The sequence below is a fragment of the Mobula hypostoma genome, chromosome 5 (genome assembly GCF_963921235.1).
Source record: "Mobula hypostoma chromosome 5, sMobHyp1.1, whole genome shotgun sequence".
Classification (NCBI taxonomy): Eukaryota; Metazoa; Chordata; class Chondrichthyes; order Myliobatiformes; family Myliobatidae; genus Mobula; species Mobula hypostoma.
This window is the reverse complement of record NC_086101.1, coordinates 85,613,332-85,685,420: the sequence shown is the minus strand read 5'-3', so window position 1 is coordinate 85,685,420 and position 72,089 is coordinate 85,613,332.

Genomic DNA, 72,089 nt, shown 5'->3' with positions numbered 1-72,089 from the left:
CCTGACCATCACCTTCCCCTGGTTCCCATCCTTCTACCCTTTCTTCCATGGTCTACTGTCCTCTCCGATTAGATTACTTCTTCTTTAGCCCCTTACTTCTTCTACATATCACCTTTCAACTTCGTTCTTCATTTCTTAAGTATGTCTTATGAGGAAACATTAAGTAAGCTTGGGCTTTTCCCTTTGGAGTGAAGGAGGATGAGAAGAGACTTGATAGAGGTATAGAAGATTAGATTAGATTAGATTATGAGGACACGCAGTCCTCTTTTATTGTCATTTAATAATGCATGCATTAAGAAATGATACAATATTCCTCCAGTGTGATATCACAGAAACACAGGACAGACCAAGACTGAAAAACTAACAAAAACCAGATAATTATAACATATAGTTACAACAGTGCAACAATGCCATAACTTGATGAAGAACAGGCCGTGAGCACAGTAAAAAAGTTCAAAGTCTCTCGCAAGTCCCACATCTCACACAGATGGGAGAAGGAAGAAAACTCTCCCTGCCATGCCCAACCACAGTCCGACTCTGAGTCATCCGAAAACTTTGAGCTCTGTTCAGCCCTCCGACACTGAGTACCGAGCACCATCTCTGCTGAATGCTTTGACCTCAGCCTCGGTTGCCAGCAGCAGGCAAAGCTGGGGATTTTGAGACCTTCCCTCCGGAGATTCTCGATCACACAGTAGCAGCGGCAGCGAATGGGGCATTTCAGAAATTCCTCCAGATGTTCCTCTGTGCCTTCTCACGTCTGTCTCCATCAAATCAGAATTGTGCATGGCGTCCTACTTACAAATACGATATCATTTCACCAGAGAGCTGCGGCGCTGCGTCGCGCCACCATCTTCTCCTCCTGCCTAAAAGGCATAGATAGAGAGAAAGGCCTGCACTTGATTTCACAGAACCGCAAGGACTATTGCAAGAGGACATAGTTTTAACATTATTAGAGCAAAATAACAGAGAGATGTCAGGGGTTGGTTTTATACACAAAGAATGATAAATATGTTCTGTATTGCTGAGTGTGATAATATAGGCAGATACAACAGAAGAATCTCTTAGATAGGCACATAGATGAAAGATAAATGTGGGAGGGAAGGGTTAGATTGATCTTGGAATGGGTTAAAAATCTGGCACAACATCATGGGGTGAAGGGTTTGTACTTTGCTGTAATGTCCTATGTTTCATCTTCTCATGGACAACTCATGGGATTTTTGCAAATTAATGCCATAGGTCATATTTATCCTCTGCAATGTAAGAAGAGAGTTTGATGAGATACCTCATTGAAAGATATCAACTTAGACAATACAGACTTTGCCATACTGCATGGATTGACTTTTTTATATAATGTCATTGAGAATTTCAACCCAAGACCTTCATTGGTGAGAGTGCTACCATTGAGCCATTTTGTACTTGGGCAATCCCTTGATTTTGAGAAGGACATGCTTCCACTACAGAGTAAAATAGTTGTTGCCAGTGTGGGATCTGAAGCTTCATCACAGGTGTGGTAAAAAATGCTTAATGATCAACTGTTCAGGCAATCTGCGAGAGAAATGCTTCTTTCACTATTTTTCTGCTGTGTGTTTCATAATGATGAACCTTAAGATTCTTGATGCCATTCTAGTAGCTTTTTTTTCCATTTGGTTTAATTGTGGATGAGCAATTCACTCATGTGGTTAGGAAAGTCACACATTTTCAAGGAAACAGAGAATTATCGATAAGATAAAGTAGTAAAATTGACCCTTACTTCCGAGCCAGTAAGATTCTTCTTTTGGGTGTTATCAGTAATTGGAATTCATTACCTCCGAATGAGAAAGTGGTGGAGTCTGTCTCGAGATCTGAGCACAAATTTTATCAAAATACCATGAACCACTCTTGATGTCCACGTTAACCAGAAAGTAACCATTGCACATTTGTGGTTCATTTCCTTAACACCATGGTACACATTGATTTTTCCAGATAAGGTATAGCTGTGTTGAGAGTTTCTACCCTGACTGCTCTTACAAATATTCTGGAAACTGAACTCCTCTTCTACCTATTATTGAAATAAAACAAATTGCAGATCTTTGTTGGTTTATTTCCTGATGTGCTGTGGCACACAGTTCTTTTCCAGGTATGATATACACATCTACTGAGAGCTTGCCTGCTCTGATCGCTCTTTCAATGCTCTTTCAGCATCCATGAAGTTTGAAACTGAGGATGGCTTAAGTTTCAGAAATGAGGGGAATGGTGGGGGGAATGAAATGAATACCTGCTTGTAAGGAGATAAGGAGAGAATGAACCAAAAGGCATTGAGATTGTTGGATGGAGAATAAAGAAGGCTAATGATCCTCTGTTGATTTGTGTTAAGAATATGTAAATAAAGGATGAATGAGAGCTAACACTTTAGAGCCCTCGAAACTCAGTAATGAATTAAACAATCTCAGATAACCAGCCTTTCCCAATTTGTGTCAGAATTGACCATTTCAAATGAAGGTCATCAATCTGTGTTACCTACTTACTTACTTACTTACTTACTGCCTATTACGTCACTGAAGTTTAGGGCAGCAGTGAAGGTCCTCTATCTCCATCTGTCCATACTGTCACACACAGATATAGAAAGATTCTTCATTGCTGTTTCCTTAACAATTTATGACCAGTCAGGATTGTTAGCTCTGAGCTGAACCTCTGAAACTGGAGGACCAGTCAACCACTCTTAGTCTGGCCTCTGCCTTTTCATCTGTTTGGCATGGGTAACTTTACTGAGAGTCAGAGTATAAGGTCTTGACTCCAGCTAACATAGATTTCCAGGTCATTAAGGCATGCAAGCCTCCAAACCTTACAACAAGGTTGCAGTCCCCTTGGATGATCGATCTGTATTGCTCACACATTTTTCCCTCTCTACAGATGCTGCCTGACATGCTGGAGTATTCTAAGATTTTATTTCAGATTTCCAATAACTGTATCTTAGTGTATTTCACATTTGCAGTATTATTTTTGTACTGTCCTGTATCCTCAGACATTTTCTGTTTGAATATTCTCAAAGTATCTCAGTTGAAATTTAAAAAAAAAACTTCTACTTTCTTATGCTATACTTTTCTTCAGAACCAGAGGCTGGAAATCAGCCCAATGCCCGATGTACTGTATCAATGGAATATCTAATGTGGACATTTCTGGAGGGAATTTTGTACTTTAATTATGACAGGAGTTAGCCGTCCATAGATGAAATACCTCACAGATCAAAGAGGACAACGCTGGATCAATTATTACACGATGGAGAAATGCAGTTTGGTGGATTCAAGAACAACTAATTACAGTTGTTTACAGAGAAAAAATATCTTGAGCTTCATTTAGAATGAAAATTCAAAAAGTTGTCTCAAGCTTCATGGGCAGAGCAAAAAGATAAAGCTGAAGAAAGAACTGAAAATAATTTTAATTTTGAGAAAAGGGCTTTTGACAGAATTCCTCAGCCTGAATATACAAAACTGTGCAAAATCTTAGCCACATATATATAGCTAAGGTGCTGAAGATTTTTGCACAGAGTATAGTAATTTTATGTATTCCACAATAAAAAAAATCATGACAAATGTGAGTAATGATGAAACATATCCTGATATGGGTCTCTGTTGTGGACTGAGAGTGGGAAGGGGGCAGGGAGAAGGGAATCATGGTTGGGAAAAGGGGAAGGGAGAAGGGAGGGAGCAGGAAGCACCAGAGAGACCTTCTGCAATGATCAATAAACCAATTGTTTAGAGCAAACTGACAATAGACAATAGACAATAGGTGCAGAGGTAGACCATTCGGCCCTTCAAGCCTGCACCGCCATTCTGAGATCATGGCTGATCATCTACTATCAATACCCGGTTCCTGCCTTGTCTCCATAACCCTTGATTCCCCTATCCATAAGATACCTATCTAGCTCCTTCTTGAAAGCATCCAGAGAATTGGCCTCCACTGCCTTCTGAGGCAGCGGGTTCCACACCTCCACAACTCTCTGGGAGAAGAAGTTGCTCCTCAACTCTGTCCTAAATGACCTACCCCTTATTCTTAAACCATGCCCTCTGGTACTGGACTCTCCCAGCATCTGGAACATATTTCCTGCCTCTATCTTGTCCAATCTCTTAATAATCTTATATGTCTCAATCAGATCCCCCCTTAATCTCCTTAATTCCAACGTGTACAAGCCCAGTCTCTCTAACCTCTCTGCGTAAGACAGTCTGGACATCCCAGGAATTAACCTAGTGAACCTACGCTGCACCTCCTCCACAGCTAGGATGTCCGTCCTTAACCCTGGAGACCAAAACTGCACACAACTGACCTTGCCTTGTGCCTCAGGGCAGAATGTGTCTGTACCCGTACCACCCCTCGTACCTAGCACTCCTTCTCTGCCACTTGACCCACACCCCCTTGTCTCGTTCCTCCCTCACTATTCCCAACATCCACAAGATTTACAAACTCTTGTCTCCACTCCACGTGTCTCTCTTGTGCTGTGCAAATGTCTTAGGCACCCTAGATATATATATGTGCCAAAGATTTAAGAATAATGGTAGGCAAATTGTTTAAAAGGATTGTAGGCTATAGATTTGTTATAATGGAAAGATGAGGCTTACTTATATCAATTAAAGTATTAGCTCATGATTAACTAAGCAGAAAAGGAACCAAGGTACTATATGCTTTGAGATGTTTGATGTAATTTACAAGATAGTAAAAAATAAATAACTTTGAATATACACATTGTACTGAAGGCATAACTAGGATAAAATAAAATTCGAAGTATAAGGTAGAGGACTTATTTAGATTATAAAGCAAAAATTATAAGACAAAAGTGGAAATTTCAACAAGACTATGGACTTATCAGATTTTAGCAACTAGAATATTGTCTTCAGAAAGAAAAACTGTAATTACTTATTAATAAGGAAGTTAAAATATGCTATGATATTTATGCTTCTATTTCATAAAGATTAGAGAAAATAAACTAATTACTTCCACTTTTTTAAGAAAGCTCCTTCTTTAGGGAAGTCTTTTGTTCCGTAAAATTGATGCCAGTAAGTATGTAGCTACAGAGATCTGGAGTTTCTTAAAATCCAACACAAGTTCTCACATCAAAGTTGCTGGTGAATGCAGCAGGCCAGGCAGCATCTCTAGGAAGAGATACAGTCGACATTTCAGGCCGAGACCCTTCGTCAGGACTAGTCCTGACGAAGGGTCTTGGCCTGAAACGTCGACTGTACCTCTTCCTAGAGATGCTGTCTGGCCTGCTGAGTTCATCAGCAATTTTGATGTGTGTTGCTTGAATTTCCAGCATCTGCAGAATTCCTGTTGTGTACAAGTTCTCATAATTTGATATGAAAATTACAATCCATGCACTTTTCTTTTCTTGAAAGCACTGCACCAGAAGCTGGCTGCACACAAAATGGCCATGTCCCATAGTGAATTTCCATTAAAACACACTAGCAGTTCGTTGACTCTTTCAGCAGCAAGCACTGTATTAAAGTCATTTTTGAAAGCTATTGTTCCAAACACAATTAGAATGTATTTCTGAACATTTAAGCATGGTTTTCTACATTTATAGATCAGGTGGCACATGTGTGGGAGGACTGACTCAAACGCAAAATACTTTTACCAGATTTTCACTGTATTAACCAACTGGCATTCAATGTCACTCCCAAATACATCAAAGAGCATTTTTAAAACTATTTCTAAGTCTTCTTATTGTCAGATTTATAGAAACATAGAAAATAGGTGCAGGAGTAGGCCATTCGGCCCTTTGAGCCTGCATCGCCATTTATTATGATCATGGCTGATCATCCAACTCAGAACCCCGCCCCAGCCTTCCCACTATACCCCCTGATCCCACTAGTCACAAGGGCCATATCTAATTCCCTCTTAAATATAGCCAATGAACTGGCCTCAACTGTTTCCTGTGGCAGAGAATTCCACAGATTCACCACTCTCTGTGTGAAGAAGTTTTTCCTAATCTCGGTCCTAAAAGGCTTCCCCTCTATCCTCAAACTGTGGTCCCTCGTTCTGGCCTTCCCCAACATCGGGAACAATCTTCCTGCATCTAGCCTGTCCAATCCCTTTAGGATTTTATACGTTTCAATCAGATCCCCCCTCAATCTTCTAAATTCCAACGAGTACAAGCCCAGTTCATCCAGTCTTTCTTCATATGAAAGCCCTGCCAGCCCAGGAATCAATCTGGTGAACCTTCTTTGTACTCCCTCTATGGCAAGGATGTCTTTCCTCAGATTAGGGGACCAAAACTGCACACAATACTCCAGGTGTGGTCTCACCAAGGCCTTGTACAACTGCAGTAGTACCTCCCTGCTCCTGTACTCGAATCCTCTCGCTATAAATGCCAGCATACCATTTACCTTTTTCACCGCCTGCTGTACCTGCATGCCCACTTTCAATGACTGGTGTATAATGACACCCAGGTCTCGTTGCACCTCCCCTTTTCCTAATTGGCCACCATTCAGATAATAATCTGTTTTCCTATTTTTGCCACCAAAGTGGATAACTTCACATTTATCCACATTAAATTGCATCTGCCATGAATTTGCCCACTCACCCAACCTATCCAAGTCACCCTGCGTCCTCTTAGCATCCTCCTCACTGCTAACACTGCCACCCAGCTTCGTGTCATCCGCAGACTTGGAGATGCTGCATTTAATTCCCTCATCCAAGTCATTAATATATAATGTAAACAACTGGGGTCCCAGCACTGAGCCTTGCGGTACCCCACTAGTCACCGCCTGCCATTCTGAAAAGGTCCCGTTTATTCCCACTCTTTGCTTCCTGTCTGCTAACCAATTCTCCACCCACACCAATACCTTACCCCCAATACCGTGTGCTTTAAGTTTGCACACTAATCTCCTGTGTGGGACCTTTTCAAAAGCCTTTTGAAAATCCAAATATACCACATCCACTGGTTCTCCCCTATCCACTCTACTAGTTACATCCTCAAAAAATTCTATGAGATTCGTCAGACATGATCTTCCTTTCACAAATCCATGCTGACTTTGTCCGATGATTTCACCGCTTTCCAAATGTGCTGTTATCACATCCTTGATAACTGACTCCAGCAGTTTCCCCACCACCGACGTTAGGCTAACCGGCCTATAATTCCCCGGTTTCTCTCTCCCTCCTTTTTTAGAAAGTGGGGTTACATTAGCCACCCTCCAATCCTCAGGAACTAGTCCAGAATCTAATGAGTTTTGAAAAATTATCACTAATGCATCCACTATTTCTTGGGCTACTTCCTTAAGCACTCTAGAATGCAGACCATCTGGCCCTGGGGATTTATCTGCCTTCAATCCCTTCAATTTACCTAACACCACTTCCCTACTAACATGTATTTCGCTCAGTTCCTCCATCTCACTGGACCCTCTGTCCCCTACTATTTCTGGAAGATTATTTATGTCCTCCTTAGTGAAGACAGAACCAAAGTAATTATTCAATTGGTCTGCCATGTCCTTGCTCCCCATAATCAATTCACCTGTTTCTGTCTGTAGGGGACCTACATTTGTCTTTACCAGTCTTTTCCTTTTTACATATCTATAAAAGCTTTTACAGTCCATTTTTATGTTCCCTGCCAGTTTTCTCTCATAATCTTTTTTCCCCTTCCTAATTAAGCCCTTTGTCCTCCTCTGCTGAACTCTGAATTTCTCCCAGTCCTCAGGTGAGCTACTTTCTCTGGCTAATTTGTATGCTTCTTCTTTGGAATTGATACTATCCCTAATTTCTCTTGTCAGCCACGGGTGCACTACCTGCCTTGATTTATTCTTTTGCCAAACTGGGATGAACAATTGTTGTAGTTCATCCATGCAACCTTTAAATGCTTGCCATTGCATATCCGCCGTCAATCCTTTAAGTGTCATTTGCCAGTCTATCTTAGCTAATTCACGTCTCATACCTTCAAAGTTACCCCTCTTTAAGTTCAGAACCTTTGTTTCTGAATTATGATTTTGGATTCTGTGATACTCAGAAGAGTTTGAATGAAAAATCAAGAAAACAAGTTTTCATACATATATTAGTTTCCATTTGTTTTTCCAATTCCTTCTGAAGTTTCCACTGCATATACAAATTTCTACAGATGTACCGTGGAGAGCATTACAACTGACTGCATCACTGTTTGGTGTGAGGGGGTCATTGCACAGGACCAAAATAAGCTGCAGAAAGATGCAGGAAGTTGTAAGCTCAGTCAGCTCTGTCATGGTGACATCCATCATTAAGGACCCCCATCCCCCGTCACCCTAGACATGCTTCTTCTCATTGTTACCATCAGGAAGGAGGTATAGGGGGCCTGAACGCACCCACGCAGCAGTGTATTGAAGGTAAGAGGGGGTAGGTTCAAAGAGGATGTGAGGGGTAAGTTCTTTTATTCAGTGATTTGTGGATGCTTAGAATGCGCTGCTTGGTATGGTGGAGGATGTGGATGCATTAGACGCTTTCAAGAGTTGTTTGGATAGGCATATGGATGTAAGGAAGATGAAGAGATATGGGCATTGTTTAGGTAGGAGGGGTTTACTGTTTGGGTGTTTTTGATTTGATTTATATCAATTAGCTCAAATGATAATAATGAGCAAATGAGCCCCATCTTTTCTCAAAATCAAATAAAGGTTCAAAGGTTCGACTACTAGTTTTCTCCAAACTAAGACATAGCATCATTTGAGAGATGTTTTGTGTTTCTTAGGATACTTGTGTACCCAGAGACAGTCCTGACCATAATAATATAGGGTGGCTGGCTGTCTGTCAGCAGAAATTTTTAGAGTATCTTTGTTAATTAGTTTTCACCAAAGGGGTTTGGACCTTCAGAGTTGTCTTATCAATTACAATGTGCTTCCACTATGTATCTCAAAGGAACCATTTGTCAACACAAAGTATTAAAGAAAACAATGTCATTGTAACTATTTGAATCACTTACTGCTACCTTTCATCTTAAGGGTATAAAAAATGTGATGTACTTTTGAATTTGTGAGTCTCTACTGAGTGTGCCTCCTGAGTCTGCTTGTTGTGTTGCAGACTTTTATATCATAAGCTTCAGTGTCTCTCTCGTGACTTTGATCACAGTCACAACAATGACCACAACTCAAAGGCTTCAAAGTGTTGAACGGTCAAGCAGAACGAAAATAGAAAGCTGTTTCCTTTTTCAAAACAATTGGAAATTGAATTAAAGAACTGAAGAGATATTGCAAGGTCATGGGTAGATGAGGAGCAGTACAATAGAAGGTTGTGGAAACAAAATAACAATTTCTAAATCAAACCCATATAGAAACAGTTGATACTCTGTAATGATTAGCTATTCACAGGAACCATCAGTAAGTGGTATAACGTAAGTGACGAAAGGAGAAATAAGTAGGCAGTCCCTGTTCTTTTGAACTTACACAAGTTAGGCTATTTTTCCAAACTCCTTCAGACATTGCATCACATTTTCCAACAGGCAGGAATCTGTCTTCAATCTACATGGCTATATATTATTTAATCAAGTATACAAAAGAACACAGAAAGATTCATCCCATTTTTTTGTGCCTCCAAGTGGGAACTGTCACCTATTTGCTTCTGCATTTCACTCCAATGGCTTTGCACTCTGCATGCAGGCACCCTGACGTGTAATAAGCTACCCAGATTTAATTTGGTGCCGCTGTATTATACCAGAATAGTAGCACAAAGTTCAGAAAACTCAAAGTGAGGATAAGAAAGTCATTTTTTAATGTAATTTTCTGGATATTGAGAAAAAACATCAAGAATCGTACCAAAATAATAGTATTAAGGAATTGCTGCTCTCAGTCATGTTAAACCATCAAACGTCTCTGTAGTTACATCATTTAGGGATAAATAATTAGCTCAGATACTTCTCCTCTGGTATTGCCTTTGGCGATTTTTTAAGACTGTCCTATTCCTTGACCAATATAATGCATTTTCATTCTGTCAACCAGATTTCTTACTACATGAGATTAAGGGGATTTATTAATATCAAATAATATTAGACTATTGTTGAAGTGCAACATGTTATATTGACAAATTAATTTTTAAAAAGGCAAGGATTAGCCATAATGAGGTGCTGCTTGGATAACTGCAAGCACACCTCTGCTTTGTGAAATTAATTCCCCCCCTCCCTCCCCACCAAGCAAATGTCAGCTGCCTGTATGTCTGTGGGAAAACATCAGCCAGTCTCCTGACAGTACAAGGGGAAGGTCTGGACCACTTGGCTGCTGATCCCATTAGCATATTGTAGTTGAATAACTAGTGCCCCCGTGAATGTCACCAATCATGGACTAAATTACAGTACTATCTGCTGGGTAATGGGAAGAACAATCTTGTCAGCACAGGCAACTACTTGAGTTGGAACAGATGATGAACTGCTGGAAAAACTTAGTGGGTAAATCAGCTTCTGCTCAGGCAAGGGGAGGGTTGACATTTCAGTTTAAGATCCTATATCAGTATTAAGAGTGTAAAGGGAAGAGAGTCAGTATAGAGAAATGAGAGGGAAGGTTAAGTTAGAGCAGGAAGGTGATAGGTAGAGCCAGGAAAGGGCAAGGAATCAGGTGGTGGAGGGAGAGCATTGAGACAAATCTAGCAAAGCATTCCTCTTGGAACAAGAAAAGGCATTCATTAAGGCATCTACCATTCCTTTTAGTCTGAAGTTTTACTTAAGAACAGGTAAAATGAACAAAGGGCATGGTCCATTCAATATTATCCTAAAATGGCAATTGTACTGTGTATGTCAAAGATCTCCATTTTCCATTTTAAATGAGATGAGGTCAGAGAGACTTTTGACCATTTGGGAAGTGAAATGTGAGAATATTGCAGAGGATTTTCTGACAGTTATTTCCTACAATTTTTGGAACACAGCTCCTTCAGTTTCTTTGGATGATAGGCCTCCGCATCTATCCCAATATTTTTAGGTTAACAACAGAAAAATCAAAATGTCAATATCTAAGTAAAATAACATGTTCAAAGCCGCACTAAATATAATTAATGACACTGGATAACGAAGATTTTGCTTCTTGAATACCTTTGGGTGTATCTTATTGATTTTGGGCTGCCATTCATGAAAATCACCATGAAATTTCCCTATCACGCACCATTTTTAAAAAATCACCTTTATTTGTTATTTCAATTCATAATTTCAGTCAGAGTCATTGATGCCAAGATTAAGGAAGGCATTTTTGTTGGTTCACAAGTCAAACAGGTCATCAATGATAGACAATTTGAAGAATTTCGAGTGTGACTGGCGAAAAATTGCATGGAAGGCACTCAAGGACTTTGTTGAAAATTATCTTGGTAACTGCAGAGAACCAAACTAAGTGCGACTGCTTGACAAGAATGCTTCAAACGTACAATACCATGAGTGCAACATGTTACTAAAGAGTAATTTTCTGCATTCCCACTTAGACTTCTTCCCTGAAAATCATGGCACTGTCAGTGTCAAGCATGGTGAAAGGATTTCATCCAAATATTTAACACATTATATTCAATAAAAGTTAAAGTCTTCTTTCTCCAAATTGCTATGTGATACAAGTAGTCCGAAATTATATTTGTGTTTAGCATCAAGGGGTCTATCATAACTATAAATTTTTTTCTGAGGAAGCAACACTTTTGAAAAAATGTATCATCCAGTGTAATTGAACTAATTTGACACTGTATAGAGAAGTGAGAGGGATTTGGTGACTATTAAGGATAGTGGAACCCTTGAGTTCTATCCACTGTAAAGATGCAAGGCAGAATCCATAGAAAATTTGAACATTAAGACTGAGAAACTTCCATTGTAGATGGGTATCATTTAATAGGAAACTAACGTGGGTAAATGGAGTTCAAATACAATCAGACATAATCTTATTGTCTAACAGAGTGAATAGGCATTCATGGTTGACTGGCTCAGTACCCTTCTTTAATTCATACATTCACAAAATTTGCTTGTGTTACAGGAGAAAATAGTAGAATAAACCGAAGAAGTCTGTATTTGGATTTTATGGAAAATATTTAACCTTTCCCCACAGATCAAAACTATTTCAACAGAGTGATTTACATTTGCATTCCATTCATGACAAGAACTGCTCTATAACCCTGAGTTACTATTCCCTCCATTTATTATGCTGAAATGTTCAGCAAGCTGAAATAAAACTGCATATATACAAACCCCATTTCCAGAAAAGTTGGCATATTTTCCAAAATGCAATAAAAATAAAAATCTGTGATATGTTAATTCACATGAACCTTTATTTAACTGACAAAAGAACAAAGAAAAGATTTTCAATAGTTTTACTGACCAAATTAATTGTATTTTGTAAATATACACAAATTTAGAATTTGATGGCTGCAACACACTCAACAAAAGTTGGGACAGAGTTAAAATAAGATTGAAAAGTGCACAGAATATTCAAGTTACACCGGTTTGGAAGACTCCACATTAAGCAGGCTAATTGGTGGCAGGTGAGGTATCATGACTGGGTATAAAAGTAGCATCCATCAAAGGCACAGTCTTTGCAAGCAAGGATGGGTCATGGCTCACCCCTTTGTGCCAAAATTCATGAGAGAATTGTTAGTCAGTTCAAAAGGAACATTTCTCAATGCAAGATTGCAGAGAATTTAGGTCTTTCAACATCTACAGTACGTAATATTGTGAAAAGATTCAGAGCATTCAGAGACATCTCAGTGTGTAAAGGGCAAGGTCAGAAACCACTGTTGAATGTGCATGATCTTCGAGCTCTCAGGCGGCACTGCCTAAGAAATCGTCATGCTACTGTGACAATTATCGCCACCTGGGCTCAGGAGTACTTCGGAAAACCATTGTCACTCAACACAGTCCGTCGCTGCATCCAGAAATGCAACTTGAAACTGTATTACGCAAGGAGGAAGCCATACATCAACTCTATGCAGAAACACTGGTGAGTTCTCTGGGCCCGAGCTCATCTCAGATGGACTGAAAGACTGTGGAACCGTGTGCTGTGGTCAGATGAGTCCACATTTCAGCTAGTTTTCAGAAAAAATGGGCATCGAGTTCTCCGTGCCAAAGATGAAAACCATCATCCAGATTGTTATCAGCAAAAGGTGAAAAAGCCAGCATCTGTGCTGGTATGGGGATGCATCAGTGCCCACGGCATGGGTGAGTTGCATGTATGTGAAGGTACCATTGACTCTGAGGCGTATATTAGGATTTTAGAGAGAAATATATTGCCATCAAGGCGACGTCTCTTCCCGGGACGTCCATGCTTATTTCAGCAGGACAATGCCAGACCACATTCTGCACGGGCTACAACAGCATGGCTTTGTAGACACAGAGTGCGTGTGCTTGACTGGCCTGCTGCCAGTCCAGATCTATCTCCTATTGAAAATGTATGGCGCATCATGAAGAGGAGAATCAGACAACGGAGACCACGGACTGTTGAGCAGCTGAAGTCTTATATCAAGCAAGAATGGACAAAATTTCCAATTGCAAATCTACTACAATTAGTATCCTCAGTTCCAAAATGATTAAAAAGTGTTATTAAAAGGAAAGGTGATGTAACACAATGGTAAACATGCCTCTGTCCCAACTTTTGTTGAGTGTGTTGCAGCCATCAAATTCTAAATTTGTGTATGTTTACAAAATACAATTAAGTTGGTCAGTAAAACTATTGAAAATCTTTTCTTTGTACTTTTGTCAGTTAAATAAAGGTTCACGTGAATTAACGTGTCACAGATTTTTGTTTTTATTGCATTTTGGAAAATATCCCAACTTTTCTGGAAATGGGGTTTGTATTTGGAGCAGGTAACTACTACTATAGCAAATAATCAAAACTTCCCAACACATCACTGGCCTACCCTCCATCGAGGACATATATACAGAAAGGTTTTGGAAAAAGACCAGTAACATCATGAAGGATCCCACACACCCTGCTCATGGACTGATTGCCCCACTCCCATCAGGGAGGAGGCAAATAGAATACATGCTTGGACCAGCAGACTCAAAAACAGTTATTTCCCCAAGCAGTAAGGCTGATCACCACCTTTACCCACTAACTCACCTCTTCACAACTTCAGCCACCACTATTTCATCATTTCCTGTCAGTCACCTTATGTACAGACATACCTGTGCCTAGCATCACTTTATAAACATACAATCAGCTAAATATATAAGCTATCTTATGTATTTATATTTATTGTGTTTTTAATATTATTATTGTGTTCTTTATCTTATTGTGATTTTTTTGCTGCATCTGATCCAGAGTATCAATTATTTAATTTTCCTTTACATTGGAGATAACTTCTTGAATCAATAATCTTTAATCCTGAATCTTAAATTTCAAACATACTGAAGACATAAGGCTCTGTCCCTTATAAATAAAATAGGTGATGGTGTGGGACTTTTAACTATGTGCTGAACATCTTTGTCAGAAACGCCAAAGATAGGAATCCTAGATATAGAAAAGGATAAGAGTGACTTCCCACTAAAACAAGATTTCTAAGATGTTTCAAAACCTGCTTCAAGAAGGAAGCAAACATCATTGAGGACCCTTGCCATCCAGGTCATGCCTTCTTCTTGTTACTACCATTAGGGGAGAGGTACAGGAGCCTGAAGACATACACTCAATGTTTTAGAAACAGCTTCTTTCCTTCCACCGTCAGGTTTCTGAACACTTCATCAACCGCTGAATACTACTTCTCTATTCCTTTTTTGCACTATTAATTTATTCTATGCGACACACACCAAATGATAAAGGAACTCAACAAGTCAGGCAGCACCTATGGATGGCAATAAAGAATCAACGATTTGGGCCGAGAACCTTCATCAGGACTTCTGATGAAAGGTCTTGGCCTGGAACATTGACTCTATTCCTCTCCGTAGGTACTGCCTGATCTGCCGAGTTCCTCCTGCATTTTGTGTGTCTTTGTCTGGAATTCCAGTACCTGCAAAATCTCTTCTGTTTATTATTTATTCTAGCTTTATTGTAACTTATACTAATTTTAATCCCTTACACTGTATTGCTGCCACAAAACAGGAAATTTCACAACATACAGTAAGTCAGTGATAATAAATTTAATTCAGACTAATTCTGATTTAGCCATTCCATGAGTAATGGAAATCAGTCATTTCAAAACACAAGCAAAGATTTATTCAAACAGTCACATTTACTTTTCAAGGGACTTTTCAACCTGCACTCTGCAGCTTGGTTACATCATTCTTGGTACAAGGCGACTGTTTGAATGTAAAACAGAAGAGGCGATGGCAGCACGACGCAGCGCACAGCGGCCACTCCGGAATGAATATCTGTTTATTTATTAAGTAGGGTGCCGTGCACAATCCTGATTTGATGGAGACGGACGTGAGAAGCACGGAGGAACATCTGGAGAAACTTCTGAAATGCCTGTTTCGCTGCCGCTGCTACTGTGTGATCCAGAATCTCCGGCGGGAAAGGCCGCAAATGCTCGGCTTTGCCAGTTGCTTGGCAACCAGGGCCGGGGTGAAAGCACTCGGCAGAGATGGTGCTCAGTGCTTGGTGTCGGAGGGCTGGTTGGAGGCTCAAAGTTTTCGGACGGACTCAGAGACGGACTGTGGTCGGGTGCTTCCAGGGTGCTGCATCGGCAAGTTTGCAGCACTGGAAGCTCATGGCAGGAAAGTTTCTCCCTTCTACCGTCTGCGTGAGATGTTGGGGCTATCGGGACTTTGAGACTTTTTTTTACCATGCCCGTAGTCTGTTCTTAACAAATTACGATATTGCTTTGCACTGTTGTAACTATATGTTATAATTATGTGGTTTTTGTCAGTTTTAGTCTTGGTCTCTCTTGTATTTCTGTGATATCATACTGGAGGAACATTGTATCATTTCTTAATGCATGCATTTCTAAATGACAATAAACAAGGACTGAGGGTCCTTGTAATCTAAATCTAAAAAAAAATTATGCTTAAGTTTCTAAATTGCATCAGGAGATGGCTCTCACGTGGTGGGAACTTTATCTTTTTACAGCAGAGCCAAGTTTCAACCTGAATCTGCAAAATATGAAACACATGTCTTTTCCATCTTTTCATCATTCATTCTCTGGAGCTGCAGTTACTGATAAGCTGTGTATTTATTACCCATCTCTCCTTGCTGGGACAACTTTTACTTATTGATTTTTTGGACCATGCCAGATGCCACTTAGGAACTAATATTAAAAAGTGATAGATTGGAATCATATTTTGCAGTATCCAGTTAAGAATGCAGGTTTCTACTTCTAAAGGACATTAGATAAGCAAATGGAAATTTAATGATAACAATTTATGATATACCTGTTTATTTCCTTTCTTTTAATCACTTCAAATCTCTAACTGTCATAGTGGGATTAGAATAAATAATTTCTGGATTATGCACCCAATGTCTGATTTACTTGTTCAAATGTACAACCTGAATACTATCTGTAATGTTTTGTAACTCCAAAAAAACTAATCAGAAGAAAAAAAAATAGGGAGTGCAGAAAGCATGTATGTCAGTTTCATTTTTACTTTTAGCGAGAGTCTCACATATGACGTGCCAGCATGATAACGTATGTCATGCAGGTACTTTTACATAAAACCTGCAATTAATTATTTAAACAATGAAGAATACTTAATTAAACAATATAATTATAGTATTACTCAAATATTGGCTAATGGCATCTGTCTTTTTTGAAGGACAATGGAGTCGACCCCGGGCAGAAGGTATGGAGATCCTGGAGCACCCCATTGTTAAGATCCCTCTCTCGGCCTCACCGGGAGAGTCCAAAGGAATGTAAAGCAATACATTTGGCACCAGATTGGTTGCAGGAGCTGCCAGGAGGATGTTCAGTGATGTCCAGCCACTTCAAGGGCTCCACTCTGGATATTCTGTCTGGGTTTACTCCCCTAGCCTTTGTCTCTTCCACGGCTGCCTACAAGGCAGGGTAATATTGAATACATACCTCTCTCTCTGCTCAGCTATAAAGTCCAACTCAATGTAGAATGCACCTCAACTACATGCAGAGTGCACTGTATAATACAACTACTATACAGACATTCACAGCATAGTAAATTTTAAATTGTCCCATTCATAACTAAAGATTTAATCAGCACTGAGGATTTCCTACTCTTGCAGGATAAGGACTCTGCCTCTCAGGGGAGACATGAAGCTATGAAAAAAGCTCAGTTTCTGAGGGCTCCTCTGGGCAGTTGTAGGAGTTGAAGTTGGGATTGCAGGAAGTGGTTCAGACAGCTCTGTATACCTTTCTTCTCCTTTCTCCAAGATGCTCCATCTCCAGTCCCATGATAAGTTGTCCTCTTGAAATTGATCATGTAACTGTATCTTAGAAGAAGCAGAGCCTATCTCTGTATTTAGGCTGCTCTGGATTGAAGATGGACACTAGTAGCTGAAAATCTGTCGCAAGGGTAAACACTCTCCCGTACAAGTAATGGTTGAGCTGTTTTACACTCCAAACAGATTCTGTCAATCTGGATATATTATTTCTTTGCAGCAGTAAGAGAACGTGATGCAAATACTATGGGGCATTCACCTCCATCACTCATAATGTGTGACATGACTGCACCTAGACCATAAGGTGAGGCATCACAGGCAAACTTCACTGGACAATGTGGATCATAACACGTGAGCGCTGTGTCTAACTTCACAACTTATAGGAAAGATGTCAACAAAATAGAGATAGTACAGAGAAGATTTACAAGAATGTTACCTGGGTTTCATCACCTAAGTTACAGAGAAAGGTTGAACAAGTTGGATCTTTATTCTTTGGAACATAGAAGGTTGAGGGAGGACTTGATAGAGGTATTTAAAATTATTAGGGAGATAGATTGAGTTCACATGGATAGGCTTTTTCCATTGAGAGTGGGGGAGATTCAGACAAGAGGACATGAGTTGAGAGTTAGGGGGCAAAAGTTTAGGGGTAACATGAGGGGGAACTTCCTTACTCAGAGAGTGGTAGCTGTGTGGAACGAATTTCCAGCAGAAGTGGTTGAGGCAGGTTCGATGTTGTCGTTTAAAGTTAAATTGGACAGCTATATGGACAGGAAAGGAATGGAGAGTTATGTGCTGAGTGCAGGTCGGTGGGATTAGGTTGAGAGTAAGAGTTTGGCATGGACTAGAAGGGCAGAGATGGCCTGTTTCCGTGCTGTAAATGTTATATGTTTATATGGTTATATAACTTCCTTTACCTTTAGGAAAACTACCTCACATTACCTTGTCCATTGCTATTTCTTCCCAATCTGTAGTAATGAGTTCAAGGGGTGGAGCACAGTAGTCAGGTTTGGCAAGAACCTCTTATAATAGTTGACAAATCCTAAAATGGACTGAACTTTAACGCGTCCTTTGGCCTTGGAGCATCCACCTCTGGTTAAAATTTCTCAGCACACTTTAAAGAATTCACACTTGTCACAAAGTGCTCTGAACGCGAAATCATCTAATCTTTTTAACACTGTCTTGAGGCTTTGGGGATGTTCCTTGTCATCTTTACCAGTAACAATGATGTCATCGAGGTAAAACTGAGTGCCTGGGCAGCCTTGCAGTATCTGGTCCATAGTTTTCTGCCAGAGTGCAGGATCAGATGCTGTTACAAAAACCATTTGTAAGTTTTTATAGTGAGAAACACCAGACAGACTCTTCATCCATCTCCATATGTAGATAGGCCTATGTCACTCTCATCATTATCAATATTTTCATCAATAGAATGCAAATTAGTTCTCTTTTTGAAATTGCATCTTGATGTTTATCTTTATCTCTTCCCTGTGCAGTCAATTTATTTTTGTCTGCTCAAGTTGCTTTTTGTAACTGTCTGACTTTGTTGCATTTTCTGCAAGTTTCAACTTTAAATCTGCATTGATCTGGAGTATGTGAGCCCCTGGTACTATGGTAACACAATTTGTTCAGCAAAGCAGGTTCCTGATTAGTTGTTGCAATTTTGTTCAAATGACTACAACTGAATTGTATTTCTGTCTGCTGTTTCTATTGTTACAGCAATTTCAACTGCTCTTTTAAATGTAAGTTGTGCTTCAGTTAGGAGCCAGTTTTGAATGCTTTCTTGTAAGATTCCACAAATTAAATGATCTCTTGGTGCATCATTAAGATGTTCACTCAACTGACAATGCTTGGGCTATCTCTCCATTTCAGTCACATTTGCTGAAATTGACTCCCCTTCCTTTTGATTCCACTTTTGAAAGATAAAGCAGTCTGCAATCAACAATGGTTTTGGTTCTAAATTTTCCTGCATTACTTTCATGATATCAGCAAAGCTTATTTCAGCTGATTTGGTTAGAGCAGTTAAACTCCTAAGCAAACATTAGGCCTTTTAACACAATGCATTCAGCAAAACTGGCACTCACTTACCTTTGGCTATTCCATTTACCTCATAATACTGCTCAGTATATGAGTCCGTTATTTGTTGTGCACTTGAGCGCATTTGTCTTTCTAATATAGCCAGCCATTACTGCTTTTTTTAAAACAAAATGTATGATTATTATCACTGCTTATGAACCCATGAACCCGTTTCCTGCCTTTTTTTTATTCAACTGTCTCTATTGCCCACTTCTGAAGAGATACGTGCTGTGGTGCTTTTTATTAAACTTGAACATCTCACTGAGCCTTCAACAGGTTGGTAGACACCCTGGGTTTATTTGAAACTTCCTCATCACCACTGATATATTTTGTAACTCCAAAACATAAAACCCATTGAAAAAAAAACAAGATAAGCTTGAATGCATGTACATTAGTTTTGTTTCATTTTTACTTTTAGCAAGTCACACACATATGACATGCACTTACACTTACATAAAACCCATAATGAATTTCTTCAACAACAAAGAACGTTTAATCAAACAATATATTTACAATGTTATTCAAATATTAGTGAAATATTAAATATGCAACACTATCAAATTCCCTTTGATGAAATATTGTTCCAACCATTTTCACTGTTTACCCTCCTATAGACAATTTAGTTCCTCCAGGAAAAAGAAGGAAAGGTGCTTGCACAATTATCCATATGTTTTACATCTCATTCAACCTTTAGCCATATGCTTTGATCACCACTAATACTATCTTTCAAAACTCCCTTTCCTTCCATTATCTTAGAATTATTACCTTTCACCCACTGGCAATCTGTGCCAAAACCAAGTTCTTGCATTGAATCTTTTCCCTTTACTCCACATGTGTCTGTTAGTTCATTCCAGATCTCTGGTTGATCTGTTCTGCATGAATAATGGGAGTATTGGATGAGAAATTAGATGAAATTGCACTCCCAGAATGTTTCAGTCTGCAACCACGAATCCAGGTACACCTGGCCAGGCACTGCAGAACAGACCTTTCTTCAGACTACTCCCTCATGGGAAGCAATTATGTAAATGCATCATGTTCCCAGGCAAGAAAAGTCCAATGACAGGGGTGGTTTTCTTCCTGGTTGTCAAGGTGATCACAACTTTGTGATTTTATGCAACTGCTCTTTTTTTGCTACATGAGCAGGTGATAGATGTCAAATTTCACAATCAGCAGTGAAACCAATATGAAGTCACAGACAGATGTTTATTGTCAAGGTTAGCATCTTTACTGTTTTCCCGTGAATGTTCAAGAGTACGCAATGATTTTCCATGTGACTGATTTCCCCAAAGTCCAAAACAACATTAATAGTTTATATATAGCCATCTGGCACTTTGCTGCCAGTTCTACAATGTTTGTAAACAGAAAAACAAATATGCCATGCAAGTACAACTTTGTTATGCACTGATCTATCTATGGGGATGTTTGTTATACTGTCAGCATTGTAAAACACAAAGGGCTTGGTGGCCTGACTGGAATCCTGGCACTTACATCAGACGTGCCCAAGTTCTACATTTAGAGAGGGATTGTTTTATGCCATTGCTATACCTACCAATCTCATTACCATGGTAGGGTGCGACAAAGCTTTATGGTGCAAAACAGAGGGATCAATTCCCAGCAAGCAGTCAGCAACTCTCAAAGATCTTGTAAGAAGAATAATTCCAAAATTAATTCCTCTATTGGTCTTCAAAATGTCCCAGACAGCTGCCCATTTCTATAGCCAGCTCTCAGATCCTAGATGGACAAAGAAATAGAGAAAACTGGAGAAGTCAACGAGAAGAGCCTACATAATTTTCTCAGGGAAGTTAGGTAAATCAAAAAAAAAATAGTTTTAAACTTCTTTTGTCAATCCCATGAAGTATGCGTGTGATGCGGTAAGAGAAGACTTAATGGAGTGGTTAAAATTATGAGCAATTCCGAGAGAGCAATCTTGGCGAAATTGCTTGCAGTGGCAAAAGATTAGAAACCAAAGAACATTGGATCAACTTTATTGGCAGAAGAGCATGAGATGACATGAGAACTTCTGCTGTGCCGTGCATTATGACCTGGAATGCATTGCTTGAAAGGAAATAGACTCAGTAGACACTCTGAAAAGAAAATTGGAGATATATTTTAAAAGGAGGGATAAAAATACTGGATATACAGGAGATTTGAACTAATTGAATTGCTTCTTCAAAGAGTTGGCACAGGCTTGAAAGACTGTATGATTCTTTGATTCCCCAGATTTGGAGAGTTCTACCTGTTGTTTCTCATCATATGATGTTTCCAGGAGGCTTTTTTTTCATCATTATTCTTCAAAGCATGTTGAAAAATCTTTTCAAACAACACCGGCATTGCAGAACAGAAAGATTGTTCTTTTATTTCACTTACAGCAGACAACAAAACAGAAGAAGAGGACTCTTGATTCTGTTTTCAAAACATAACAAAACTTCTTATGGATTTGGGGTACAATGAAAAATAATAATACAGGCAACAATTGTGGTGACCTGCTTTTTGGTCCTGTGAATACTGTTTTTTCACATTCATTTAAATAGAGAAAGATGTCTTGAAAACAGCGTTCAAAATTCAAAGTAAATTTATTATGAAAGTACATATATGTCTCTATAGCAACCCTGAGATTTGATTTCTGTGGGCATACTCAGTAATAGAGTCAATGAAAGACCACACCCAACAGGACGGACAAGCAACTAATGTGCAAAAGACAACAAACTGTGTAAATACAAAGGAAACAAGAATAAATAAATAAACAATGAATATCGAGAACATAAGATGAAGAGTCCTTGAAAGTGAGTCCATAGGTTATTCAGTGATGGGACAAGTAAATTTGAGTAAACTTGTTCCACTGGTTCAAGGGCCTGATAGTTGAAAGGTAATAACTGTTCCTGAACCTGGTGGTGTGAGTCCTGAGGCTCTTGTACCTTCTTCCTGACGGCAGCAGTGAGAAGTGAGCATGACCTGTGTGGTGGGGGTCCTTGATGAGAGATGCTGCTTTACTGTGACAGAATTCCATGTCAATGCACTCAATGGCTGCGTGGGCTTTACTCATGATGGACTGGGCGAAATCCATTACATTTTGTAGGATTTTTATTTCAAGGGAAATCAAGGCTGAAAATGTATTACTCAGTTTTACAAACACAAGAGCTGAGTGCAGTTTTCGAACCTTCATATGACAATAACTGAGTTTTCCTTTTGGTGCAATCAGGCACATTCTTGCATTTTTTGTATGAATGCACAGCTGAAATCATTCATCATTTTTGTTAAGATTTCTATACTTTGTGAACTTTATCCCATACCCCATGGTCCTACATTAGTAAAACTAAAGTTCCAGATAAAATGGAATTGTCCATTAAATAAAAGCCTAAAATGAATAAAACCATGAAGTAAGACCATGAGAATATAGGGGCAGAATTAGGCCATTTGGCCCATTGTGTCTGCTCTGCCATTAGATCATGGCTGATCCATTTTCTCTCAGCTCCAAACTCCTGCCTTCTCCTCACATCCCTTCATATCTCAGCTAATCAGGAACCAATCAACCTGTGTCTCAAATATACCCAATGACTTGGCCTCCACAGCCGCCTGTGGCAACAAGTTCCACAAATTCACCACTCACTGGCTAAATAAATTCCTCCTCATCTCCATTCTAAATGGACATCTCTCTATTCTGAGACTGTCCTTTGATCCAAGACTCTGCCACCACAGGAAACATCCTCTCCTCATGCATTCTATTAAGGTTTTTTAACATTCGATAGATTTCAATGACAGCCCACCCACCCCACCCCTATTCTTCTGAATTCCAATGAATACAGGCCAGAGACATCAAATGCTCCTCATATGGTAGCCCCTTCATTCCTGGAATCATTGTTGTGAACTGCCTCTGAACCCTCTCCAATGTCAGCACATCCTGTCTTAGATAAGGGGCCCCAAAACTACTCACAATATTCCAAGTGTGACCTTACTAGTGCCTGAAAGAGCCTCAACATTACATCCTATCCATAACATGCCATATTTGATAGATTATTCAGGATAATGCCATTTGAAAACCATTAAATTCCACAAATTGACCTAGAAACCATACTGTTGTGGAAGAATTGTACTGGAATACACTAGTCACCTACATCACTTTCTGCCATTGCACCTGAAATCCATACATATGCCTCATTTTTAACATAGCAACGTCCAACAGCACCGACTGTGCTATATAGTACATAGGTACCTTCAGTGTCATTTTGGAAGACACATGCTAGATTAACTACAGTTCATCGGAACCATGACAGATCCTTTAAATGGGGTGTACTCATTGTGGTAGGGTGGAGGTACATTTCTACCAAAGGAAGGGTAAGGTGCTCCTTTCCTCTGCCAGCTTGAAGGTCACCCTTGGGTCACCTGCAGGATCATGAGAAGCCATGGGAACAATTCACAAGTCCTGGCTATGCAAATACTGACGCCAGGCAAACAATCTCTGAAGAGTACTGAGTATTGAGTATTGACAGCTGGAGGTCACCTGTCTGGCAAAGGCACTGCCCAAAAGAGAGCAATGGCAAGCCACTTCTGTAGAAAAGTTTGCCAAGAATGATCATGGATAAAAGACAATGATCATCCATGTCATACAAAATGGTACATAATGATGCTGATGATGATAACTCATTGTAGCCATTCACAATTGGAAGGCATTGCATATCTTTGGGAAGTTTACATCGAGTCCCATCTGACTAGATTTGGACTTGGCCTAGAATTTAGATGTAAAAGGTGGAGAGAAAGCGAAACATCTCCCACACAAATAGACCCAGGAGAGCACTGAGATTAATTATGCAATGAAAGTGACAGAAGATGGATATGGATATCAGCACCAGAAGTAAACACTGCATGCTTGGATCTATTGCTGCAATAAAATTAATGAGCTCACATGTGCTGGTCAAGATCAGTGAATGGACAATTAATTAGCAAATTTCAACTATTATTTGATTCATGGTTGGGCATCTGCAACATCCAGATTCATTTTTTGTCATGATCTAGCTTGCTATCCCATGCCCTCACACATTATTCTATCACTTATAACTATACCTTAAAGCTTCAGATATAACATGCATTAGTGGTTATATAACAAACTGGGATATCAAATGCTCTGCAATATACTCACAGACACAACTTAATATCTTTTGTTGAAGATATTATACAGCTGCCAATAGCAATATCAATTCATCAACAGGGACTACCATATCGAGAATGAGAGACTATCACCCAGAATAAGCCATCAATGACACCAGAGAAATTGTTTAAGAAGATAGCATTTTCAACTCCACTCTTTCTTCTCATTTTGGTCTTCTCCCTCAGTCCACAATCTATACAGATTTACAAGATTTACATTTGGTTTAAAACTTGTTTTTCCCACTTAGCCCTTGACTTTTTGTCTCTTTTCTTTCAATTTTTAATCTGGTCAGGATCTGGGTGCTAAGCAATTAGACACTGATGAAGAAGGCATTGATCAGATGCTGTCTTATTACTTGTTGCTAACAGAAGGTCAATATAACTGATCATACCATTTCCATTCCACCTTACCCTGTTTGCAATCAAGCAAAGGCTGTTGCCATTCATAGAAGCAGAGGAGACCAAATAATCTAAACATAAATATACATCAGCTAGTTCCTCATGACATCTAAAGATCTCTGTCATGTGTCACGTGGACTGTTTGAGGCTGCTGAATTATTTGTTTGAATGTTTTCATTCTTGGTTGAACTAAACTAATAGGCATAATCTGAAGTATGTACCTCTCTTGCATATATGAATTGTGAAGTTGTTGCCCATTTACTATTTCAGTAATATTGGTGTAGTCTTGTAACTATGTTGTTTGATGAAGCATTCTTGATTCTTTAAATAACTTAGTACAGGTTACATGTATAGATACTTGAATTGCATATGTCATCATGCTACCACATGATCTGTGCAGGCATTGCTTAAAGTAATCACAAAGTTAGTCTCACATTTCAGACTCCCATGCCTTCCTTTGAATTAGTTTAATGCTTTGGAGTTAGAAAACTTAACATAAGTAGACTCTGATATTTGATAACAGAAGGAGGCCAGGATGGTACGCATTGTAAGGAAAATTTTGAATCCATTTCAATGATAGTAAAAAAGACACAATTCAAGTGACATTCTTAATTCTTCATGACAAAATTGTGAGAAGCCAGTTTCTTTCATAACTGCAGTGCCATGGTTATGTTGTGGTCAGTCGTCTAGGTGGCGAAGATTCCAGATTTTCCAAATGCAAAGAAGAAATGCTACCATCCATTTTGTAGCTGAGTAGTTTCCCAGTTTTACTTTCCTCATTTCTTAAATAATTAAACAACAATCTTTAAATCCAAAGGTATGATTCCGCATTACAGAGAATTTGCTCAAGTATATCATGCAGAATGTCTTTGGCTTTCTTTTAAGTATCCTAGCATAGAAGCCATATGTCCAGATTTGTCCCTGTTAAGACTTGTTATTTTCTCAACACTGTACATCTGTTGATACTTTTTCAATTCCCTTATACAAATGCTATTTTGTCCTTTTTTTCTATACTGTAATGAACACCGTATTCTTTTAGAAAGTATGCTATAGTATTTCATCAACATCTGCCTCTATTGGCTTATTTTTCTTTTTTTCACACTTATTCTCTTAATATATTAGAATAAACATTGTAGATTATTATTTGACATTATATTACACAAGCAGGGGAGACACACAGCAATCCATCTGTAATACTTACCATAAATAATTCACTTCTTTACAAATGTTTTCACTATCAATACATTAGTCCTTTTTAAGTTTCCTCATAATCATTATAACTTTTCAATATCTTTTAGCACCTCTGCTAATTTGGAGTTCTGTTTTCCTGAGCAACCTGAGCCTGAAGGGTGGATGCTGCAGTGTATTTAATATTTCACTAATATTTGAGTAATATTGTAAATATATTGTTTGATTAAGCATTCTTTGTTTACATAATTAATTAGGGATTATATGTAAAGTACATGAGTGGTTTAGTTCATTATGCCACCATAAGTGCACGCTCCCTTCAATGCCATCCCCTTCTCGCAATTCCTCCATCTCCGCCGCATCTGCTCTCAGGATGAGGCTTTTCATTCCAGGACGAGGGAGATGTCCTCCTTTTTTAAAGAAAGGGGCTTCCTTTCCTCCACCATCAACTCCGCTCTCAAACACATCTCCCTCATTTCACGCACATCTGCTCTCACTCCATCCTCCCGCCACCTCACTAGGAATAGGGTTCCCCTTGTCCTCATCTCCCACCCCACCAGCCTCCGGGTCCAACATATTATTCTCCGTAACTTCCGCCACCTCCAACGGGATCCCACCACTAAGCACATCTTTTCCTCCCCCCCTCTCTCTGCTTTCTGCAAAGATCGCTCACTACGTGACTCTCTTGTCCATTCGTCCCCCCCATCTCTCCCCACTGATCTCCCTCCTGGCACTTATCCTTGTAAGCGGAACAAGTGCTACACATGCCCTTACACTTCCTCCCTTACCAACATTCAGGGCCCCAGACAGTCCTTCCAGGTGAGGCGACACTTCACCTCTGAGTCGGCTGGGGTGATATACTGCGTCTGGTGCTCCTGATGTGGCCTTCTATATATTGGCGAGACCTGACGCAGACTGGGAGATCGTTTCGCTGAACACCTATGCTCTGTCCACCAGAGAAAACAAGATCTCCCAATGGCCTCACATTTTAATTCCACGTCCAATTCCCATTCTGATATGTCTATCCACGGCCTCCTCTACTGTAAAGATGAAGCCACACTCAGGTTGGAGGAACAACACCTTATATTCCATCTAGGTAGCCTCCAAACTGATGGCATGAACACTGACTTCTTAAACTTCCGCTAATGCCCCACCTCCCCCTCGTACCCCATCCGTTATTTATTTATATACACACATTCTTTCTCTCTCTCTCCTTTTTCTCCCTCCGTCCCTCTCACTATACCCCTTGCCCAACCTCTGGGTTTTTCCCCCCCTCCCCCTTTTCTTTCTCCCTGGGCCTCCTGTCCCATGATCCTCTCAGATCCCTTTTGCCAATCACCTGTCCAATTGGCTCCATCCTCCCCCTCCTGTCTTCTCCTATCATTTTGGATCTCCCCCTACCCCTCCCACTTTCAAATCTCTTACTAGCTCTTCTTTCAGTTAGTCCTGACGAAAGGTCTCGGCCCGAAACGGTGACTGTACGTCTTCCTATAGATGCTGCCTGGCCTGCTGCGTTCACCAGCAACTTTGATGTGTGTTGCATAGAGGTGACAAGGTAGTTTTAAAATGAACCTGAGGCATCTACCTACCTGTTGAAGTGCAACGAGATGTTAGAGTTAAAAAAAAGTGCAGAGTGATTTCTTCTTCGGTATGGGCAAGAAAGAGACGTTTGAGTTTAAAGAAAAAGCACAGTACATGCTTCTTTTGAAGGGACAAAGACAGTTGAGCTAAAAAAGCAGAAAATTGACAAAATTCATAGGCATTCAGTTTGCCTAGAAGTTAAACTGCTCCAACCAAACCAGCCAAAATGAGTTTTACAGAGTGACCTCCTCAACTCCCTTTTCAGGAAAGACATTATCCCTCAAAGTAAGAAATCCTCTACAGCGATTAAATCTTAAAAATTTACTATGTTGTGGATGTCTACCTTGTAGTTGTATTATATAGTATTCTGTGCACACCTATAGATGACTAGAGAGAAATATGCTACACATTTGAGTTGAGATGCATTCTATACTGAGTTGTTTATAGCTAAGTAGGTAGGAGTGTTGTGTATTTAATATTTCAGTATTATTTGAGCATGGGGTGCATGGATTGCACGGGAGGGGTAGCCCCTCTAGATGGGAGGGGGGCTTGTCGCACTCCTTGGAGTAGCTCATCATCTATTGCTCCCCACCAATGCCCAGCTCTCACCTGTGGCTCCTCGTAGCTGTTTGCATGTGATAGTGGCCACACCCCGGGCAACGGCTTCGACAGGCTGGCTAAACCAGGTGAGGGTAGCCAACAGGTCTGAAACCCTTGCTGAGATAAGAATTTCCTCATCCCAGCATGCGAAGACTGCTTCAGTGGATCAGGCAGAGGAAACCCCAGGAGTTCAACAGCTGAGAAGGCATTGGAGCAGTGTGTTGTGGAGTGCGTAGGGCATGGCAGAGCACCTAAGAAGACGCGGACATCCAATGCAGCCAAAGAAGTTGCCAGACGTAACAATTCTTCGTGCCTCTGGATTCTGACTTCTGAGGCCGAGAGAGTGGGATCGTCTCTGTGCAAGGCTTTTCCACTTTAATAATTTTCATGCACTGGTTACATTGCGCAACATTCATCTCCCAAAAGATCTCCTGGCCAGGAAGAACAAAGCATTCATGGAGTGGCAACACAACACAAGTTCCATTCCCAAAAAAAGAGCGGTTCAAGTCCCTTCAGGCCCACGCCTAATGGGAAATTCACAAAATGCACAACCTGTGGTGGGATAGGAAAGCTGAAGAGGTGCTACGCTTCGCCGCCATCAACAACTCGAAGCTGCTCTTTAACTCCATCAAGATGATCTTCGGCCCCTCAAGATCTGGCTCATCTCCACTGTTGTCTGCTGTTGGAACCACTCTGCTAAAGGACAAAGAGAGCATCCAACGCAGATGGAAAGAGCATTTCAGTCAGCTCCTGAACTGCCCTTCATCGGTTGACCAGTGTGCTCTGGACCAAATCCCCAACAGCCTATTCATGAGGAACTAGATGATCCTCCCTTGATAGATGAAATCAAGAAGGCTTTCGCGCAGATGAGCAGTGGCAAGGTGCCCGGCAAGGATGGAATACATGCTGAACTGTACAAGGCACTCAGCAAGGAATCACTTGAGGCTTTCCACGCACCCTGACTAGCATTTGGGAAGAAGAAGAGATGCCCCCTGACCTCAGAGATACAACAAAAATAAAGATTCAAAGACCAACTGTGGGAACTACAGAGGTAATGGAGCTACTTTCCATTGCTGGAAAAATCCTCACCCACATCATCCTCAAAAGACTGATTCCAACAGTGTCAGAAGAGAACCTTCCCAAGTCACAATGTGGCTTTCGCCCCAAACACAGCTCTGTCAACATGATCTTCACAGTGAGACAGATACAGGAGAAATGCCTGGAAGAACATGACATAGTACTCTGTCTTCATTGATCTGATGAAGGCGTTTGACATGGTCAACAGAAACGCACTGTGGATCATCCTTAGAAAGCTTGGCTGCCTGCAGAAATTCACTACACTCATCTGTCTGCTCCACGATGGCATGACAGGAGAAGTTTTCTCACATGGTTCCCTATCTGAGACATTCAATATCTCAAATTGCGTGAAGCAAGGGTGCATTCTTGCACCAGTGCTCTTTAACCTCTTCTTCACCCAAGTGCTGAAGCATGCTGTTAAGGACCTCGACCTGGGTACTTACATAAGATATCGCCTAGACAGATGGATGTTTGACCTGAGACGCCTTGCTGCAAAGACCAAAACGTTGAGGAGGCTCATCACTGAAGCCCTGTTTGTTGATAACTGTGCCCATATGGTCCACCAGGAGAACCACCTGCAGACGGTTGTCGACAAGTTCTCCGCAGCCTCAAAGCTGTTCGGCCTGATGATCAGCCTCAGTTAGACAGAAGTTCTCCTACAACCTACACCAAACAGTCACCCTCCTCAGCCACGCATCACCATCGACGGCACTGTCCTGAAGAATGTGGAGAGCTTCAAGTATCTAGGAAGCACCATCTCCAGCAACGGATCCCTTGGCAAGGAGATCATAGCAAGGATCCAGAAAGCCAACCAGGCACTCGGGAAGCTCTGTGTTAAAGTTCTGGAGCACAAGGACATTTAGCTTTCAAGCAAGCTCAAGGTGTACAACGCTGTGGTCCTCACCTCTCTCCTGTACGGCTGCGAAACCTGGACCCTGTACCGCGGGCATGTCAAACAGCTGGAGCAGTTTCACATGCACTCTCTGCGGTCGATCATGAGGATTCGATGGCAGGACCAAATCACCAACCAGGAAGTCCTTCACAGAGCCAACAGCACAAGCATTGAGGCAAGGATCCTCCAGGTCCAGCTAAGCTGGACTGGCCATGTAATCTGCATGGGTGAAACAAGAATCCCCAGGCAGCTGCTCTACGGTGAGCTTGAGCATGACAGTCGCAATCAGGGCTGCTCCAAAAAAAAGTTCAAAGACAATCTGAACTCGTACATCAAATGGGCAGACCTCCAGCCTCGACAACTTGAGGAGTCCACAGCCGACAGGGCTGCGTAGTGTGCCCTGACCAGAAAAGCTGCATCTGAATTTGAGGATGACCGAAATCAGCGCCTTGCAGCAGTATGTGACCAACGCCACAGAGCTGTGTATGCACCTGTTCTAACAACCGCCATTCCATGTCCAACCTGAAACCGCAGGTGTGCTTCAGCCTTTGGCCTCTGAAGCCACATGCATATCCACAGATGACTGCACAATGTTTAGTCTTCCTCAGACCCCGAGAGACAACCACCACCATTATTTGAGCAATATTGTATATATCCTATTTGATTGAGCATTCTTTGTTTGTTTACATAATTCATTATGGGTTGTATGTAAAAGTACGTGAATGGCATACATTATTACACCACCACGTCATAAGTGTGTGCCTCACTAAAGTAAAACAAAGTAGACCTGCATCCCCAACTCCTGTGTTTTTCTTTCGATTAGTTTCTGGAATTACAAAGGATAATCGGTGCCACAATGAAGATATCATGAGAACATTAATTTTCATGTGTCATGGCTATATAATTTAGGATGCAGGTAAGATGTCTGTAAATAGTAATAGGCAGTAAATTATATTAGAGGGGATAACAAACACTCAATTATCTCAGTCCCATCAACAGAAGTATGTTAATATTGACCATATTGCATATTTTCATTATATATATTTCATTTTTTGCAACAACATATAATAATTTTGACAATCCGACAGAAAATAAACACTGATTGAAGTGTTGAAGCCTGAGAGTGGAAAATGAACTGGTGTTCATTCCCACTATTTCATGCCAGCCAAGCTCCCCCACAAGAGCCTATCCTGTCTGCCTGCATTTGAGCTGTTTCCCTCTCTTCTTGCCACTACCATCAGGCAAGATGTGCAGGAGTCTGGGGTCCCATAACACCAGGTTCAGGAATATTTGTTGCCCTCCAACCATTGGGCTCCTGGACCAGCATGGATGGCTTCATTCACATCAGGCTGAACTGACCCCACAGACGGTGAACTCACTTTTGAGGATTCTACTGCTCGTGTTCTCGGTATAATTTGTCTTCTTTCGAGCATTAGTTGTTTGTCAGCCTTTGTTATGTGCATTTTTTTGCGGATTCTATTGTATTTCTTTATTTTCCTGGGGGTGCAAGCAATAACATAAATCTCAAAGCTGTATATGGTATGCATTGATTGATAATATATTTACCCTGCACTTTGAATTATTGGATGTCATCAACAACAATGAGAAGGCCTACACAGAGGAGGTAGAAGAGCCCAAGGCCTGTGTCAAGCAAGTAACTTCTTCCTCAATGTCAACAAGACAAAGGAGATGGTTACCAACTTCAGAAGAACTCACACCACTCTCAGCCCTCTTTACATCAACTGCATAGTACTGGAAATTGCCAGTAGTTTCAAACTCCTAGGAGTGCACATCTCGCACAATCTCTCATGGCCCCATAGCACATCCCACACAACCCAGAAAGCTCACCAATGCCTCTGCTTTCAAGGAGGCTGAAGAGAAATGGATTATGTACATTAATACTTATGTCCTTCTGTAGATGTGCAGTAGAGAGTATTCTAATACTGTATGACTTGAAAATTGCTAAGTGGTAGACAGGAAGGCTCCACATGTAATCAAAACTGCCCAATGCATCACTGGCACCAGCCTATCTGCCATCAAGGACATAAATACAGAAATGAGCTGGAATAAAAGGTCAGCAATTCCATAAAGAATCTCACTCATCCCGCTCATGGACTGCTTGTCCACCCCCATCAGGAAGGAGGCTACATAGCATCCACGCTAGGAGCACCAGACTCAAAAACAGTTACTTTCCTCAAATAGTAAGGCTGATCAACTCCTCCACTCACTAAACCACCACTACTTTATCATTTCCTATCAGAGTCACCCTATGTATAGAGACTCCTGTGTCTGGCATCACTTTGTATTTATACAATCAATCTATGTATAAAAGCTAATATTACATTTATTCTGTTTCTTTTATTATTGTGTTCTTTATCTTATTGTGTTTTTATTGTGCTACATCGAATCCTGAGTAAGAATTATCTTTCTTTCTATTAAACTTGTGTATTGGAAATAACACTGAACAATCTTGAATCTTGAATCTTTGAAATCTTTGAATCTTAAATTCAGTTAATTTTAATAAACAAATTTTGAAATAAATGTCTAAACTGGTCTCGGTAATCATGGAAACAACTTGATCAAATTGTGGGAGACAGCACGTTAGTGCCTTTTGGTTTTCAATAAGTCTTGTTTCTAGTTCCAGCTCCCTTTGTTCTTGAGGTAACCCACTTATATATACAGTATAAGTTGGTTGAGCCAGTTGCCAGACAGTAACAGAGTTATAGGTAAAAAGTTGTAAGAAATTACCTGACCAATGTAAGTCGCAAATAAATCCCTGGTCAAAAAATATCTTTCAAGGTCATTCCACTTATCAAAACAACTCAAGAAAAAAAAATCTAAGAAGTGCCCCTTTCTTCTATGATTTAACTTTCCACAAAGGAATTTTCTGATGGAGGGTGGGAGAAATGGAGTTAATTGAAAAATGGAATGAATTTTATTTGGAATAATGGAACTGAAATTTTGGTTAAGCCTTGATACTAGCCACATGCATTAAATGCTCCCTGCACAACAACATCTGTTCTCAATCTATCATAAATTGTTCAATGTCAAAACCCAAAGGAAACATCTGAGAAAACATAAGGTAGCTAATAATTGTATTATTGCTTCAAATTACTCACATTTACTACGTCAACATGCTTAGAAAAATATTGTGCCATTTGTGAGAGATCAAAAAATATTTAGAATTAGTTGCATGAAGTTCTAAGATGGGAAGTCATTAGAGTACTGTAGAATGACATTTTGATCCTTCACTTGAATGCAAAATTGGTAGCTGTTCAAATTTTTTTAAAATATTAAATAGATCCATGGAATTGCTTTTTACAGAATTATCTTTCAATTCCAAAAGGGAGGCTCAAATGAGAGAGTTAATTTCATTGACAGGAAAGATTCCTTCACTATCTTGTTCGGCAGTCCATTGGGATCAAGAATGATTTACTTCCACTTGCTTTTATTGGTTTTGAAGTGGCTAATGAGATCAATGTGGGAACTGCAGACTCCTCCACAGATTAGGAAGGAGTTGATTAATGGGATCTGGGGGTAGGTAGTAGGTGAGGTAGCAAGGGATCTATGTGCTAAAGATACATGGTCTCAGTATTATACCAAGTGCAGCCACGAGTCAAAGGCCCCTAGGAGATAGTCAAGTTTTTGCATTTTTTTCAAGGACTGTGAACTTCAACATATCATTAGTTTTGACATTCGATTTCATGATGTTATAATTATAATTGCATACGTAAGTGCAACTCCAACAGTGTAGCAAGTTATATAACACCCTTAGCAATTAACAATAATGCAACTTGAATCACTTCCATAATCTCATGAATTGTTCATTAGAATTGATTATTAGCATGGACTGTATGTAACCTTAACTGTTATTCATTGGTATCGTGTCTGCTACTTTCAAGTTCAATTTCAAGTTTATTGTCATTCAACCATACACATGTATACAGCCGAAGATAACGTGCAAAACACAGCACATATAGTTGCAACCCAAGCACAAGTCCCCATGTTGCATGGCCTGAAAAATAACAAGTTGATATAAAGTGTAAGGTGCACGTTTACCCATATATAGTGGGGAAAGTCAAATATCAAATTATTTTGTCAGCCAATTTTTGACCACAGTTAATGAGTAGATGTGGTGCAGAGAACTGAGAATAACATCAGCAATATTTTTAAGACGCTGATGGTTGTAATAGACTTAAGTCCAGAGACAGATTGTATTCCGTGTGTATAAGAAGCTCTGTTTGAAGGTGGCCACCACAAAATCAACTAAAATAACATGATATGGACTATAGTCAGATCTTTGTTGTCTTCATGATGAGAGCCGAGATAGCAAATATTTCTTTTCCATCAGGTGCAAACAAATACCTCTAAGTTGCCCTACTGGACACATATGAAAACTCAGCCTAGTACATATTCTCATACCTTGTTGTTAAGTCCCTGTAATCTGCCTGAATTGATCACGGGGTCTCCTAGTTTTGACGTAATTCCTTCATCTTCTGATATATGATACACAGTGGAGAGTATCCTGACAAGCTCCATCATGGCCTGTTCTGGAAACACCAAAGTCTAAGCATGGAAAATCTCTTAAAAAGTGGTGGATACAGTTTGTAAACGAAAGCCCTCCACACCATTGGTCACATCTACAAGGAGTGCTGTCACAAGAAGGCAGCACCCATCAGCAATGACCCCCACCATCCAGGCCAGGCTGTCTTCTCACTGTTACAATCAGGAAGGAGGTACAGGAGCCTTTGGCCCACAGGATCAGGCTCAGTTACAGTTATTACCCTTCGACCATCAGGCTCCTGAACCAGTGTGGATAACTTCGCTCACCTCAACACCAAACTAATTTCACAACTTATGGAGTCACTTTCAAGGACTCTGCAACTCATGTTCTCAATATTATTTATTTATTGATTTGTTTACCCTTTTAAAATGTTTTAATACATATTTGCACAGTTTGTCTTCTTTTCTGCATTGATTGCTTGCCTATCTTTGTTTGTGTGTCAGCCTTCTTAGATTGTACTGTATTTCTTCTACTGTGAATGCCTGCAAGAAAATGAATCTCAGGGTAGTTTATGGTTCCATATACGTACTTTGATAATAAATTTATATTAAACCTCGAACATTGAACTTACAGGATGTTTAGGGCCAAGTTCCATCTGCAGTCAAAAATAAACTTTTTGAGTATCCTCTGTGGAGGCTAAAAGAGCACTACCAAAGAGAAAGACCAGATTGAGTGAAAAGTTTCAGAGACAAAACTAAGCTTATGTATAAAGTGAATTAATGTTGAACAGACAACATAGACTCTGACAAAGGTGAATTGTCATGCCCAGAACTGTATGGTATGTATTACTGAAGCAGATCATAAAATCATACGGAAAATCATGATAGATATGTCTAGTGTAGAACTGAAAATGTAACTAGACACAGAGTTAGCTTTGTCTATAATTTCAGAGGCTGACTACAACAGACTGTTTTTTAAGGTACCATGAGAGAAGATCTGAGTGATGCTAAAGACCTACACAGGCGAAAAAGAGTCTCCCAAAGGCAAACTGAAATTGGATGTGATGTATGGAGGCCAAACACAGCAGTCAGAGCTTGATGTGTTGAAAAGAGGAGGGCCAGCATTTTTCAGATGTGAATGGTTGAGAAAAATCCAAGCAGCCTGGCACACAGTGTGGCATTATCAGGCAACTGCAACCCAAACGGTAGCACTAATCAGGGGCTGCCACAGTTCCTTAATGCTAATGAGAAGGTGTTTTAGAAGGGTATTGGTAAATTCAGAAGTATGAAGGTCAGATTGGAACTGGATAAGCAGCAACACCAAGATTCATAAAGCGTATCCAGGGCCTTACGCATTATGTCCCAAAGTGGATGCTGAGCTTCAGAGCATAGAGGCATCTGGAATTCTTTCCAAGGTGTAGTGGAGCGATTGGGCCATTTCCATTGTCCCAGTGATCAAGTAAGGGAAGGCTGGAGCCGTATGCATATGCAGGAATTTCAAAGTGTGCATCAACCTGGTGCTGAGTACTGTGCAGTATCCCCTGGCATGAATAGAAGACATTTTTGCATCTTTGGTAGGCAGGGAAAGGTTTTCAAAGATTAACTTCTTATAAGCCTACCTGAAAATGGGGAATGAGGTGTCAAGCAGGAAGTTCCTCACAACCAACAATGACAAGGGACTGTTCCAGTATAATTGCCTTGTCTTTGGCGTCACATCAGCTCCAGCAATTTGACAAAAAGCAATGGCGAAAGTGCTCCAAGATATCCCAGGAACACAATTTTACCTTGATGACATCATCATAACTGGCAAGAATGATGAAAAGCACCCCCAGAACCTTGATGAAGTAGTTACCAGGCTGAGTGAGTACGGTCTGCGTGCAAAGAGAGAAATGTGAGTTTTTCAAGAATGAAATCTCATAACGTCATTGTCATTGATAAGCATGGCTTACACAAGTCAAGCTTATCTACATATTGTGTCAGGAAACCTTCCTGAACACACATAACAAACTCCATCCTATCTAAACCCCTTGCTCTAGGGAGATGCTAATCAATATTTGGGAAATTAAAATCTCCCACCACAACAACCCTGTTATTATTATACCTTTCTAGAATCAGTCTCCCTATCTGCTCCTCGATGTCCTTGTTACTATTGGCTGGTCAATGAAAAACACCCAGTAGAGTCATTGACCCCTTCCTGTTTCTAATTTCCACCCACAGACACTTCGTAGACAATCCCTCCAGACTTCCTCCTTTTCTACAGCCGTGACACTATCTCTGATCAGCAGTGCTACACCCCCACCTCTTTTGCCTCCCTCCCTGTCCTTTCTGAAACATCTGAAGCCTGGCACTCAAAGTAACCATTCCTGCTCCTGAGCCATCCAAGTCTCTGTAATGGCTACAACATCATAGCTCCAAGTACTGATCCACACTCTAAGCTCATCCACTTTGTTCATGATGCTTCTTGCATTAAAATAGACACATCTCAAACCATCGGTCTGAGCGCATCCCTTCTCTATCACCTGCCTCTCCTCCCTTTCGCACTGTCTACAAGCTTTCTCTATTTGTGAACCAAACTTTCCTTCCACCGTCTCTTCAGTTCAGTTCCCACCCCCCAACAATTCTAGTTTAAACTCTCCCCAATAGCCTTAGCAAACCTCCCTGCCAGGATATTGGGCCCCCGTAGATTCAAGTGCAACCAGTCCTTTTTGTACAGGCCATGCCTGCCCCAAAAGACTTCCAAATGATCCAGAAATCTGAATCCCTGCCCCCCTGCTCCAATCCCTCAGCCAAGCATTTATCCTCCACCTCACTCTATCCCTACACTCACTGTCACGTGGCACAGGCAGTAATCCCGAGATTACTACCTTTGAGGTCTTGCTTCTCAACTTCCTTCCTAACTCCCTGTAGTCTGTTTTCAGGACCTCCTCCCTTTCCTACCTATGTCGTTGCTACCAATATGTACCATGACCTCTGGCTGTTCACCTTCCCACTTCAGGATATCATGGACACGATCGAAACATCCCAGATCCTGGCACCTGGGAGACAAACGAACATCCATGTTTCTTTCCTGCGTCCACAGAATTGTCTGTCTGACCCCCTAACTATGGAGTCCCCTATCACTGCTGCCATCCTCTTCCTTTCCCTACCCTTCTGAGCCACAGGGCCAGACTCTGCACCAGAAGTGTGGCCACTGTTGCTTCCTCCAGTTAGGTCTCTCCCCCCACCAACAGCACTCAAACAGGAGTACTTATTGTTAAGGAGAACAGCCATTGGTGTACTCTCTAGTATCTGACTCTTGCCTTTCCCTCTCCTGACTGTTACCCACTTATCTGTATCCCGAGGCCCCAGTGTGACTACTTGCTTATAGCTCCTCTCTATCACCTCCTCACTTTCACTGACCAGACAAAGGTCATCGAGTTGCATCTCCAGTTCCCCTAACCTGGTCCCTAAGGAGCTGTAGCTCGACACACCTGGTGCAGATGTGGCTGTCCAGGACACTGGGAGACTCCCAGACATCCCACATCTGACACCCAGTACCAAACACCATCCTCACACACATTCTTCCTGTTTCTATTCTTCACAAGTAGCTCGACCCATTATCCCCAAAGCCCCGTTGAGCCAAAGCCCTCCTGTCTCCCTCTACTCTGTCACCCGCTCTATAAAACTCTCTTCCTTTTAAATCCTTCTGGCCGGTCCAACTCGCTGACGTCCACACGCTTGCGCAGTCATGCCTTGATCTAACCGCTGAAGAAAAATCTGTCTCTTTTAAACTCTTCCTGCTGGTCTAACTCGTTGAAGTCCACGCACTTGTGCAGTCGTACCTCGATTGCTACGAGGTTACAATGTTGGGCACTCTTCCTAGGATCCCACTCTTATGACATAGAGTTTGAGGGTATAAAATAACACAGCAATGCTGATGGCTTGTCATGTCTTCCACTATTGGAAAGTGAAGAAAATTCTTCATACTGCGACCAAGCAGATGTGTCCCACACAGCATTGATGAACCAGATGCTGGTAGCAAATTCTGAAATACAAAGGGAAACAGAGAATGACCCAACATTGTCAAATGTGTATGAAATCACTATGCTAGGATAGCTAGCTCATGGTTACCCAAAGTTTCCAGAGTACTCATTGAGACGAAACCAACAGTCAGTATGTCGAAGAATGCTGATGAATGGCTCTTATGTTGTGGTTTCTTCTGAACTGCACACCAGGGTGTTAGAAAATCTGTATATAGTTAAAGATGAAGAGTTTTGCCCGGAGCTATGTGTGGAGGCTGGGAGCAGATAAACAGATTGAAAACTTGGCCGAAAGCTGTTCAGTATGCCAAAAATTTCAAAATGCATCCCCACAGGCACAGTTACATCATTGGGAGTGGGCATCACCATGGCAAAGAGTACATATTGACTTTGCTGGGCCATTCATGGACTCCTTGTTTCTGATTGCTGTGGATGCTTATTTGAAGTGGCTGGAGGTTATATCAGTGAAGTCAACCACCTCAGCAAAGGCTGTCTCCACCCTGAGGACTATCTTCACCTGAAATAGCTTAACAGAACAAATTATGAATGACAATGGATCACAATACATGTCAGAAGAACTCAGATTGTTAATGAAGAAAAATGAACAATCTCTACAGCATAAGGTGACAAATTTCCTTTTTGTGTAGCGGAACTATGTTCATGCAGGGACAAACCAAACACTGGCAATGTTGTTTATGAACAGGGATCTGAGATCTTGTATAAACCTCCTGAAACCAGATTATGGAGGGAAGTGCACAATAAGCAGTTCAACCAGTTGCCACATGAAGCAGCAAGGAGCTTTGAACTTGGACAGGAAGTCTTGGCACGCGATTACCAAGAAGACAAGTGGGTCCCCAGTTGGATGGCTACAAGAACTGGACCATTGTTGTACACAGTGGATCTTTGAAATCAGACTTGGAGACGTCATTTGGACCAGATACTGGATGCTCAACTGAAGAACACACCTGATTCAACTGCATCAAACAAGACAGTCACATTACAGCCACCAGACTTACCTCTCAATGATGATCAGGTTACTTCCAGCAACATGGCACTGGCAACTGAGAACATTGGCGTGACAAGACACCTACCAAACCTGTTGCTGCTCCACAGGACCAGAGGTGCTACTCTGAAAGAAACAGAGCACCACCCCAAAGATTGAATCTTTAGAACAGTGAAGTTACTTGTGGACCGTTAATGTGAAAGCATGCTTATTTGCAATATGGGTTTATGAATGGGAAATTTAATGTTTTGTACATATACAGTTTTATGTTGCATTAAACTAAAGCCTTCTTTCCCAGACAAGGATAAAGGTAAGAAGTAAGGTAGACATTGCTGTACTTTTGATCAAGTCTCAATAAGACTAGGACAAAAAGAAGGGAGTTAAATAACACTGTAATGTAACACTAATTGGCTCAAACGTGTGATTGTCAAACCTGTGTGGGCATGTAGACCCGGCAGCGGAGACCATGGTTGAGACATGGCCCCCCTCCCTCGGCTCAGCTTCTGAGGCACCACAGATCTGTGCCCACTGGATACGAGATTTGCCCAGGACGTCATCAGCCAGGACCCAAGAATGTGCCTTGGGACCATACCCCTCCCAATCCATGAGGTATGGTCCCTCGCTTTTGTTACGTACCCCATAACTGGGTTGCCAAACCAGCAGAAATGGATCACTCAGTTGGAGTCTGGATTACTAGATCTAAGAAAGTTTTATTAAAGAAACAAGCAACACAGTAATCGAAAGGATAATAGATGCAACAGTTCAGCAATGATAAACACACATGTGCACAGAATTAAGATAACAGGATCAATCAAGCTCTATCGTTGTCTAGGGGTAAATGACCAATTTCAAAGTGACACAAAGTCCAGTTCAATTTAGTTCAGTTCGCAGTAATCGTTCCCATGGCAATGGACAATGTGGGGGGAAGGAGAGAGAGAACGGGAACGACTGATCATTCAGAACGGCTTCCACTCACAGACTGGCGATATTGCTCACAAGCAGCTTTCGGGCGAGTCCTTTGTGATGTCACCTGAGGTCACCGACTGTGACCCCTCCTCCAGATGCAGTTGATCCTCTTCAGTGAACCTGGCACCCAAGCAAGGGTGGACACACACCGGGTTCCCGCTGATCGTACCTTTCCACCCTATGCGTCTATGGCTTGGTTCCGCAACCAGCCTTCCAGACGACTCCCGCCGACTTGCAGGGTGGCACCGCTTCCAGGGTCTTCTTACCTCGTGGTGTCGTGTGTGTGTTGCCTTAGCGAACCTGTCCCTTTTTATCCCCCTACTGGGGTATCGCCTGTCCATCACACTTCAAACAGTTCAGGGTTCAAAGGGGGAGCCGATCTTGACAATACCCAGACTGATGGCTCCTTCATTAACATCTCCAAATGCTGCTTCATTGTGTTCCTTATCTCTCCCTCCCCTGAGGACAGGTGGCAGACCAACTGCTGATGCCACTGATGCTAGCCCAGGCCAGCAAACATCTTAATTTATGTGTATTCTCGTCACACTTTGCACCCAGCAAGATGCCTGGAGACACCGCAGAGTATAGACTAGGGAAACATCTACCAAATGAGGAGATGGGGTGACTGGAGCCACGGGGGAGGTGGTAACCAACTTGAGATGGGAAACATGAAACACTGGTTGGATCTTCATTGATGATGTTAGGCGCAATCTATACAAAATCTTTTTGATAGCCTTTTTTCACTCCGAATAGTCCCACATAGAGTGGGGACAACTTGTGGCTTTCAACTTTCAGGAGATCTCTTGATGCCAGTCCAACCTTCTCCTCTGGCTTGAAAGGCCTGACCTGTCAGCAGAGCTGGTCAACCTGCCAGGCATGTTGCTCTGAGTGCCTCTATGTGTGATTGTGGCATTTGAACAATTATATAGCAGTAGGAACTCTCGCACCAATCTCCTGGTCACAGAAGGCTGTAAGCCCTTCTGGCATTCAAAGGGGGACATGTCAGTGGATGACAACAGGAACTTATTCTGGGCAATTTCTGCCTGAACCAATGGGAGCTCCAGGATGTGGGGTTGGAAGATACAAGCGCAGGGTTGTCCCCAGCTCCTGGTTCATTCGTACACTCTGGCAGTTAGATTGGGGATGGAAACTAGATGAGAGGCTGTCTGTGGTTCCCACTAGAATAAAAAAAAACCTTCCAGAAGTGGAATGTCAGCTGCAGTCCTCACTCAGACATTCTGTCCTGAAGGAGGCCGTGCAGCCTGAATACATGTTGAACCATGAGAGTCACACGAGCCAATGGGAGCTTAGGGAGAGCAATGAAGTGAGCAGCTTTGGAGAATAGATCCACAATGACCAGAAAAGTAGTGTTTCCAGGAGACAGGGCAAGTCAATGATGAAATCCACCAGGAGGTGGACAGGGGCCGTGGGGCACAAGCAACTGATAGTGCACACTGGGCACTGGTGTGATATCTTGTTCTGAGCACAAGTGGGATATGCAAAGACAAAGTCGCATACATCCTGAGACATAGGTGGCCACCAAAATTGTCTTTTGATAAACTCCTGGGTCCACTGAATTCCTGGATGGCCATTCAGACAGGAGGAGTGACCCCATTCCAACACTTTGGAGAACTCTGTAACAGGGACAAACAGCTCGTTGGGCAGTCTCCCACCTGGACCTGAATCGACTGCTGGGCAGCCCTCACCTCTGCTTCTATATTCCCCAAGTTACCAGAGAAGCAATGCAAGAATGAGAAAGGATAAACTCTGGACTGGTGTTGTCCTCCAACACATTGAACTACTAGGAGAGAGCATCGACATTGGTATTCTTGAGGACAGGACAGAAGGTGAAGAAGAGAGTCCATCGGGCTTGATGGGAGTTGAGTCTCTTAGTGTCCTGAATGTAGGAGAGGTTCTTGTGATCCATCCAAACCAAAAAAGGGAAGCTTTCCCTCCTCCAGACGGTGTCACCATTCTTCCAAGTAGTTTTCAGTTCCTGATCTCGTAGTTATTCTCAGTTAGAGTCAAGTGATGGGAAAGAAAGACAGGGGTGCAGCCAACTATCCGCAGGAGAGTGCTGACAGAGTACAGCTCCAATGCTGACATCTGATGCATCCACTTTGACAATAAATGACGGGGATTTGTCTGTGTGTTGCTGCACTGAGGCAGTGGTGAAACTTCACTTTAGTTCCTAGAATGCCTAGTCTGCTTTGCTTGTCCAGTGGAATCCTATAGAAATCTTCCTGGTAAGTACATTTATATGGGCCACAATAGAGCTGAAATTTCAGATGAAGCAGTGATGGAACAGATGAAAGAGCTCTATTTCGATCTTTAATATCTCAATTCTTCCCCTTCAGGGTTCTTTTGAAGACCCCAACCTGGAGTTACATGCTGACTTTGTTTCTTTGCGGAAATGGGACCCGTTCTCAGTTTTTCACAACTGGCCGTTATTTGACATGCCAAGGATGCGGCCTAAGAACTTAGCTCACCTTACAGAGGTCCAGGATCTCATGGCTCTGGAGACGGGTGGATCGAAGGTCGGTGTCCTGGCAGGAAATCGGTGTGTCGAGGGAGTCAGAAGATCTATGGCTATGAACCTGAGATGTTTGAGCACAGAGCTTGGAAAAAGCGACGCAACGGACTTATAACATTATAAATTAGCAAGTTGTTTGTTGTGTCTCCCTTCTCACTGTGAAACAGAGATATCGCTTTCTCCCTTATTAGGGAGAGAGAGAGCCTGTGGTATGTCGAATACTGGGTGAATGAGTAGTCTTTGGGGTACTGCAAGTCTATGTCTTTGATTTTGCTTTGCTGCATGCTTCAGTGCTCGGTGGTGGGTGCCGATGTTTTTTTTTGCTGGTGTGGAAGGGGAATTGTTGCTTTTGTGACGAATACACATAGATAAGATGTTAGCTGTCCTGTGTGATCAGCAGTTGGTCTGCCACCTGTCTTCAAGAGAGAGATAAGGGACACAATGAAACAGCACCTGGAGATGTGTAGAGAGCTGTCTGGAGCGGCTCTCCCTTTGAACCCTGAACTGTTTGAAGTGATGGACAGGCGATACCCCAGCAGGGGGATAAAAATGGACAGGTTCGCTAAGGCAGGACACACACACGCCACCCGAGGTAACGAGACCCTGGAAGTGGTACGCCTATCACGAGTTGGTGGGAAGTACCAGACAACGGCCAGGGTGGAAAGGTACGATCAGCGGGAACCCGGTGTGTGTCCGCCCTTGCCTGGGTGCCGGGTTCACTGCAGAGGATCGACCGCATCTGGAGGAGGGGTCACAGTCGGTGACCTCAGGTGACATCACCAAGGACCTGCCCAAAAGCTGCTTGTGAGCCATATCGCCGGTCTGTGAGTGAAGCCGTGTCTGAATGATCAGTTGTTCCTGTTCTCTCTCTCTCTCCCCCCACGTTGTCCATCGCCATGGAAACGATTACTGCGAACTGAACTACTAAACTGGACTGAACTTTGAGTCACTTTGAAATTTGGTCATTTACCCCTAGACAACAATAGAGCTTGATTGATGCTGTTATCTTAATTCTATGCACATGTGTGTTTATCATCACTGAACTGTTGCATTTATTATCCTTTCGATTACTGTGTTGCTTGTTTCTTTAATAAAACTTTCTTAGTTCTAGTACTCCAGACTCCAACTGAGTGATCCATTTCTGCTGGTTTGGCAACCCAGTTACGGGGTACGTAACACTTTGCTGCTGCTTATACGCATGAGGGAGGGGATCTGGGGCGTACTTGAGGTTCTAACATTTAACTGGCATTCATTCTTTGGGGGCACTCCTCCGTTTCTGTGCATGGTTGCGAAGAAAAAGCATTTCAGGATGTATATTGTATACATTTCTCTGACATTAAATGTACCTTTGAAACCTTTGATAAAACTTTACAAACCCTATGAGTGGCGCAACTGTTTGACATAAATGATTTGGATCACACCGTGACCGTTTGAACTTTACTCAAGTCCATTTGAACACTGGAAAGGGTAAGCATATAGCCAATAAATGATGGCTGGTCTTTAAAAAACTCACACTTCATTGGCATGGCATGTTCAGCACAGCTTTGTGGGCTGAAGGGCCTGTATTGTGCTGTAGGCTTTCTAAAAAAAGTTTATACTCGAGGAGCCATCTCAGGACCCTTCAGATATGCTGAACATGATTTCCTGGTCAGAGCGGTAATAGATTAAAATTCGTCCAAATACATGAAAACATGTCCCTGAGCACATCATTGACAAGGGCCTGAAAAACATCAGGAGCACTCACCAGACCGAAGGGCATCAGAAGGGATGTCACCCATTCCAACAGCAGAGACTGGGCTTGTCGAAAAGAAATTATCATCGCATTGCTTTGGTCTTATCTCAACACAGATTTGACCACACTTAACTTCTCCACTACCAAGCCAATGAATCTCAGGGCCAAGGTCAACTGCTCTCCCGTTGCTGGTTCTACTTTCATGGTCAAGACCTGCTGTCAAAACGTTTAGATATGGCCCAAGTGCGGAGAGAGAGAGACATTGATGTGGGTCAACAATTCACTGACTTGAATGAGAATTGTTGCAGAATTTAAAGGAAAAAAAATAAATGCCAGGCCAACAGGACCAATAAGTAAAACTCTCAAAATGAACTTAATACCAACACTCTAGCTGGAAACAATAGCTAATAGGAAAAGAATATCCCCCTTGACAGCATCTGCCAGAACAGTAGTCTTCTTTCCCAGACAAGGACTAGGATAAGCAGGGAGCACAAACATTGCTGTGCTTTTCATCAAGTCTTGGCACGACTTGAAGGAAATGAAGAGAGTTAAATCCCATCATAATGGAACACTAATTAACTGGGGTGTGCAAACTCACAAGCACGAATGTTGAACCAGTTGTGCACACAGCCCACCTGCTCAGGCGCATGGACCCTGCAGCAGAGTTTGTGGTTGTGACAATATTTCACCAACTGTGCATATCCTGCTGTTATATTATCTTACTGGAATAGCGAAAAGAACCTACTGTCTATCAACATTATACTGCCTAATCATACAATAATTGAATCAAAACTCAAACCCACTTTCCAAATAAAAACTCTTCCCATTATGTGTTCTTCAACAGTGGCCAAGTTAATGAACAAACCAAATGGTGCACACTCAGTTGTCCTAATTACATGTCCATGGTGTAGTCAACACCACTATTTGTAAATGTCCAATAAATCCAGTTAAAATAATAGTACCTTGCATTTCCTAAATTGGTGCTTTGAATGTTGATATGCTTAGGGTGGTTCAAGAGCCTCCTGTATCACAAAGGAATTTTATAGGGAGGCCTCCTACCCTAGCTTCTACCGAGCATGTTGGCAGCAAATCCTGATGGGCACACCGTCTCCATTCACTCTGCCACAGCACACCTTGTTCTCTTTCAGAAGACATTTCAGAACCCTGTTTCCCCTCATCAGCATTAGTTTCTTTCATGCTTAGTTCCTTTTCCCATACTTATATCATCCCTCTCAGAACCCATGCTTCAGAATGTGTGGGGGCCATATGATTAAAAATTTCACACACTCTTCTGCTCTCCTCAGTACTGTGCAATGCCAGAGTCCCAAGCCAGCTACTATTCTGTTGTTGAGTCAAGTTCCACCTATCCAAAGTAGGACCATGAACACTCAAGAAAACTGGCCTCAACCTCATCACAAAGCAGTGAGGTGCTCCCTTTTCTGCTGTCTACACTTATACAAAGCCTCCACTGGGTCACCTTGATTAGGCCCTACAGTTTCTAACATGGACTCCTGTAAATCACGTAATGTCCTAGAGACATGCCTGTTCCTCTGGCAGGGCTGAGTGTGACACTGAAGTTAGACAAAAAAGAGCTAATTTTCACTCCTCTGCCTCATCTAAGCCATGAATTATCCTCTGCTGCTGAGTGCACTGGAAAATTTCTCAAGGATCATCTCCCAGCCTGCACTTTGGTATATTCATAGCTATAGCACTCAGTTGGGCAATGTCAAAAAGGTAGAGTACTATGTCACAACAGGTTCCCCTGAACTCTCTCCTTTACCATGGGTGCCTTTCAGGCAAGGAGTGCTGAAGATTCCATCCCCTTTTGGAAAAATCCAGAGGGATGCAGACCACATCCCCAGTTATCCTCATGATCATGGTGTATTGCCTCATATATTAAATCATCTCAATCTACATCACTGTCATAATCAGTCCACGCACCAAATGTACATATCACTCTTCTGAGCTGTGAGTCAAATTTGCAGCTTTTCAATCAGTTTTAAACACCCTGTATGATTAGTATTACCTTTCTTCTCAGCTGCCAATTTCTGAACCACATTCATAGCAGTCCATAAATCCTAACACTGACTTTTCCATTTTCTCTACTTCCATATTCACCAGCAACTTAAATCATGAATTCTACTCTTTCCACCGTTCCAATACTCACACAGACCACTTCTCCAATTTATAGCACTGAAATAGGGGCCCCTGGCATGGGGGTCTTCCTTGCAATTGTGTATCTTCAGAGCTCCTGCTGCATTGCATTCAAAGCTCCTCACTTTTATACTCTCCTTGCAAGTTCAAATGTCGTGTTTTGATCTCGTTGACCCTGGCCTATCTGGCTAAGGTGTGTCAGATTCTCATCAGTTCTGGCCCAAGCCAGCACAATTTGTTGACGTTCTTACAAGTGACAACTTGTAATTAATGTTTCCTTGTTCTGAATCAGAATTGACCAGCCAGTTACTAGGCTGAGTTACTCAGGTCAGACATAGAATTGCCTATTTATAAACCTGCATGTTCTATCTTAACAAAGAACACCGAACAAATAACTTTTTTTGGATATTACCTCTAGTTCAGCAGATTATCAGGAGCATCACTGTGTCCACTTTAAAGCACTTTGACACAGGTATTCCTGAGCAAAACCAGTTCACAAGACAGCTCACAAAATGGAGGTACAGAGCAGCTTTACAAAATGGCAGCTTCCATTCCTTCAACCACATGGCAAGGAAAGAAATAATCTGTTTTGCCATGTCCCTTGACCTTGACTCATCCAACATCAATGTTTTCTTCCATACTTTAGTTTCCTGTTGAGGAGAAACAGAAGTGGTCTCAGCAGCTCAGCAGGAAGCATTTTCCACAGGGACACTTTTCTACCTCATCTCCAGTCAGAAGCAATGTTTAAGTTGTCCTCACTTCACTGAAGTGAATGTAATCTACTCAAAATCAACCTCAAAACATTACAATGGGCACATTATCTGTGGCTGTCAATTTGATTTTGCTCTAATTCTTTCTCTACCTGCACCACTGATGCTAATACAAAATTAACATCTCACAGATGCAGTACACTCCTGTGTAAGGAAGGTCATTGAAGCAGCCTATTCAAAGAGATGGTTTCACCTTACTCCTTATTGCCAGAGACAAGCACTGGAAAGAACATTTCTTTTCTCATCCAATGTTGCCAACCACAACTTACACACATGTAGTTTCCATTTGCCAACTGAGTGAAAATGAAATTGTTGTGTTTGAAGGCATAAGGACATGCAGATATTCACAGGAGAAGCTAAGAAGGAATACACCTGCAGTCAGTAAAGGAATAGGAAGGGAGTTAGCGCAATCCTCAATTTCCCTGCAGGTGATGAAGCAGGGAGATGAAGTAGGTAGTGTCATGACATCCACAAGACCCATGGGGCTGTAATACTGGTTGTCATATCTGTCCCAAGATAAAATCAGGAAATATAACTGAAAAGCAATTTCTGATAAGTGTTTGACATGAGTAAGGACAGATAGGAAGATTATAGTGGAAAAGGTGGAACATGGGAAAGCAAATGATATAATAAAATCTAGTCAGACATGAGGAGAAGTAATCTCCAGATGATAGGACAACAAAATTTAGCCCCAGCAGCAATGTTTCTTTGGGGCTTCACAAACTGATTTGCTTTCAGTGTGCTCGCTCGCACAGGCCAGGCTAATGCAGAAAGTTTGTAACATTAATCTCTGTGCAGCTCTGATATAATGTCACACTGCCAAATTGGAGTGAGGTGATGTAATAATGTCATGCAATAATCAGACGCAGTAAGGAACAGGAAGAATTTCAGCATTACCTACCCTATTTATAAGGATTCTAGGTGACTTTATTGCTTACTTATTGGAAGAATAGTACAGAAATATAATGATTGTTATTAAACACAATATAAGGCTTAAAAGTTTTTTTTTATTTTCATTTATTACCCCTCAACCATCAGACTCTTGAACCAGAAGGAATAACTTTACTCAACTTCATTCGCCCCATCACTGAACTGTTTCCACAACCTATGGACTCACCTTTCAAGGACCCTTTCCTTCATATTCTTGATACTTATTACTTATTTATTATTATTATTTATTTTTCTCAGCTCAAGCTGATAAAACCTGAGGTACAAGCATAGCCAAGCACACTCATTTGTCAATTGCTAGGAACTTTCAGACCATTCTAGTGGTGTTTAGTATTGCGGCTTTCTGAAGATTTACGTAGATATTACTGTGTAACTTGACAAAGTTTTCCCTGTATCCTGTCATGTTAGTCTCAAGTTTCATTACTCGATAATAAACACACATTATGGATGTGTTTACCATTTCATGTGTGTCTTTTTTCTCTTAACTGTTTAAGTGGCCTTCTCCCCTGGGAAATACTTGCAGCAGTCACAGCCTGTTGTGCTGGTGGGCTACTTTGAGTGCTGGCTGTATCTTTTTGGTTTCCCGGTGCCTGCCCACCTGTTCAGCAGTGCACACTAGTGGGTCACGTCATGCCCAGCTCTAGCTCCAAGTATGCCCCGGTGATCCCCAGGCAGCGATTATATCACTCCGTTCTGTAGACGTCTCTCCATTTCTAAACTGAAAGGATATTTCTTTTTATACCTACAGTCAGGTTTTGATTTCAGCTGCCTCTAACATGGAGAATAGACGCTGACCAGAGCACCGCACAATTTAGGTACAGATGAACAGATGAGTCTGGATTTTTATTTTTATTATTATTATTATTATTACTACTACTAGCTCTCTTTTTTCTCTTTCTTTTTGTATTTGCACAGTTTGATTTTTTTTACACATTGGCTGTTTGTCCATCCTGTTGGATGCAAACTTTCATTGATTCTATTGTGCTTCTTGTATTTACTGTGATTGCCTGCAACAAAATGAATCTCGAGGCTCTGAATGGTGACATGCATGTACTTTAATAATAAACTGACTTTCACCTTAAACTTTGAAATTCTACCAGCCTTGCCTCAGCTGACATCGAGATAATGGTCATAATTATTATCGTTAACCATAAAATTTCCTGTCAGAAATTGATGTTGTCCAGTTCACTGTTAGAGAGGAAGAGGAGGAAATGGTTAGAAAGCATGGCATTCTGCCAGAGCAAGGAAGAGATGGAAATATAGAAATGTCCTCAGCAGGAAACTCTTCCATCAACACATATGCATGGGCGGGTGGGGGGAGGGCGGGAGGGGCATAGTAGTGTAGTGGTTAACATAACACTCTTATTGCGCTGGTGTCCCAGCTTTGATATATATCAAACAAACTTTCATTGAGCTAGGAACAATTTGTGTAAACATACATAGAGTAAATGCAATACATTTGATAAGCTGTTTGATTGCATTTACATTTATGGAACACTTACTTACTGTACGTACTGCTCGTTACATCGCTGGTGTTTAGCGTAACAATGAAGATCCTCCATCTCTGTCTGTCCTTGGCCACTCAGATGTAGAAGGGTTCCTCACTGCTGTTTCCATAACAGTTTTGTTTTACCAGTCAGGGTTGTTAGCCCTGAGCTGAATACCCCTCCCCCAAACCTGGAGGACCGATGGGCCACTCAGCCTGGCCTCTATCCTTTGACTTGTTCAGCATTGGTGAGCCTATCAACAGCCAAAGAATAAAGCCCTGACTCCAGCCAGTATAGGACATTGAGGCATGCAGCATACAACGTTGAGGTACTCTCCGTGGAATTCCATTAAAAAATCCTTTTAAACCAAAAGAAACTTACTTACATCTGATTGGTAGGGAGCCACAGCATCTCAGCATGTCTCAGATGTATGTCAATCTCTAAAACGAACTTAGAATCATACTCAAGGGCATCTGATTTCCTAAACTGCTGCTGAACACACCGCTCACTGCACGCGTATGGAAGGCAGAGTTTCAGGAGAAGGCAGTTCTTAGAGGGGATCTGGGGAAGGACTTTTTGAACCAGAGGTTGGACGCAATCTGAAACACACTGTCTGAGGGGTGTGGACACAGGTGCACTCACAAGTAGACTACGAAGGCTGTGAAGGTTATAGACCAAGCGCTGGTAATTTGGATTACTATTGATAGGTACTTACTCGTCACTGTGAGATGGGTAGGCTGAAGAGCCTGTTTATGTGCTGCCTGTGTCTATAACACTGATGAGGTGAGGTGCAAGTTGGTTCAGTGAGCATTGTTGTAACAATGAGAGAGTTGGGTATACTTCCTTGTCTAACCTCTCAGCTTTTATTAAGGCTGCTCGGAATAAGTATGAGAATGAGTTGCAATATTTGTGGAGAAGAACAAAAGCAGATAAGTGCATGAATAAGTGTCCTTAAATAATTTTATCAACTTTTTAAAGAAGTTATTTTAATGATAAAAAATTATATGAACTCTTTTTGTCACTGTCAGGCAATGAGAAAAGTGATCAAGGGACTTTGAGACTGGTGAGACAAACAGCCCAATCCATTTCGTGGGAAGCCCTTCGGTTCGAGAATGTCAGGTTGTTACTTCATCTGTATTCAGATACAGTAAAAAGATATTCATGGGCTTCTCCAGTGGTATGTCTAGGCATCATGATCTGGGGCAACGTCAACAAAAGAAAATGAGAAGCCTGGAGCAGTGTCACTTCATTTTAGAGGAGAAATGCATGAAATTGGAGTGAGGTATATAAGAACATAGAACAATATATTGAAATTTTCAAATTCAAATCAAATGGTACAATTTAATATCAGAAAATGTATACTATAAAACCTGAAATTCTTACTTTTCACAGATATCCACAAAACAAGAATCCTCAGAATGATTGATAGAAACGTCAGAACCCTAAATCTCTCCCTCCCCCTTTTCACACATTCAGCAGCAGAAGCAACAACCCTCCCCTCATTAAACTATTAATTATGAAAATATTAAATGTAATTAATATTAATTAAATATTTAAATAAATATGTAAATACCAATAGAACAAAATATTTTATTTATTCACATTATTCTGTGGGAAATGTTTAAAATTCAACTTCACTTCATCCTATTTTATTTTCTTCCTTTTGTGTTTCGGATATTAGAATAAAGAAGTGCACAATGAAGCATTGACCCAGAAAGAGAGAGGAAAAGAGACTGGGAAGAAGTATTTGTTCCCCTGGGTCAATGCAGCATTTTTCCTTCTGCTTTATTTGTGTTTACAGCTCCTCAGAGCTCTGTACTCTGTTGTAATTTCCTTAGTCCTTCTGGATTTTTTCTGTAATGTGTATTTGTGCCAATTTATCAGCTTGTCTTTCGACTGTATATTTTCTTGGGAATTGTCCTCTTTGTAGTTACACAAGTATCCAGTTACTATTTTAGGAGTTTATTAGATTGGTGACAGAAATTGCAGATGAATTATAATGTGATTGCCTAAGGGAGCCTGAATGTGTGACATAGCTCAATTCTGTCTGACCTTTCATGTTGACAGGTGCTGCAGATGAGGTACCAGAGCAAAACAAAAGCATAATTCTAAATCAGTCATAAGCATCTCTTTAATGAAATCTAATATTTTCTAAATTAAAAGAACGAGTGGCATTTATATTAAACTCCTTTAAATCCTCAGAATATTGCAAAGCCCCTTACAGTCAATTAAGGTAGTTAGTTAGTCTCTGTTGTAACTTTGGAAAGAAGGCAAACAATTTAATCCAATGTGGATTTTAATTTTTGTTTAAGAATATTTATTGAGAATTTGTCACAATGGCGGGGCATTGGGAGCAAGGGTGGACCCAAATGCAAGACACATCTTGTGAGGTTAATTAGATTTAGTTTATTGTTCGATACCAGGAGAGCAAGGCAGGAGCAGGAATAGCGAACTGGATAAGGACTCAGGACTACGACTAGGCTGGGACGAGGGTCTGGGCTTGGACTAGGAATCGGCTCCCAGAACTAGAGGTGACATGAAGAGGCATGTATGGATTCCGAGCCAGAGACTGGACAAGGACCCAGTACCTGGGTCTTGCCTCGGGCTGGGACCCCAGAACCAGGCAAGGACATGACATGGGCTAGGGAGAGGAGGAACATGGGAACACAGAGCCTCGGTCTCGGGAGAGCAGGTACATGGAACCATGGACACATACACAGAACACAGAGTCGGGACCCCTCCTTGGGAACAGGACATAGGGCAGGGACTCACACACAGAACAGAGAGCTGGGACCCCTCCTTGGGTACAGGACATAGGGCCGGGACTTGCACACAGAACAGAGAGCCGGGACCCCTCCTTGGGTACAGGACATAGGGCCCGGGACTCATGACCCTCCGCGGGCAACGGCAAGATGGCCTGACTTACCCCATAGAGGCGAGGACAAGACGAGACAAGACGAGACAAGACATGACTCTCCGTGGGGCAATGACAAGATGGCCAGACTTACCCCACAGAGGCAAGGACAAGACAAGACAAGACATGACCCCCTGCGGAGCAACGGCAAGACGGCCTGACTTACCCCTCGGAAGTGAGGACAAGACAAGACAAGATCAACACGAATGAACACCAGACAATACCTATCTAGCTCCGGCGATGGAACTAGACTGAAGTGCAGGCGGGGGCTGCGGACGAGGGCTAGAGGCGAGAGGGGCAGAGAAGGGATTCAGACAAGGGGGTAGGACAGGAATCACAGACCGCCAGGGCCAGGACTTAACTTGGTGCTTGAATGCCGTCAGGGCCAGGACTTGACTTGGAGCTTGAATGCCACCAGGGCCAGGACTTGACTTGGTGCTTGAATGCCATCAGGGCCAGGACTTGACTTGGAGCCTCCGGGTAGTGGCGAGCTCTCGACTCGGCCCGGGAACAGTAGACAGCGGCTCCTGATTCTCTCCAGTGGGTTAACTGACGGACCCCCCTGGATGAGGAAATTTTGCAGGCTCGCTTTGGCGAGGTAACTGGACAGGGTTGCTCTGGTGAGAAGAGGCGAATTACCGGCACTCGCTTCGGCAGAGACTAGGCTTGCTCCGGCCAGATGACATCGGCACACCATACCTTGGATGACTTTGCAAATGCTCCCGCACCGAACGGCTGAAAGCCGGAGACTATAAACTACCGGTTCAGCCGAGTGTTAATTGCCTCTAATCACCAAAGTCGAGGGACACGGGAAAACAGGGAATCAACGGTCCGGATCATAACAAAAACAAGCTAAATTTAAAGGGACCCCGATCCGGACCATGACAGAATTAAAACAATATTGTTCAACAAATTGGCATTTGTTGAGATGCCAGGAATAACTGTACCATGATACCCCTTTGCATCCCTCACACCAAGCTCCATACGCCCCCATGCATTCTTCTTCTAAATAATAACGTGTAATATCTTTGAATATTATCATTTATTTCTGGGAATATGAATCAAAAAGGCTGGAGATTTTGCTTAAATTATATAGGCCATTGATGAGACCATATTTGGGGTACCATGTATAGTTTTGGAATCCCTGTTTATGGAAAGAAGTTAATATGTTGCAACAACTTATATGATGTTTACCACATTGATACCTGGAATAGGTGGATAGTCTCATAATGTAGGTTAGTCAGTTTAGATTTTTCCAACCTTTTTGATTGAAAGTGAATAAGGACTTGGTTAAAGTGTATAAGATCCTGAAATATCTTGACATGGTGGGGTAGAGAGGATGTTGGTTCTTATAGAAGAATCTACATTTATAGACCACTGTTTAAAAATAAGAGATGATTGACTTTTTTCTTTGAAGGTGCGAGTTATTCAAACTGTCTTGTTCAGGATGTGATAGAAGCAGGATTTGGTAAGGTCAAAAATGATTTTTCATGGTGGGAGGGGTGCTGTGAATGAAGGGAAAGTGCAGCTGAGATTACAAACAGGTGTGCTGATCTTATTAAATGTTTGAGCAGGCTTGAGGGGTTATGGCTTACGTCCTGCTCTAAATATCATATTTCAAATTTTAATATTCCGTGCACTAGGAAGGGCAGATGAAGACTCCTTTTAATAAACACCAACATGATAACACCTGAACAACTCATATCTCTCTTAGTAATGTACTAGTCTAGTCTACTTTAACATTATTTGTATTTATTAGAAACTAGATTGTTGTTAGGCAAACTTCTTAACCCCACAAGCCATCAGACCCCTCAATACCCAGAGCCTGGCTTGACACCAACCTACTATACCCTCTACTGTGCCTACTGTCTTGTTTATTATTTATTGTAGTGTCTGCACTGTTTTGTGCACTTTATGCAGTCCTGGATAGGTCTGTAGTCTAGTGCAGTTTTTGTATTTTTTTCTTACGTAGTTCAGTGTAGTTTTTGTGTTGTTTCATGTAGCACCATGGTCTTGGAAAAAGTTGTCTCATTTTTACTATGTTTTGTACCAACAGTTATGGTTGAAATGACAATAAAAAGTGACTTGACTTAACTTGACTTGACTTGATCTACTGGACACCTTCAATGGGTAGGCTTGTTGCTCCCCAGATCTATATAAAGAAAAACATACAATTTGTCCTCTACAGGCTTATTTATCAAACTGTATAAAATTGTCTTCTGACATATGGATATGATGAATATTAAATATTCATTGGCTTAATACTCTTTGCTTTCTATTTAATTCAGGAACTGGCCATTACAAGCAAGGGCATAATTTATTGCCCATCTCTAATTACCCTTCCGAAGGTAGGAATTGGCCATCTTTTAGAACTTGTTCAGTCCTTCTAATGAATGTATTTCCATAATGTTGTTGGGTATTGTAATATATGAATCTATTTCTTTTAGAGCAATGACTCCCCCCCCCCCACCGCTTAGCACTGTGTATTGATCTGTTGTCTACGCATGCGCATTGTTCTATCTCTCATCGTGATGTAAATACACCAGTTAAAGCAGTCAACTTTTATTTAATTGATATGTAGTTGCACAGACACAACAAATTGGTGATGAGTACGGACCTGAATGTCAGAGAATATCATGAACTGCATAGACAATTATGGGACAAAACGTGAGAGTTAAACAGCACGATAAGGCCATCCAAGATGCTAACAAACATGTAGAGTAACAGTGAAAGACAAGCTGAATTTATAGTGAAAATAACATGGCAATGGCTTCAGTCAGGAAAGTCGATGAATTTGATCATGCTAATGAAGGCTGGGAGTCGTATATTGAGAGGGTTGAATTGTATTGTAACATGAACTATGTGGAGGAGCAAAAGAAAGCCCCTGCACTTCTTCGCTTAATGGGTGCAAGGACATACAGTCTCTTACGCAACCTAGTAACCCCTAAAAAGCCAGCAAGCAAGACGTTTGACAAAATTATTACAATTTTACAAAACTACTTGAATCCTAAACCATTGGTAATACCTGAGAGACTTAGATTTTACAAAAGGAAGCCGTCAAAAGACGAAAGCTTTTCTGAATACATTGCAGAACTATGCAAATTTCCCCAGTACTGTGACTTTAGGGATGCACTTTCTGATGCATTAAGGGACACGCTTGTATGTGGCAGGCATAGTCAAAGCACTCAAATAAGGCAGAAAGAGACCTAACTTTAGAATGGGCATTGACCATTGCAATATCATTAGAGACTGCACAAAGGATGTAGCAGAACTACAAAAAAATGAGGTTAGAATATGAAATGTGCAAAATTACCCTGAATGGTGCAAAAATCCAAAAATGTTATCGATGTGGCAAATCCTCCTATGATACGAATGACTGTTACTTCTAAGAAAAAGTCTGCAGAAAGAGTCACAGGCAAGGGCATATAGAGAGTTTGTGCAAGGCAGCCAAAAAGCACAACCAAGTGAAAAGTGTCAAACATAAAACTAAGCAAATGAATGAAGTTACCGAATGTAGAACAGGATCAGACAACATAGAGTCTGACAAAGGTGGACTGTCATGTCTAGTACTATCCATGATCTCCTCTACTGTCAAGATGAAGCCACATTCAGGTTGGAGGAAGAACACCTTATATTCCATCTGGGTAGCCTCCAACCTGATGGCATGAACATCAACTTCTAAAACTTCCTGTAATGTTCCCCCACCCCCATTGCCATTCCCTGTTCCCATTTTCCACTCTCTGCTTATCTCTTTACCTGCCCATCACCTCCCTCTGGCGCTCCTTTGCTTTTTCCTTCTTCCATGGCCTTCTATCCTCGCCCATCAGATTTCCCCCCTTCTCCAGCCCAATATCTCTTTCACCAATCAACTTCCCAGCTCTTTACTTCACCCTCCCCCATTCTCCCTCCCAACACTTCCTGGTTTCACCTATCACCTTGTGGTTCTTCCTCCCTTCCCCCCACTTTCTTACCCTGAACCCTCGTCATTTTTTTCCAGTTTTGATGAAGGGTCTCAGCCCAAAACATACATTTTTCCATAGATGTTGCCTGGTCTGCTGAGTTCCTCCAGCATTCAGTGTTGCTTAGATTTCTAACATCAGCAAATTTTCTCTTGTTTATACCTAGAACTGCATAGTATTACTGAAGAAGATCTCAAAATCATTTGGATCATAATAGATGTGTCTGGTGTAAAATTGAAAATGGAGCTGGATACCAGTGTCAGCTTTGCCCATAATTCCAGAGGCTGACTACAACAGATTGTTTTCTAAGATAACAGCAGAGCAGACTTCAGTGATGCTAAAGACTTAAGTGTCTCCCAAAGGCAAACTGAACGCAAATATGATGTACAGAAGCCAAACGTGACAGTTTGAGCTTTATGTATTGGAAAGTGGAGGGCCAGCACTTTTTGGATGTGAATGGTTGAGAAAAATCCAACTCAAATGGCACTCAATCAAAGCTCTCAGTGTGACATCAACAGGCAAAAATAGGCCAAATGGTAACACTAACCAGAGAGTGACACAGCTCCTTAATCCTAATGAAAAGGTATTTGAGATGGGAATAGATAAACAGATTGAAGACTTGGCCAAGAGATGTTTGGGATGCCAAAATGTTCAAAATGCACCCCCACAGGCAACATTCCACCCATGGGAGTGGCTGTCTATATCATGGCAAAGAGTATATATTGACTTTGCTGGGCCATTCATGGACTCCATGTTTCTGATTGTTGTGGATGCTCATCTGAAGTGGCAAGATGTTATACTAATGAGTCAACCATGTCAGCAAAGACTGTCTCGGCTCTGAGGACTACCTTCACCAGAAATAGCTTACCAGAGCAAATAGTGAGTGACAATGGACCACAATACATGTCAGAAGAATTCCAACTGTTCATGAAGAAAAATGGCATCAGACATTTTAAACCAGCTCCTCACCACACAGCAATGAACAGGTTAGCTGAGAGGTTTATCTAAACCTTCAAGAAGTCCATTAAAACAATGGATAAGGAGGATGTTTCTCTACAGTACAAGGTGGACAACTTCCTTTTTGTGCATCAGAACTCTGTTCATGCAATAACAAATCAAGCATGTGCAACGCTGTTCATAAGAAGGAGAATCTGAGATCTCGTATAGACCTCCTGAAACCGGATCTACAGAGGGAAGTACAGAATAAACAGTTCAACAAGTTGCCATATGAGGCAGCAAGGAGCTTTGAACTTGGCCCGGAAGTCCTGGCACGTGATTACCGAGAAGACAAGCGGACACCCGGTACTATAACTGCAAGAACTGGGCCACTAATGTACACGGTGGATATTGGACATTAGTCATGGAGACATCATGTGGACCAGATATTAGATGCTCAACTGAAGAACGCACCCGAGTCAACTATGTTCAACAAGAAAGACATATTACAGTCACTGGATTTACCTCTCAGTGACAATGTCACTGACAGCAACGTGACAGAAACCGAGAATGTTGTCTTAGACAAGGAACCTACCAACCCTAATGCCACTTTGCAGGTCTAGAGGCGCGATGAGAATGTTATCGTTGACAAGACACCTGCCAAACCCAATGTCAGTCCACAGGTCCGGAAGCGAAATCCTGTAAGAAACAGAGTGCCACCCAAATAACTGAATCATTAGAACTGTGAAGTTAGTGATAGATTGTTATTGTGAAAGCATGTTTATTTAGAATATGGGTTGTGAAAGGGGAATTGAATGTTTTGTACATATACCATTTTATGTTGCATTAATCTAAAGGGAGATGAAGTGTAATGCATGGATCTATTTCTTTTAGAGCATTACATTTTGACCTGTTGTGTATACATGCACATTGTTCTCACTCTCTCAGTTGCAATGTGAATATACCAGTTAAAGCCATCACCCACAAGCATGCTTTTATCTAATCGATATGTAGTTGTGCACAGCCACAACAGGTATGGATTTAAACGCACTGAAGGTGAGGATCTACTGTTTGTATTTATATTTCCAAGTAGGCAAAGTGTGTACTTTGGAGCAATGTTCCCTTATACCTGCAGCCTTCTTCTATTAGGTGAGTTGGGAGTTAGAGATGGAGTATCTTGGGCAAGAAACTGTAGTGTATTTTTGTGGACATAAACTGCAACGGTTCTGAGGAGAATGAATGTTTAGTACCTGATGGAATGTCTAACATGTTGGCTGCTTTTTCCTGGATAGTTCAAAGTCTCTTGAGAGTTTTTGGTTTAGAGTGAAGAGGATTCCAGCTTGGAATCCTGAACATAGAACAGTGCAGCACAGAAACAGACCTTTTTGGCCCATGAGATTGTGCCAAACTAATTATATGTCTAATTTAACTAATCCATTCTGCCTACAAAATTCTGCATATTCATGGGCCGTTCTGAGAGCCTCTTATACATCTCCATCGTACTTCCCTCCAGGCACTTGCTACTCAGTGTAAAAGAAAACTTGTTCTGCACTTCTCATTTGAACTTAACCCTTTTCACCTTAAATTCGAGCCCTCTGGTAATACATATTTTAACCCTGGAAAATATACTGCCTGCCTACTCTATCTATGCTCCTCATAAACATATAAAACTTAGCCTTTGCCGTTTCAGAAAAAAAAAACAACCCAAGTTTGCCCAACGCCTTCTTATAGCTCATGCCCTCTAAGCCAGACAGCAAATTGGTAAACCTCTTCTGGAGCTTCTGCAAAGCTTACATATTCTCCTTATAATACATAAACCAAGAATGCAATACTCCAGATCTACTCTAACCAGAGTATTATAAAACTGTCTGTACTACAAAGGCAAACCTGTCATGTGCCTTCTTTACTATCCTATCAACCTGTGCAGCCACTTTCTATGGATTTGGACCACAACATCCAGCGTACATTAATGCTGCTAAAGGTCCTGCCATTAACAGCATACTGTCCCTTTATAGCTGATCTCCCAAAGCGCAACACCTCACACTTGGCTAGATTATTCCATCTGCCATTTTTCTGCCCATTGTAGCAACTGATCTATATTCTGTTGTATCCTTTGGCAATCTTCTACACCTGCCACAATCTCACCAATCTTTGTATTATCTGCAAATTAAACAGCCCACCCATCAACATTCTCACTCAAGTCACTTATATATGTTACCTCGTGGGCACCACTAGTCACAGGCATCCAGCCAGAATAAGTACTGTTGACCACTACACTCTCTCTTCTATAGACAAGCTTATTCTGAATCCAGTCGGCCAAGTTCCCATGGATCACATAGGTTTCAGTCTTCTTGGTGAACCTCCCATGAGGGACATCGGCAAATACCTTGTTGTCATGCTCTTGATGTTCCTTGTAGATGGTGGAAAGTTGCTTGGATATCCTTTACATATTCATTCATCACAGGGTACCCGGCCTCTGACCTGTTCTTCAAGAAAGATATTGATGAGGCTCATCCAGTTAAGTTTCTGGTTAATAGTGAGCCCCAGGAAACTGAGGGAAGGGACTTGGCAATGATAATGCCAATGCATATCAAAGAGATTGATAGCAACACACACGAAGTTCTGGAGAAACTCATCAGGTCAGGCAGCATCTATGGAAAAGAGTAAACAGTCGACATTTCAGGCTGAAATGCTTCATTAGGAGGTTGATAGTTCTCTTGTTGGAGATAGCCATTGCCTGCTATGTTTATATGAATATTTTAATATACAGTATATCAATGAAACATGATGAGCATTTACAGTGCAAGCAACGTTTTCATTATCTGAAAATGAGTCAGATTCCCAAAATGATTTTTCTTTCTCTCTCAAGCAGTTTACATCTGCCAGGAACCAGAGTATTTGTCAGATAAAATCAAAAAAGTGTTTTTTATTTCTTTAAACTTTCTATTTGACACCTTCGGTAGGAACTGAGCAATTTGATTTATCTGCTGAAATGTGTTTATCACAGAAATAAGCAATTTTAATTGAGTGCTTCATTCAACAACTGTGTAATCAATATAAAACAACTAAAAATGACTTTAGAAAAGAAATCTAAATCATTTTCTAGTTATCTTTCTGTATATTAAGCAGTTTCTGGGAAAATTAAAAACAAATTGTAACTAATCATGTTGCTCTTTGTACCTAAAGAACACCTTAATTTTGAATCTCTCCCTCAAAGATGTGCAAACGGGGGGACAGTGACTTGAAACTCATGATGATTGTGTCCACTTGGAGACAAGTTTAATTTTGTAAGCAGCTTAAGTTTCCAGCACACACTTTTGTTAAACTACTGTATCAAATTTGAGGAGCTTAAACAATATTGAATGTAATTTGTACTTGAGGTACTGGAATCTTTTCTGACAGTTACTGCCATTTCAAGTACTAAGCACTTTGGTTGTGAATAATTATTGTTACTTTGAGGTTGTCACACTTTAAGGATTATAGTATGTGACAAAATGCTGTCTGGGCTGCAAGAGAGTACAACATATGAAAAAGTTCTGCAGCCAGTCTGTGCCCTGAAATAAACCACACACAGTTTGTTTGAGCTTATTATGTCACATATTTAAACATTTTTGCACACTAGCCATTTAAATATTTTGGAGGTTACTATTTTCAGCAGTACAAAAAAGGCCAAAGTAATCAAATGGAAGTTACAGGTCAATATCTTCATTAAAACATTTTAGGCAATGGAAATAAAAATGGATTACAATCACTTCAAAATAGTGATTAATGTACAAAGATGTATATCTCTAGGATTTCCTTCAGTAATACTAGGAACGAGTAGTTACTGTGAAAATATTGTTTTGCCACTTGCCCTAAACTATTAACAATATAGCAACTGTATGCTTTTTAATGAATACACGCTTTAATAGGAGTGTGTTTCAAAATAGCTGAAGGCCAAAAATCTGCACTTCTTCTGGTCACAGTTCTCCAGAGAGGCAGGAAATTAAACTGGACCTTGGATTTGCTGACTCTCAGCCATATGTTGAGAACAGAATCACAGCTGTCAACAACAGGAATTCTGCAGATGCTGGAAATTCAAGCAACACACATCAAAGTTGCTGGTGAATGCAGCAGGCCAGGCAGCATCTCTAGGAAGAGGTACAGTCGACGTTTCAGGCCGAGACCCTTCGTCAGGACAGCTGTCATTCACTTTCTTGTTGTTAAGAGATGTAAACTCCTAAGTCACACTTGTCAAATGCCAGAGTGTTGCCCTTAAGGCATTTATTTGACTTTGTTGGGTCTACGCTTTAAATGATTTGTTTGTAACTATTTTCTAATTAAAGTTAAAGGTTGATAATTATGTCACAGTTTAACAAAGGGAAATTCATTGTCTATGGTATATCGCAGCATGTGATGACGTCACCTCCGGTTTCACCGCGTCTTATGTGTAACCTCTGATTCGAGGGAGGTGTGAAGGTGGGTGCCATGCGCGCAGCATGATCATGAAGATATCCATATCTACCCACAAAGAAACAGTATAGAAGCAATGCTGTAAGTTCATAAGAATGTATTTGAAGTAAAAATGTTAACGCGGTTTCTGTTAACGAAGCGACAGTTGGGGTGGCGCGCGTGTCGGCTTTTCAATTTCAAACACAGGGTTGGCTTGGGCCCGACGGCAGTTTGACATGAGCCCCTCGTCCGCTACTCAGGGCAGCTGGAGACACTGGCTAAAAGAAGAGAGCATACGTGGTCTCCAGAATGAAACAGACTCTGTATATGTTTGTATTTTTTTATCAACAGTTTTCACCATACAACATTAATGTGGAAGAGTGAACAGTAGATGACTAACCTTACTACGACTCTGTCTTCATCGACTCCGGTTTAACTTGGTGTTTAGTCAGAGTTTCAACACACTGCATGAGAACACTACAGCCAGACATCCTTGATGCCCTCAAATGCAGTAATATTACTGTAATATTCCTTAAATGTTATTTTTTTCAAGTATGAAGTCAATGGTCCTGGGTCCCAAAACTCTCAAGCCTTGGGAATTCTTTTCCATTTAGAATGTTCAGGTTGTATGATAGAACTTTATAAAGATACTGATAGATGCTGATGGATATTGGACTGAATATAGTGTTATATTTACTCTTTTCTTTTTCAATATTTTTATTGATTTCTTACATAAAAGAATACGGAGTACAGTAGGATATATAATATATATCAATTACAATATATTGGAATCACAATTATAGTCTCATTACCCCATATCCGTATACATTAAATTTAAACGTAATATTGAAAAGAGATAATTTTATTGTACAAAAAAAAATCTAAACCCACTACAAGAAAAAAAAAAGCTGTTTGGTTAAAAAAAAAGAAAAGGAAAAAATCCTTACCATATAATAAAACATATTGTTAGCTAACATCTGTGCTTAACAGCAAATCAAAGATTTTGAAAATAATTCAAAAAAGGATCCCACAATGTTAAAAAATCCTGTCTAGGTTCAGAAATTGAACAGTGTATCTTCTCTAAATTTAAGCATGACATAGCATCATTTAACCAATGAGTATGAGTAGGTGGAGTGGCATCCTTCCACTTAAGCAACAATGCCCTCCTGGCTATAAGAGACATAAAGGCCAAAGCATGCAAAACATGTGACTCCAAAATAATATCATTTCCTCCAACAATACCAAATAAGGCGGTCAAAGGTTTAAAATTTACTTTAAAAAGCACCGAAAAAGTTTGGAATACTTCCTTCCAATATTTTTCAAGACTTGGACAAGTCCAAAACATATGAATTAGTGAAGCTTCTCCATTGTTACATCTATCACAATAGGGAGATATATCCGAATAAAAACGACAGCGCTTATCTTCAGTCATGTGCACCCTCTGAACTACTTTAAGTTGTAGAAGGGAATGATGGGCTCATAATGATGAGGTATTAACCAATTAAAAAATTTCATAACAAGTATCCGCAGAAACTGGAATCTGTATATCTTGTTCCCAGAGATTTTTAATTTTGTCTAAAGGAATATATCTCAATCCCATCAACATACCATAAATATTAGGTATAGATCCATTATGAAAGGGTTTCAAATTAAAAATTGTATCAAGTAAATTTTTGTTTGGACTTTTAGGAAATATGTGCACTTGAGAACGCAAAAAGTCTCTAATTTGTAAATATCGAAAAAAGTGGGTTTTTGGTTTGCTATACTTAGCTGACAATTGTTCAAATGAAGAGAGGCTACCTCCAACAAACAAATCCTGAAAACATTTAATACCCAATCTATTCCACTCTTTAAAAACTACATCAGTCATAGAAGGTTTTAAAAAAAGTTAGAAAAAATGGGAACAACAGGAATTCTGCAGATGCTGGAAATTCAAGCAACACACATCAAAGTTGCTGGTGAACGCAGCAGGCCAGGCAGCATCTCTAGGAAGAGGTGCAGTCGACGTTTCAGGCCGAGACCCTTCGTCAGGACTAACTGAAGGAAGAGTTAGTAAGAGATTTGAAAGTGGGAGGGGGAGGGGGAGATCCAAAATGATAGGAGAAGACAGGAGGGGGAGGGATGGAGCCAGGAGCTGGACAGGTGATTGGCAAAGGGGATATGAGAGGATCATGGGACAGGAGGCCCAGGGAGAAAGACAAAAGGGGGGGGAACCAGAGGATGGGCAAGGGGTATAGTCAGAGGGACAGAGGGAGAAAAAGGAGAGTGAGAGAAAGAATGTGTGTATAAAAATAAATAATGGATGGGGTACGAGGGAGAGGTGGGGCATTAGCAGAAGTTAGAGAAGTTGATGTTCATGCCATCAGGTTGGAGGCTACCCAGACGGAATATAAGGTGTTGTTCCTCCAATCTGAGTGTGGCTTCATCTTTACAGTAGAGAAGGCCGTGGATAGACATGTCAGAATGGGAATGGGATGTGGAATTAAAATGTGTGGCCATTGGGAGATCCTGATTTCTCTGGTGGACAGAGTGTAGGTGTTCAGCAAAACAATCTCTCAGTCTGCATTGGGTCTTTACTCAATTGATTAAAATTTCTCCTTTTTTTTTGGCAAAACCAAATATTGGGTCCAAGGTTCAAAATGAGCTAAAGAAAACGCAGCTGACTTTTCGTAAGATATGAAGTAGCTTTTGTTGGATCTGTTGGATAAGGCTTTATATCAGGTTCAACTTAAATCCTATTGCAGAAGATCAGAATATCTATCTCCCCTTCCACACTCAAAGGTAGGATGTCATTTCTTGAGACAATATTTTTTATGTGCAGCTTTGTTGTGTATATATAGGCTGTCAGTTTGCTTCCAGAAAACACAGATAGCATTTCAAAATATTATTTAATCGGCACTTAGTCTTAGAGAAGGATAAGGCTCCTTTAATATTTTGGTGTAATTTTAGAGATTGTCCATAAAGCCCAGATGTTGCTTATAGAACTTTGCTTTTTTTTTGATAACTCATTATGCCATTTGTTTCATTGGTACCTGTTTACCATTTGGGAAAATATCTGGTATGGACAATGTCTTTCTTGAAGCATATACATATCTTGTTGCCATTAAACCTAAATCATGGCTCAGAAAGCATTTTTTTTATCCCCAGAGTTTTTCAGGAGGCCCATAGGTTATCTGCTTAATTTGCCAGTTTTCAGAGAATAGGTTTGTATATCATGATATTAGGGACAGAATATTTCATTATTTACCTGTGTACTTCTATCAGATTACTTTATTCCCTAGTGTTCCAGAACTGTTGATTGTACATAAAATCAAATCACATTTTCCACAGCAAACATCATTAAACTAAACAAACAATATTTCATTGTTGGACAACAGAATTTTTTCATAAATTTTGTGGAACAAAATGAATGGTTGCTTGTTCTTTTTTCCAATTTACAACCACACTTTATACAGGCTAATTAAACAACATGCTTACCACGAAATTTTAAAGCACAGCAAAAGTAGTTGTATTCATTTTTCTTGTGGATGATATTGAAGTGCAATATTTCTTTTTTTCACACAAGAACCTGATTTTTTTACATATACACACAATTCACATAGTAATGAATAATTCAGCAAAAAAGAAGCACACTTAGACTTGTTAAAGGATTAATTCCACTCTTATGAGTTGAAAATTTCAAAGTTCAGAGGAGGTGAGGCAGAATCGAGGCATCCCCAAGAGTGAGGAAAGGGTGAATAAAGACCTTAAATGCCGGGCCATATTGGAAAGGTCAGGTACAGGCCAAATCGTTGCAGCGGGGTCCAGCCCCCAGAATGGCCCGAGAGCGAGAAACAGCCTGATGTTTGGATGATTTAAATGCCGGGCCAGATTGAAAAGGTCAAGGTGTTGGAATAGGCAAGGCATAGACCAGTTCTGCTGAGTTCTGCTCCAATACATTTTTGCCGCTCTGCACTGAACTGAGGCTGTGGCCTGCTCTGCCTGCAGTGATGGCTGGCTTCGTGCTTTTTGTAAGAACTCCCTTCTGAGTGCTGTTTGCTTATTTTTATCATTTGCATGATTTGTTTTCTTTTTCTCTACACATTGGATGTTTGACTGTCTTCTTTTTTATTGGGTTCTTTAGGTTTTCTTTGTTTTGTGGCTGCCTGTAAGGAGACAAACCTCAAGGTTGTATAATATATACATACTTAGATAATAAATGTACCTTTAAATTTGACTGAATGAATTTCCCTTAGGTGCTCAGGTTTTCTCCCATATCCGATATGCAGGTTGGGAGACTCAGAATCAGAGAGCCGTCCCACACAAACACAGGCCCTTCTGCCCAACATGTTCATGCTGACCATTGATGTTATCTATATATATCAGACCCATTGACTTGCCTTTGATCCATAGCACTCCTCATCTTGATGATTCAGGTGGTTATCCATGTGCTTCTTCAGTGTTGTTTGAGTACCTGCCTTCAGCACGTCCACAGGCAACAAATTATCCCACCCACACCCAGATGCCCTCTAAATCCCCTACACATTTGTCCTCTTGTATTACCCACCCTCACTCACCCATCTTTCTTAAAATGTTGTGTAATATTTTCATATCATCCCTTAGCCTCCTCTGTTGCAAGGAAAGTTATCCCAGCCTATCCCCTTATGACTATAATATTCTCGTGAAAGCTCTCTTTACCCTCTCTGACACAATTAAGTCCTTCCTATATTGTGGCCACCAGAGCTCCATATAATACTCTGCATGTGGCCTAAGAATATTTTATAGTTTTGTAACTATAACAACCCTGCTCTTATATTCTCTGAGAGAAGCAATGATAACAAGCATCTGATTGGCCTTTCTCATACCTGTGCTGCCACTTGCAGAAATCTGTGGATTTGTTCCCCATGGTACAAGTTGTGTACTCTGCCTCACGGAAACATAGCACACCCCTAGCACTCCAGACACAGTGCTCCACACCGAGGGCTTCACCATCCACTGCATGGACCAGACACCAGCACAGATAAGGATAGATGTTTCGGCATTTGCATTATAACTAACTCAGCATGGTGCACAGGTATGGTGGCCCTATCTCAGTCTTGCTGCCTTGAGCTAAAACATCAGGCTGTAAAGTGTTCTTCATTCTTTCTGCCAAGGTAATTCTCTGCCACCATTGCAGTAGCAGTGTATGTTCTACCTCAGTAAACATCAAGTTGGCACTGGAGGAACTAAGCACAATGATCAGTAGTTGCAAAGTAGCACACCCTGATGGTTTCCTCATTATTGTGGGGGACATCAACCAGGTTAACTTGGAGACGTCTCTTTCAAACTCCCACCAACATGTCACCTGTGGAACTAGAGGAACTAGTACACTCGATCACTGATACACCTCCATCAAGAATGCTTACAATGCCAATCTGTGCCAGTACTTTAGCAAGTCTGATCACTTGCTTCCACTCCCAGTATATAGGCAGAGACTGGGGACCAGTGATGAAGACTAAGAAGGTACAGTCAAGAGAGGTGGGGAAACATTTGCAGGACTGCTTTCAATTGGTGGACAAGACCATGTACGGGGATTCACCTTTGTGTCTGAATGAATTTGCCACAATTGTCGCTGCTTTCATCAACACTTGCATGGATGAGTCTGTGCCTTTGAGAACATACTGAATTTTCCCAACCACAAATCCAGTATGATCCAGGAGATTCTCAGGTTGCTGAGGGGTAGACCTATGGCTAGACAAAGTTCTAATGGCATCTATAAATTTACTGGTGGCACTACTATTGTTGGCATTATCTCAGATAGTGACACGGAGGCATATATGAGTGAGATGGATCAGTTAGCTGAACCTTGCACTCAGCATAGCAAGACCAAGGAATTGACTGTGGGCTTCGGGAAGGGGAATTTGGAAGAGGATGCACCACTCCTTATTGAGGAGTCAGTGATGGAAGTGGTGAGCAGCTTCAAGTTGCTGGGTGACAACATCTCAGAAGGTCTATCCTGGACCCAATATATTGATGCAATTGCAAAGAAAGCACGCCAGCAGCTGGCCTTAATTAGGAGTTTGAGGAGATTAGGTACATCACCAAAGGCTCTAGTATATTTTTACACATGTGCACTCTGATTGGTTGCATAGCTGCCTGGTATAGGCACTCCAATATACTGGATTAAAAAGAGGCTGCAGATATTGCAGAGTCAGCCAGCTCCATCGCGGGCACAAGTTTCCCACCATTGAGGACATCGTCAAGAAGGTGGTATCTATCATTAAGGGCATTCACCACGTAGGACATGGTCTTCTTAGTACTATCATCAGGGAAGTTGAAGGCCACATTCAACAAACATTTTAGGAACAGCTTCTAGGTGAAGCAACATACTACTTACACTCCTTCCATTTTAGTGTATTGCATTCCGTGGTCATGATGCCATCTCCTGTCTGCTGCAGACAGCAATCTCAAGTTCAGAGATGGCTTTCTAGACCAGTTCTCTTTGGTCTGTACTTGCAACCAACAGCTTCTAGTAAGCTATCATTTTAGTTCTCCATTCTGACCCCACTCTAAACTTCTGTACTCCAATGAAGCCAGCATATCTTGAGGAATATCACCTCATCTTCCAGGTGGGTACGTTAAAACTCTCATGACTTTATATTCAATGTAACAATGTCTGGTAATTTTTTTTTACAGATGTAGCTGGATTTCTATTTCAATTTCTATATTTTCTTTTGGTCTACATTATTTTGTTTCAGTTGCAATGACTTAAATTAACAAATTTATTTAACAAATTTAATCTGCACTTTACCTCAGATGTTAATCTCCATCTCCCTCTCACTGCAATTCAAATGCACATCATCTCACTTTTCTGGCACTGGCAGGTGTCCTGTTACCAAAACAATAATCTCTGTTTCTTTCCACGGTGATGCTGTTTGACCTGATGAGTGATTCAACCATTCTCTGATCTGTTTTGGATTTCCAGCACGCGTAGTATTTTGCTTCAAGCCATGTAGGGCAAATTGGCCTGCACTTTTAAGGCTATTTTCTCTTTCCTCTTTCTCTCAATTACTTTTATGCCGTTCTAAATCCTTTCCCATTCTTTTGCAAGACCCACATCAATGAAGATTGAGAGATTTTGTACACTGCCTTTTTATTTTCCACCTTGGGAGTCCTTTAGCAATCTAGATGAATTGCATCCGAAGTAGTTAACTTACCAGTATTCAACAATGCTAAATTTAAAGTGTGCCTTGTCTATCTATCTCTATCTGGTCTGGAACTATCTCTTTTATTATAAACTTCATGCCATATACCTATTTTGTTAAGACAGGTGCAGACTTTGCCAGTTGTCTAAAAATGACTTTAGGTTAGTTGATTATGATTCCAATAATGTTAACTTCAAAAGTTTCAGAAGTATTTATTTATTTATTGAGATACAGTGTGGAATAGGCCCTTTCGACCCTTCAAGCTGCACAGACCCGCAATCCCCCGATTTAACCCTAGTCTAAACAGAGAACACTTTACAATGACCTATGAACCTACCAAACGGTAGGCCTTTTGACTGTGAGAAGAAACCAGAGAACCGAGAGGAAACCCATGTGGTCACGGGGACAGCTTACTCTTGACAGACAGTGACAGTACTTAAAATAAAATATGATACTAGAAGATGTGAAACAAGGGCTGAAGGAGCTGTACTGTGCAGTACTGCTCTAAGAGACACACTTTAAAATGTAGAAAATGCTAAGAAATGTATATTTTGGAGTAAATAAAATCAAATTAATCCAGTTTTGGTCAATTTATTCAGTAATAATTTCATAATATCTCATGGTGGACAGCTTTTCTCTTCACCGCAAAACTTGTTCTGCATGAAGTATAAACAATGACATGATTGATGAATTCAACATTTTCTAATAAATTATCAACTAATCAAATTTATTTGGAAATGAAAAGCGACACTATTGTGTACAGCTCTGGTCACTACAAGATAGTTGTGGTAGCACTATAGACAATGCAGGAAAGGTTCCCCAGGATATGCCCTAGAATGGAGGGGACTGTAGTTATACACTGAGATCCAATAGGCTGGCTTCAGTCTTACTGGAATGACGAGCCTGACTTTACAGAGATTTATAAAATTATGAAGCATAGACAGAATAAATAGAACTTTTTTCCTAGGGAAACTGGTCTCAAAACATGGGGCTTAGGTTTAGGGTGAGAGGAGCAAAATTCAGTTCAACATGCCTATGCACAGGAAAGGAGTTGAGGGATTTGGGACTCCTGTCTCTTTTTTCTTTTGTTTGGGATCCTGTTGGAGTCCGTGATCTACAGCCGCAGCTCAAACTACGTTTCTTCATGGGAGGTAGGTTCTCTCTCTCAGACTTGGTAAGCAGACATAGATCTCCACCAACAACACACGCGGCTTATGGCAAGGTCTGCACACCATCACAGGCTTCAAAGCTAAACGCAGTGGCGTTTCCAACATCACAGCCTCTCTCACAATATGAGCTAAATCTTTATTTTACGCTCAGTTCGATATTGTCAACACTGAACCTCCAAGGAGAGCCGCTGAAGTGACCTACACCTTGGTCATCTCTGAGGCTGAAGTACGCAGGTGTTACCGACGAGTGGACAGTCGCAAAGCTGTGGAACCGGACAGCATCCCAGAGCAGGTACTCAGGATGTGTGCGGCACAACTGGCAGGTGCATTTACAGACATTTTTAATCTCTCCCTTTCTCAGTGTAGAGTGCCCTCCTGCTTCAAAACATTCACCATTGTCCCTGTACCTAAAAAGACCAAGGTGACATGTCTGAAGGATGGTGTTCTGTCGCACTTACCTCAATAATAAGCAAGTGCTTTGGGAGAGTGGTCAAGGACTACATCTGCAGCTTTCTACCACCCAAACTGGACCCCCTACAATTCATCTACCAACACAACCAGTCATCAGATGACGCAATAGCCATGGCTCTACACACTGTCTTAACACATCTGGAGAAGAAGGATGCTTATATGAGAATGCTGTTCTTGGACTACCATCAGCATTTAACACCATAAGTCTCTCCAGGCTCGACAAGAAGCTTAGAGACCTTGGCCTTCACCCTGCCTTGTGCAGCTGGATTCTGGACTTCCTGTCAAATCACCGGTAGGGAGAGTGGGCTCCCTCACCCCTGCTCCTCCGACCCTCAACACAGGTGCCCCTCAGGGCTGTGTCCTAAGCCCCCTCCTTTACTTTCTTTAGATGCCTGTGTCGCCACCCACAGCTCCAATCCGCTGATTAAATTTGCTGACAATACTACATTGATTGGCCTAAGCTCAAATAATAATGAGGCAGCCTACAGAGAAGAAGTCATCATCCTGACACAGTGGTGTCAAGAAAACAACCTCTCCCTCAATGTCGTAAAAGCAAAGGAGCTGGTTGTGAACTACAGGAGGAATGGAGACAGGCTAGCCCCTATTGACATCAATGGATCTGGGGTTGAGCGGGCAGACTGATTAATTCACACTGATACAATTGTACTTCTATGTTATATTGACTGTCCTGTTGTACATACTGTTTATTACAAATTACTATATTGCACATTTAGACGGAGGCGTAACGTAAAGATTTTTACTCCTCTTGTAT